This window comes from Amborella trichopoda, chromosome 8, assembly GCF_054954075.1.
Source record: "Amborella trichopoda isolate Santa Cruz 75 chromosome 8, AtrichopodaSantaCruz75HAP2 v2.0, whole genome shotgun sequence".
Classification (NCBI taxonomy): domain Eukaryota; kingdom Viridiplantae; phylum Streptophyta; class Magnoliopsida; order Amborellales; family Amborellaceae; genus Amborella; species Amborella trichopoda.
The window spans coordinates 28,268,490-28,338,591 of record NC_142343.1 but is presented as its reverse complement, the minus strand read 5'-3'; the positions used below and the strand labels follow the sequence as shown (position 1 = coordinate 28,338,591).

General features: G+C 36.5%; 2 protein-coding genes and 1 long non-coding RNA gene across 10 annotated transcripts in view; all 3 read right to left on the bottom strand.

Annotated features, from left to right (window-relative positions):
• The window catches only part of LOC105420561 (uncharacterized), a 5,135-nt gene extending 802 nt beyond the window's left edge, over positions 1–4,333 (bottom strand). The window contains exons 1-7 of one of the 8 annotated variants that reach the window (XR_016060815.1): positions 4,017–4,330; positions 2,126–2,220; positions 966–1,021; positions 622–739; positions 310–410; positions 136–217; positions 1–5 (exon numbers count right to left, since the gene is read on the bottom strand). The exon at positions 1–5 is cut by the window's left edge and continues 802 nt beyond it. This is a non-coding gene — a long non-coding RNA (uncharacterized LOC105420561). The other 7 variants (XR_016060814.1, XR_002280735.2, XR_016060817.1 and 4 more) reach the window with 7 other exon arrangements.
• A 7,669-nt stretch (positions 4,334–12,002) lies between these two features.
• LOC18433075 (Tetratricopeptide repeat (TPR)-like superfamily protein) lies at positions 12,003–15,429 on the bottom strand. The gene is made up of 2 exons (XM_006843172.4): positions 13,402–15,429; positions 12,003–13,304 (listed from the first exon to the last, which is right to left on the bottom strand). The coding sequence occupies exon 1, from the start codon at positions 15,329–15,331 to the stop codon at positions 13,613–13,615; it is 1,719 nt and encodes a 572-aa protein (XP_006843235.2). The 5' UTR covers positions 15,332–15,429; the 3' UTR covers positions 12,003–13,304; positions 13,402–13,612.
• Positions 15,430–22,935: 7,506 nt separating this feature from the next.
• LOC18433076 (putative sugar phosphate/phosphate translocator At3g11320) lies at positions 22,936–59,774 on the bottom strand. Its single transcript, XM_006843173.4, has 4 exons — positions 58,742–59,774; positions 57,571–57,674; positions 57,085–57,313; positions 22,936–23,479 (listed from the first exon to the last, which is right to left on the bottom strand). Exons 1-4 carry the CDS (start codon positions 59,207–59,209, stop codon positions 23,333–23,335), a joined length of 948 nt encoding a protein of 315 aa, XP_006843236.1. The 5' UTR covers positions 59,210–59,774; the 3' UTR covers positions 22,936–23,332.
• Positions 59,775–70,102: the final 10,328 nt, after the last annotated feature.

Here is a 70,102-nt window from a genome sequence, read left to right as displayed (position 1 = left end):
ACTACCTAATGCCAAGACAAAGCCAAAAGCCAAAGTTTTTAAGGTGCTACAATCTAAACGACCTCTTCATAACAAAGACCTAGTTTTATGCGAGACAAATTAAAGAAAACCATTAATATAGCAGATCATACATACCACCCAAGGAGTTCTACGATGACCACTAAAGACCTTTAAGCAGCTTCTAATTTGACAATCAATTATTTTGACAGTGTGGTCACTGTTGCAAGCAAGGGGATGATAAATGGACTCAGTATCAGTAAGTCCGGCATCAATGAATAATAGAGTAGGCAAAGAGCATTATAATCTTACTGTGTGGAAGTAAGAGTTTTCCCATATGGACTGAAGGCAGCAGCAATAGTTTGACCTAGGAGGAGGCATAAGAGGGCAGTACTTGGCCGAAAAATGTCGTCCTATAGACATTCATGAAAATAAAAATGCATCCACCCTATAATTGTTTTTAAACATATTCCAAATGCAACATTTTTAAAACTTCAAACAAGAATTGAATAAATAAAGCTCAACTATGAACAAATCTGAAGAAAGCATTAATTCGCTGACTGTGCAATAATAAGATATAGAAGTCAACAAGCTCTAGACAACAAATAGAAGCAAAGAGAAAACCTTGTGCACGAATTGGGTTGATATTGAGCAAAAACAGGTGGTGAATTAGAAGGCGAAGCAGAAGTTGATGGTAAATTTTCAATATCTACCCAAGATTGAGTCATTTCCCAAATCAAGCCTGCACCAAAATCCACTTTTTTATTGAGAAAAGAAATCTTATTCAACATTTGGTCATAAACTACAAGGCAAGAACATAACCTTACTCCTACGGTAAAGGGAAACCGACAAATTGCATTGTTTGAAGGATACAGAGTAATGCTTCTAAAAGTCCATAGAGTACTAATCACATTCCAAGGAATAAGAGCAGAGCACAAAGAATCGAGTTCTACCGTGGTCATTCCTACCTTAAACCTGAATGCTCACAAGAAACCCATTGGGACATTATCGTCAGCACCCAAGACTGCTGATAGACAAAAAGAAACATTCAGCAAGATGTATAATTTCATAATTCAGAACCACCATGTTCCAATCAAAAAATGAAACTATATGCAAAATACTAAAGATATGTTGTCTTCCACTTCCATCAAATAATTAGTTACCACTACAAACTCAAAATTCTGCTCCAGACTACAGTGGCTAACAGTACAAACAAGAAAAAAAATTAAATGAGCTTTAAACATCCACAATCATACTTAAGATTGCATGATATTCAAGACCAAATCATACTGGAGCAAGCATAAACAACTTATAATACTAACCTCACGACAATAACCATGAACTCAATACTGAATTTCCCAAAAGAACCATATATGACGCCTCAAAATTCAAGCCTCGAAAATGTATGTCCATTCTCGTGCAATCATAAAGATAACAGGTCTTATATATAGCAATATTTGGTTCATTTGAAAAAGTTGATTGAATAAAGTGTATGATGAACTTAGCAAAGTTAACAAGGAGTACAAACAAACTGAAACATTTAAAGACATCATGATTAAAAAGATAAAAGCCGCTTTACCAGAAATATTACTTACAATCATGACCCACACACAATTTAGTAATTAATTTATACATCACAATCATGACCCACACACAACAAAACAATTCAACAAGTAAAAAATTACATAGATTTGCAATAACACACCTTCCATAAAATGCTTTAGCTGTTGGCAATCAATGGATACATTACAATCATGACCCACAAACAGCAAATGATGCACAATAACATGAAAAGATATTCATTTGGTGATATTTGGCTTTAGCAGTTGATCAACAACCTAAGACCCCTTATTCAAAAAGCTTCATTAGGGCTTTTGTAGATCAATATCTTAGGAACATTTTGAGATAAATATGAATGGAAAAGATGAAATTGAGACAAACAAACATTTTCAATTCTAAGTTAAAAAAACCCTTGAAAATTTGGAAGTTCGATTTCTTATATTGCTTATTGATCCAAAATATAATAGGGTTGTTAGCTGGTGTTAAGATTTGAGGGAGAATAACAAAGAATGAAAAATCAAGGTTTTAGGGCTACAAAAGACCAAAATTTTGAGAGCTAAGAACTTACTGGTTTTGGATTTCATTGCCTCTGATCTATACCAAAAAGATACCCAATGAAAAAAGTGGAGATGCTTCTTCTTCTCTATCTTTCTAGATGTCCAGCTGGAAAAAAATCATCAAAATATGATAGAGAGCTTAAAGGGAGAAAGGCCACATCTTATGGTAGAAAGAGAGAGTGAGATGCAAATGATTTAATATGAGAGAGACAAGGAGGAGAGAGAGAGGGAGGTGGTGGGCTTACCAAGTTGAAAGGGAAAAGAAGAGCTTGAGAGGGAGAAGAGGATGTGGGCAAGAGAGAAGGGAAATGGTTTTTTAAGATGGTACTATTTTTTATTGGCAAATAAAGGGAGGGCGCAAGCAATAGATTACCTGTTACGCACGTAAAAGATTTCCCAGCCCTCCCCGTGTGTAATAGATTTCACGATATTTGGAAAAATATTGTGTAATCTATTTTCATTTCCTTACTAATAAAGTGTACATTTTTCATTTCCTTACTAATAAAGCGTACACAAATAGTGTAAATGTCATATTTCTTAGTAATCGATTTCCCTATAATATATTTTCAGGTACCCAAACGGCCTAAGTGTTTAAGGACTCAACCCCCAATTTTCTTTCCTTTTCTCTTTTTAAATAACCATCAAGTGATTTTTAAGTGAATCCCAAAATTTTAGATAAAAAAAAGCATAGTAAATAGTTGTTTTGCCATAAGGAGCAAGTGTGTAGTGGGAGCATCGTATTCTTACAATTTAACACTTGAAATGCCCAACCCATGCTTTTAATCAAACAAGTGGGTTGGGCACTTCAAGTGCTGAACACATGTTATTATTTAAAAAAGGTGGTTCAAACTTCACTTCAAGCCTCGAACCCATCCATAGCAAAGAACGAAATAAAAAAAATTAATAAGTGTCTTCAACGCTTCAAGTGCCGAGCCTGGTCTTTACAAAAACATAACAATAAACTTCAAGTTCCTAACTCGAGGGTATTTTTTTAAAAAATAAAAATCTGATGAAATGAAGGGACTTAAGTGTAAAAACGAAAAAACACATACTTATGTAACAAATATGCAAAATATATAGATATTTTTATACTTATGTAACAAATATGCAAAATATATAGATATTTTTTTTTTATAAGGAAACTTGATGGTGGATTGATGAGGTTCAGAAGGGCATCAGTAAAAAATAATCATACTATAAAACTTGCCATTATAATAGAAATGATCAATACTTAGAAGAACATGAAAATGCTACGAAAAACGCTAAGAAAATAATAAGGCTAAACTTAGGACATATAATAATACAATAAACTAGAAACAAGATAAGGTGAAAAGATGCTTTCAAACTGGCAAAAATGAGAGAGAGGAAGTATAGGGATCTAGACCATATTAAATGCATTAAAAACGATGATCATTAAGTCTTGGTAAAAGATGATGAGGTTATCGAAAGGTAGAGAGTTTATTTTAAACAATTGTTAAATGATGAACACAATGAGAAGAAAGCGCTACGAGGCACCTTTGGCATAAATGAGGGTGGAGGTCATATTTACATTCGTATGATTAGAATATCTGAAGTGAAAGAAGCTTTGATGAGGATGAAGATAAAAAAGGCATTAGGACCAGATAATATCTCAATAAAGGTTTGGTAAGTACGTGTGGGAGATTGGCATATATTGGCTGATCAAGTCAATAAGGTGTTGAGAACAAAGAAAATGTACGGTGGTACCTATTGATAAGAACAAAGGGGACATACATGATTGAGCGAACTATCGAATGATCAAACTTATGAGCCATACGATGAAGTTGTAGGAGAGAGTAGCTGAGTAACGACTAAGGCTCAAAACATGCATATCAGAAATCAATTCGGTTTCATGCCATTATAATTGAAAAAGAACAAAATTACCAAGAAATCTGCCTTCGAATCTGATAACCGATGCCGTTGGTGCACGAAAACACAAAAAAATGATTTTTCTGGATTTGTTTGTCCCTCTTCGTACTTCTTTTGGGGATTTTCAGACGTTTGTTGCCTCAATGGGGGTCAGATCTGGTTCGAGGACGCATTGCGGATGCGTAGGCATGAACGGATTGCTCACGGTACACTTGGGCAGTCCAAAACATGGGTTGGGCGCACTGTGACCGCCTTGGTCCCTCGGTGATCCACTGCGAAGGCTTACCATGGGCGTCCACGCCCGTGCGGCCCTGCTCGTGCATGTGGGGCATGCTCAGCCATGTGATCCCATGGTGATCTGCAGTGGACCACGCCTACATTGATGTGTAGCATTTGCGCATGCAATGAGCACCAAGTCACGTGCAGTGCATGTGGTCCTCAGTGGACCTACGATGCACGCCTGGTGGTATGGACCGACAGCCGCCCCCATGCCAACACCATGTGCTATGCATGTGTGGTAGGGATTCACACGTGTGGAATGTGCGATGCGCACGTGCTGCACATGCAACGTTTTATTTTCAATTCACTGTTCCTGAGGCCGCACGAATGTGTATGCGACTGCAAACTCACATTAGATTAGTGTGGCTTTTCAGTTGCTCTTTGAAGATGCATTATTATTTGTATGGCCACGGTCTCACATACATAAGTGTGGCTTCCCTATTGTATCTGAGGTAGCAGGAATTGTAATGAGGACGCAGCCTCATATGTTTACATGCAGCTCCTACCCATATCCCTTGAGGCCGCGTGGTTTATGGTGAGTCTTTAGCCTCGCACTTTTGTGTGTGGCAGCAGCTTGACTGTAGAGGCTCTTTCTTGTGCGAGCGAGGCTGCGCACTGTTATAGTGTAGCCTCAAAACTTCCAAGGGGCATATCTCTGTGTCCGGAGTCCAAACATTCCGTTTTGGAAAACCGTATATGTTTTTGGGGCATCATGAAAATCCAAACGCAATTGGTAGGGTCTTGTCTGCTGATTGTGTTTGAAAAAAAACCTATTTTATCCCTAAATTGATACTTTTAACCCCCATTTGTGTCTTGTTGTGGCCCTTCAATGTTGGTAGGGCCAAGGCCATCTGATTGCAAGTAATGTTGGACTATAGATTACGATCACTTGCCATTTTTTATGTGGGATTTCGCATCTGGGATGCGATCACTTCCTTGATGGCGAGGATTAGGACCCTCTCTCTCTCTAGATCTGATCCGAAGCTGATTACTAGCCTTGACCTCTATCTGGTTGCACTAAATTTTTGCTTTTCGAAGTCGGATTTTTTGATTTGTTAAGACTCAAAGAAGTGTTAAAAGAATGGTACATTTTATGAAGGACGCGGTTTCTATGTGGCCAAGCCCGCATATTTAGAAATCTGGGCTTCTTAATAAATTTATTTTTGAGATGGATTTTAATATTTAATTTTTAAGGACATGTAATCTCTAACATGGAGATCATGAATATGAAAAAATAAATAAAGTTTAAAGATTAAAAATAATAATTCTAGTGAGGAAACATTTGGATCGTTAATTTCCATTGTTTTTAGATGGAACACCTAGTTGCATCCATCTTTAAGATGGATGCTTTACACTTTCTGGATCGCATATGTAGAAATGTGGTCCAGCCCACATGAAACAATTTTCCTTTTAAGAAAACAATTCTCCTTTTAAGAATGGGCAACTATGTGTGAACAAAATGTCTATCCATATTATTTTATTCACTATGATTTTCTTTTTTTACATTCAGGGACATAGACTACTGAGCAATTTCCATGTTTGGATTGCCCAAATCCTTAGAAGGGAAATGTTCAGATGGTTGGAACCTACTTTCTTTTATATGTGTTTTTCAAATCTAAACGTCATCCTGGACATTCCAGAGGTAAGGGTACACAATCTAGGCTTGTCACTAGAGGGAGACCCTCAGAAATAGATAGGTAATGATCATTGTGCATACTACTTTATGATAAGTGGCATGCCCAATGACAAAGTTTTGGAATAGTCAGGCATGCAAGGCTAGCCGGCACATTTAGTTTGTTTGCACCTCAGCCACCATATTGCATACATTCCATATGAGCACACCATATTGCATACATTCCATATGAGCATATGATGTACCGCCAAATGTCTCCATGATGGAGCATTTGAGGAAAAGAATCATACAAATCTGTGATGAGTGATGCTTGCATTATTGAAGCCGTAGGCACATAAAGTGCTTGCGTACTAGTCACTTTCTCATTCCTGGAACCAGATGGAGACATTGATGATGCTTTTTTGGAGCGTCACTCACCTCTCTATGAATGACAGCAGCACCAGTTTACTTGCCCATGGGCAATGACGATCCCAAGGGCTAACTCAATGGTAGCTCTCAAATGTGTATAGTCAACTTTGATTTACCACTGTCGCAGGATAGATCGCCACTTCACTCATGCATGCACTGAGTTGAAGGTGGTATGAACCACCTACTTCACTATCAATGCTAGTATATGCACAGGGTGCAAGATGTTCATTCACTTTTCTTTAATTAGATTGTGGAATTGTTGAGTATCAAAATCTCAAACATGGCTGTAAATCTAGCAAAGAGAAGAAAAACTTTCTTCTTTCAAAAAATAAAATTCATTCTAAATAACATAAGACATCCATAAATACTTAAAAACCTTAGGAATAAAGCCTAACCACTAAAATAAATAAAATTCTTAAAAATTGACTAATAAATAAATAATTAAGTCCCCTGAAATTGAGCAAAATAACAATATTGAATCCGTCCATCTCTTGATATGCATCATAAACCCCATGATTTATGTGATTATTACTGATGTGAATACTTTCAATGGCGAAGGTGAGCGGTGACTTCATATGCTGCTCAAAAGATACAAAACAACTCTCTTTCAAGAGATTGTGATCGCAAAGCCAAAAACAGAAAAACCTTACACACATATTACCTCAAGACCCTAACTTAGCCCCAAAGAAATAAGTCGAAAACACCCCTAATTGCCCCATACTTTTGAGTCGGGGGCTCCCACCCTCTGTCCGTGAGGCCTCTACACCCACCGACCAACCTACAATAGATTTTAAGTTACACCATATAATTCAAGCACCACATTCTTGACATCCTAATTTCTTGTAATTGACTAATTCTCTAAATTTTGTATTATCTGAGTCATGACTAACAAATTCTGGGAAGAATGAAGACTCTAAAATTGCATACTCTCAGTGTTATAATTTAATTTTGTATAAACAAAGAAATTGTGGTGCAAAATTTGCCATGATGACAACAGTCTTTTGGAGGGTAAATTGTCCTTGACGCCCAATAAATCCATGTTGGGTTCCTCTGGATCAAGTGAGACGCCAAGCAACTTGTATTTTTCCATCTTTTTTAACCTCCCTAACAATATTATCCAGTGGCGCAGTGATTTAATTGTGAGATGACCAGGTTTGATCTATTGCCAAAACTCCAGAGCTACCCTCAGACATTCATTTGCAATCCTTTTATCTAGGTGGAACCTAGATTGTCAGAGTAGTACATTCCAAAGAGATATGGTAAGACCGTTGCCAACTATCCATGTAGTTCCACGAATAACATGCACCATTTGCCCGCACAATTCGATTTCATACATTAGAAGCATTGTATGAAACTAAAAGCTCTGGGATTGACTGATGTTTAATGTAGTTGACCTTGATCAATAGGACCCAAGGTGAAGAATGAGGAGTAATTTCTGAACAATGTTTTCAAGCAGGCAATGATCATACCTCGGGAGTTTCTCACAATACGTCCCCTTTCGAGCTTAGTCATGCCTATTTGTTTTATTAAGTCTCATAGGCCTCCTTGCTGTCCCAACTGGCAAACCAAATAAGCACCTAATAGTCCTTGAAATTGCTGCACATTAACTAGCAGTTAAGAATTGAATCTGCACCCAAATGCGACTGACCGAATTTCAATTAACCATTCTTGCAAACTATTGTTTAGGTTCATGGAGGAGATGTTCAATGAAATCCTTTTTAATTCTGTCATTAAAGAATGACACTTCAGGCATTTGAGAGGAGATTTGAGTCATCCATGTAAGGTGCTGGGGAATGGTTTTGCTGTCAGAAGTTCATGATTTGGACAAACCTCTATAAGACTCCCTAATAGTTATTAAACAAATGGAGAAATTGGATCTTCTAGTCCAATACCTCCTCCTGAAATATCGGCGGCCGATCCATCAATGGGGACTCAAATACAACTTTGATCGTTTGGAGTAAGTTTTTGTTAGACATTGTGGAAAGCTAAAATAACGAAGATAACAGTCATGATTCTTATTCCAATCTATTATATGCTCTAAGGGATATCTTATTCCAATCTAGTATAAGCTCTAAGGGATATAGTTTTTTAAATGATGGTTTATAAAATGTAAGCCATGATCTTTAGTGATAAAGGATATATGCTATGATATGCAAGAGTGAGATATGTTGAACATTAGGCATATATTTCCAGAATAAGGGGCAAGAGATGTTGAACATTAGACTAACCAGTCGCAGGTCACTGGTGTGGACCATCTCAAAGCAGTTTAGATGTATTGCTTCTCAGTTGTTGGGAACGCTTTTTCTTTCTCAAGATGGAGCCCTAGGCTGTTAGCAGATGTTCCGATGTTCCAATTTTGTTGTTATTAGATCCCATACACGAACAGAGACAATTTACAACACCATCAGCTTCGAGCAGAACACGCAATGTTCCCAGCTGAGAAGCAAAGCAGATTCTAAGTCCTGACCAGGTCTTCTAAGTTCTAACTGGGTTCAGAAAACTCCTACCCTCCTTAATATACTCAGAAAACTCTCTACCTGTACAATAATTGGCATGACAAAGCAGCTGGCTATCATTACTTGAAAGGAATATTAAGGACTACCAGGCACAGTTTGTGCATCAAATCAGTTCATGTCTCCTTTTCCAAAACGATAATGCACATGACCTCATCAGAAGCACCTAAGCAGTAGTTTTCTGGGCATGCTAGAAAACAAAACTATGACAGATGCATGTCATCCAATGATTCTATATAGCCAAGTCATTTTCACCAGGAAACATCATTTCTTTAATATGTTCACTGTATTGAGCTAAAAGTTGAGTACAGAAGGGTTGAAAAGAGGGGAACAGGAAATACCCACAACACGGGTTCCACACAAAAAATAGGCTACCCACAAACAAGTGCTCTATCTACAACATAGATCAGCCAAAAAATGCTTTACATAGTCAAGTTGAAAGCAAAAACGGAGGATCAATCCCAGGCTGAAATTGGGAAACCAAGTCAAAAACAGTTCCCGAGGAGTGAGTCATGTTGGCATGAGATAAAGTTGTGGTTGCCTATGCTAGGGAGTCAGCCTCACCATTAGCTTCTCTCCAAATGTGAATCCACAAGATTTGTAGTGTCCTTGTGAGTTGACCAATCTCCTCAAATATACTGTCAAGCCTCCAAGGCCAGGGGGTAGAGCATGAGGCCCAGGAAATCACACTGTAAGAGTCCCCTTCGATAGTTAAAGACTGCCCCCAAGTAATGTCAAATTTCCTGAGACCTTCCCGGAGGGCTGAGGCCTCCCGCAAATGTTGAATCTGATACACCTATAGGCATGGAAAGGAGCAAAAGGTATTGCTGTCATGGTCAAGAAATAAGCCACCTATGCCTGCAAGGCCAGGGTTCCGAGGGAACACCCATCAAAGTCAAGTTTGATTTGGCCTACTTCGAGTGTTCTCCGAAGGTAAGAGTGAGGGAGCCGCTGAGGTTTGTAGAAAAGAATGGAAGCCCAACTGTGAAGGAAATCAGAGTGGCAAAGGTTTCTGAAGTGCTTTTGGTGGGTAGTCCAGAAAATGACTGCGGTTTTGATCTTTTCAATCAGAGCATCTAAAGAAGATCTTTGGCTTCGAAATATTCTGGCATTTCTCTCAGTCCAGATTTTCCAAACTGTGGCAACCACCGAAGCCTGCCATAGCAGTGTGCCAGCTCTGGGCCAAGGGGTTGGGGAAATTGAGCTGAGGAGATGAGGGACATCTGGTGGAGTTACCCACTTCCATTGGAATAACTGAAGGAATTCAGTCCAAATGGACACGGCTATCTTATAGTGGATGAAGAGATGTGCATTACTCTCCTCTTGTTCAGTACACATAATGTATCCCATGATGTATCTATTTGGGATTTGGAGTCCCTTCCTTTGTAGTTGGTCCACTGTGAGGGCTCTCTCAGACACAGCTATCCAATTGAAAATTTGGATTTTGGGGGGGACAAGGGGAATCCAAACTTTATTCACAATAGAAGTGCGAGAGTGGTTGGGGTTTTGGGGGTGGGCTAGAAAGGAGTAAAATGAGACCACCGAGAAAGATCCCGAGTGGTTTGGTTTATGGCCAATCTGATGATTTTTTTTTTTTTTTTGATGAATCTGATGATATGTTGTTTTTCTATAAATCTTATTTGCAAAGAAGGGAAATATGCCCCTTGTAATTTCTTTGAACTTAGTCACATCTATATGCATATCAAGATAAAAAAGAAAGAGTATACATTCATAGAACCAATGAAAATGTTCCACAATTTAACAATCACAATATGTCCAAACTAATTGAATTATTAGCATTCAAACATGAGCAATTCTGACTACTAGGAGATTGCCCGTGCCCCAACTGAGTAGCAAGAAGATAAGAGCACACCAGAATATCCTAAACTAAGAATTATTATTGGAAAATATTAAATTCCAAACACAAATATTACAGACATCTAAAGGAAAGAACTAGAGACGACATTGCTAATGAAAAGGATGTTGAATACCAAGGCCTCCTTGCATGAGTATATCATAAGCCCAACATTGATCCCCATGTTGCTAGGCAACAAGCTAGTCAAAGATGCCTCGTGATGCATCAATCAATCAGTAGTTCATTTCGAATAAACCGATAGGTCATTAATTGCAGATTTTATCAATAATAGTTTCATTTAGCATCTCAGAAAGTATTGGAAGAAATTGACAGTTAAATACAATGAACTTATCTCCATCAGTCTCCCTGAAATTAGAAAGCATGTGAGGGCAGTGAGCCCTTGGATGATAGTAGCCATCCGCTAGTGTCGGTATACTTAGACACATCATGGAACAGCATGTTCATAGGGTTATCACCATCCTCCATCAATTGGTGACATGGTGATGGTGTGAGAAAAATTGCACTTCGAAATAATGACATGTTTGGTGGGACTTACTCTGCAACCACCATCATTCAAATTAACCATGTGACAGTCATGAACTCCTGTGGCCATACTATTTCCCAAGTCATATGGGTCATCAATCTTAGAAATGATAATGAACACACCATAAAACATTACAAAAACTCTCATCACCAAATCTTAAGTGAATATTTGGTCTCTAAAGCAGTATTATCATTCACCAATCAATGTCAACCAAACAAATGAATCAAACCCTAAGGCACCACAGTATGCCCAAGTGGCAAGGCAAAGCTCTATAATAACAATATAAGCTGCTGTAATGATAACAGCATTAAAATGAATAAATTCTAAGATCAACATCTTAAATTCCCTAATCCTTGGGATCAATATGTTATGTTCACAAGTGTACATAACAGCATCATAAAGCAAAAGAAAATATTGACTGAATGTTAAATTCATAATTTTACAAAAGCCCTAGGACCAAAATATAAATTATCTACGCAGTAAATTCAATATTGTAAGACATTTTCAGCTTTCTATACATTTACCAAAACAATATAAATTATCTACGCAGTAAATTCAATATTGTAAGACATTTTCAGCTTTCCATACATTTACCAATACCGCACGACTATCTAACAAACAATCTCCTAGGATTCCTCTAGAAAAGCAAATAAAGGTTGAACACATAAGAAGTGTTGGAAATCAGAACTTCTCACAGGGCTTAAGTTTCAGAGATTATGCCTGGGATTCCTGCTCTGTGTTTTGGGTCATATATATGAAAAGTACAAAATAGTAATCAAATAATCATATTTTATTGATAATTCACAATTTATAGCAAATATTCAACTCAAGAGTTGCAGGTAAGTTCTTCTTCACAGAAACAATGAGTCAGGGTTCAGCCATCTTAACACTATATGAAGAACACACTTCTCCTTAGAATCGGCAAGGATGTCGAACGATACATCAAGGTAAACCTGTTCCCATGCAATTAAACTCTCTATTAGTACAACTTTGTCAATCATCCCCATTCCCTTTTGGGGGAACATTAAAACACTTGACATAGGTGTCTTCCGAAATCAACACCTTTTTTTTTTGAAGTAGACTGATTGCAAAATCAATATCTTTCTTTGACATCTCTATCCCTTGTGCATAATGTCTTCATAAATCTCATAAGGTAAGCTTGAACATATAATCTACAAGAGAAATATTACCAATAATAACAAAACATATGGAGATGTCAACATGCCATCTCACAGCCAAGACACCATCCTCTTGTCAACAATCATCTGATTAAATGTACATTCCTTGTTGCTACAATAACCTCTTTTTGCCATTCACTACTCAGATGGTATGGACAAACGAAATGAAAATTCGCTCAGACAGGAGTCGCACTTCCTCACTTCCTCAAACACCATAGCCATTTACCATAGAGAATGCACCTCAAATATTATATCACATTCGATAAACTTCTATCCACAATAATATGGAAAATTTAGAGATACAACTAATCTTCAAATCGAACATAAGCGATTTGATCTTACCAGAGTTGAGCCAAAACAACCCAAAGGCCACAGGAAAATTTGAGCACATACACCTTGCATTCCAAAGAATCCCATAGATACCGGCTGGTGCCACAGGTTGCCTCAAGAACATCTGTCATAATAACCTTCAAGCAGCTATTTGTGTGGTGGCCTTCACTACTTCTCACGCGCTAATCTCTTAACAAGTAAGATATTAATATCCCAAAAAACCTTGTCAAAAAAGAAGCCAAGTAATGTCTGGTGAGATGATCATGCCTTGGACACACATTGCAATCCAGTGTAAGCATCTTTCTCCTATTATATCTTTCTCTTGGATCAGATGTATGAGCTTCTCTTAACATTTGACCATTCTGTTGCCTCCAAATGCTCCATAACATGGGATGGGAACACATCTTCCATAGCGATCAACCCTTTGGAGTAGCAGCAAATTGAACCACAGGGCAACCATTAAGTTTGCTACCCTGCCATTACCCAATGAATGTTAACAACAGTGCAAAGAAACACTTTCATCTCTTCTTGTGATCAACCATGTGTGCTCTTGAATGAGTGATCTGCAGAAGAATGAAGATATCAGCAAAGCAACCACCAACAATTTGCAGTCTTCACTGACTGAAGTAGTATTCATCAACATTAAAAACTTAAAAGCACCTAATTTCAATGGTTTTCTAGATCTGCCCAGATCAGCATTGCTTTTTTCTTCTTCATACTCATTAAAACAGTCATCCTCACACCAAACTTCAATTGCAAAGGCCACGCCAACTTGGGTAGAACAACCATAAAGAGTCACGCTCTTAAATTTTCATGATGAACAATTCATCCAATACTCGAATCTCTTCTTCAAGATGTATCCAGTTTGATTTCATCTATTACTTCCAGATGACATTTTCATGAGCATAGACTCATCAAAACCCTCTCTATTCAGGCGCCTTGCCTCCATATCCCTCAGTAACCTCTCAACCATTTTGCTGTTACCGCACCTACAAAGCCCCTCAAAAAGCTCAACAAACAAAGTGGAATCAGGAGCTTGTCCTCTATCCAACATTTCTCTCAAAATCTGAGCACCACCCTCAAAATCCTCATTCTTGCAAAAGGAAGATATCAGAGTAATAAAAGTATCAGAATTCGGATGGTACCCTCTTCTTATCATGGTCTTATACAGCTGAAAAGCACGCTCTGTGTTCTGCCTCTTACACTGCCCAGTTATCAGAGCAGCAAAAGTTGATGCATTAGGAACCAGTCCCTCCTTGTCCCCAATTTCCTTGACAATATAAGATGCCTTTCTCGTCTTTCCATCTTTGCAGAGCCCAAGAATTAATGAATTATATGTCAATATATCGACTGGAACTCCATTCTTGACCATTTCCATATGAAGCTGACAACCCATCTCACTATCCCCAAATTCACTACACCCATTTATCAAACTATTGTATGTAACAGTGTTTGGAGCCACATTTGCCGCTTTCATCTCGCAAAAGAGTTTGTTAGCTTCATGTAGCTTGCCTTTCTTGCACAACCCATGAATGAGAGTGTTATAGGTGACAACATTGGGGTACAAACCATTATTGGGCATAGAGCTCTTGAGCTTCATGGCAGCATTCAAGAGCCCCATTTTGCAGTGGCCATCAATTAGAGTATTAAAGGACACCACATTTGGCCTGCAACCCACTTTCTCAATCTCCCTGAAAACTTCCACAGCTTTCTCAATTCTCGAAGAATTACAATAAGCACAAATAACCATATTGAGGGTATAAATATTAGGAGAAATCCTACACTTCAGCATCTCTCTATAGAGTGACAACACAATATCTGATCTGTTTAACCCAAGCAAAGTGCTCATATAGGCGTTACAAGACTCAACCTTTGGAAGAAACCCATAATCCCTCATCCTACAAAACGTATCAGTAGCGTCCCTAAACTTGCTCATATGAGCATAAGTCTTGAAGAGAGCATCAAATACTCTATGAGAAGAGTTGCAGAGACGATAAGTGCTTACCAATGAATCGAAGAGATCAGAAGATGAATCTAAACATTTGGGGATGATGCTCTTCTTCAAAAGGGCCTCTGCTGATCTGAATTTCCTTGACTTGGTGAGAATATGAAGAATTATGGAGTGGGTTTCTAAGGTTTGGGAATTTGGGTTAGTTTGCTGGGCCCACGTGAAGAACTCCAGAGAGAGAACATGATCTTTCTGGGTTTTAACCAGTATGTGGTTTACCCTAAAGGGGGTCAATCCATGAGCTAAAGAATTGAGCTTCGGCCATTCTAAATGGATGAGATGACTGTGAACAAAGTTAATGAAGTCCAAGTCTTGGCCTTTGGGTTCGGGCATGGTGCGGTGGGGCAATGGAAAAGGACGGTGATTCCATCTCTTTCTCCCTCTTACTGAACATAATGTATAAGAACCATCGCAACTGCTTGGAATGTGGAGAGGGCTATGATTTAAGGGAAGAGAGGTGCGATAAGACTGAGTTGAAAAGGTTGAGGAGAAGACATTGAAGAAGCTTTTAGACATGCTAGGGTTGAGAATGTTGCAGTTGTGAATCAGGAGAAATTCAAGTGGTTTTACATGATGCATCATGGAGACAGAGAGTGAAGGGTTCGCTCTAGCAGATACAGGTAAGGGCTCGTTGCATCAGATACAGAGGGAGATGGGGTAATGTGTATGGTAAATATTATAGCATGTATATGAGATGGACGGTAAAGATCTCTCGAGATTCGGAATGGGTGTGTTTATCTCAACCTTAGGATCTTGAGAACCAAAGGTAGATTCCCCACTTTATGGATGGGATGCCACGCTTGTATACAAGGCCTACTTGCATGAAACCCTTTTACATGGGGCGCGGTCCTTTGGTCGTTTAGGTCCCAATGATCCCTAGCTCTTACTTATAAAATCTCAAATGAAATATGCTGCAGAGTGAGAAATTTTTTGAGTGTTAAGAGCGCAATTTTACATCTTCACTATTAGAGATGATTGTGAGCTTATTCTATTAAAAATAAACTTTTTTTTTTCTCATAGCATGTGGATGCCTCAAAGGTGCACAAGCACTCTACAATTACTCCGTTTGATCCTAACTTCGTATGAGGGCTACGAAAGAATTTTGTTTTTTTTTAAGGTTTCAAAAAAACAATAGTTGGCCCCTAGGCGGCCTACCTGGTGCCCAGCATCTTGGCTGGCACCCAAAACCTTCGACACCCTGTGGTGCAAAATTTTAGTATTTTTTTATATATTTGCTTTTCAAATGCTCATATATGCATATATTTGTGTCAAATTTTGTAATTTATTCTATTTAAAAATATCGCAAGTTCGCAACCTACATTTTTATATACCAACATATCACATACCTCAAGTTGAGAATAAACTTATTCCAAATTTCAATCTATACAAAACATTTAAAAGTCTAATAGGACTTTGTAAGGTCTTCAACTCTCATCTTCTCGGTATTCTATATCCATAAAATAAACAATAATAACATCCAAATCTCCAACTCTCTTCAACTGGCTTCCAAAATATGAAAAAACCAGTAAACCACACAGCAAAATAGTCCAAAAAGAAAAAAAAAATAACAAAATAAAAATAGTCCAAATGTCTAAAGCACAAACCAAGATGGTGCAATAACGTTACTACAAAAGAAGAGAGAAGACATCAATAAGAATCAGAATCAACATCTTCATTACTTTGATCTGCATCAGAATTGAGGCTGTCAACGTCAGAATCATCACCCTCTTCAACATATTCCTCTTCTTCTAGAGATTTTTCTAAATCTGCCTCATCTTCCTATATCGCCCTCCGTGAAGTACCAGCAGGAGAAGTTGATCGAGTGGCCCTCTTAGGATCAGAAGCTTGTCCCGAAGCCTCCTCGACCATTTCCCATGTCAAACCCTCTCCAGGGAATACCTCCTCAGTTCTAGGGTGACTAACTAGCCAATCTAAAGCATTCTTCATGTCTTTCAAAGAGATATGATCCTTCTTTGGCTAGTTTTTCTTCTCCTTGAGCCTTTGATTCTCACTAACAAAAACCAAGTCATTGAGCTTCTTTTGCTCAAGGAAAAATGCATCTATATAAGGAAAAATGCATAAGTAACTACTATGAGTCTATGATCTTCTTACCTTATATGAATCTATATTACAAAATGAACATATAAACAAGAAAAGCATATAAAATTATAAAATTATAAAATACCATCTCAAACGAACTCTAATTGCGCTTATAACCAGAAGAGGTTGTTGTCAAATTCAAGATCCGTATAGCCATCTTTTGGAGGTTTGGAGCGTTAATCCTATGTTGTCTCCACCATTGGGCTGCAATATGTGGGCAACCTTTATAATTAATTTAGGTATTTAACATTATCAGAACTTGAAAGTTGAAACTTGAAAGAAAATTATAATTTATAAAACAAAAGTCAAAAGAATACTACCTGGATCATCTTTGTTTCTCTGTCTTAATGTCATATCTTTCCCAAATGACATCAAAGAACAATTGTACGAAATTAGCTCTTCACTTGATATCCTATCTTGGATATGTGGATCGGGACCTAATTTCTCAAGGCACTTATTAAAACCTTCCATCATTAATCATTTTGACTCAATATCTACATCTGCATAAAAGAATTTAGGGTTCAAGTAGTACCCCGCTGCATGCAATGATCTATGGAACTGCCTATCCCATTTGTCATATATAATCTCCCAAATTGAGACATACTTGGCTACATCATTGCCCAAATTATCTGCAATCTCATTCGTAGCCCTTTCCATTGCATCATATATAAAGCCCATGGAGGGCTTATCAGCATCAACCAAGCATACCAAGGGAATAAATACTAATATCTCATGTTTTACCTCACGTTAAAAATATTTTGAAAAAACAATATCCCGTGTTTTTTTTCCCTTAGCATCTCTAGACCACTTACACCTACTCCACTCCTTTGAAGCAAACATCGACCTTAATGTGATCTTCCTCTTATATAGGCTCTGTAAACTAATGTAGGCAGTGGCAAATCTAGTGACACCAGGCCTCACTAGCTCTCTTTATTTTGTAAACTTGCGCATCATGTTAAGGGTAAGTATGTGATTGTACATGAAGATTATAACCTCATTGACCTTAAAAATAATTCATTTAATAGTAAGCAATTCACTAGTGGCCTCAAGCATAAGATCTACGCAATATACAACGCAAGGAATCTAAATAATGTGAGGCCTCATCTGTTGAAGCAAATGACCTGCAGCTAGATTGGGAGCAGTATTATCTTTGACCACTTAAGTTACAAGTTCCTCCCCAAACTCCTCAATGCCCTTATCGATGAAAGAAAATATATAATGTGCATCATGAATAGCATTGAAAGCATCAATTGAGCACAAAATAATTGTACCCGTGGGACAATTTACTAACAAATTCATGTTACTCCTCCTCTTATCACTCTACATATCTATCATTAAATAAACTCCAAATTTAGCCCGTCCCTCATTTTGGCTCTTGAGATATTCATTAGTATACTCAGTTTCTTTCTTCAATAGGGGCTCTCAAATCTCATAAGGAGTTAGAGCTTTCAAACCTGGCCCAAATTGCCCAATTGCTTTCAACATTGTATGAAAGCTATTCTAATGAGCATTTTTAAAAGAAATGCCCACATGGTAAAACCATCTAGCAATATACTGAATCACCCTGGCACTATCTTCTTTCTTAAATCTATTTTCAATTGTCAATTGTTTTTTCGCCTTTCATCCCTTGCCTTTCTCAAGTATTGTCTCAGGGCTAGGTGTAAAAAAACTATCTATAAGCCCTCTCATATGAGGCTTCTTAAACCCAAAAGTCATCTTGTTCTTAGAGCTCTGAGTACCAAACATGGCAACCTCTTCTTCCCCTTCTTTATCCTCTTATTTAGTATTAATATTATCATAAAAAACATGAAATCCTGACTTTAATTCTGCTATATCCTTTTTTATATAATTTTTTTACTTTTTTCGCCTTCAATGTATTCCAAAATTTCTTTCTTTACAAAATCTGTGACTTTCTTACATATGGCAACATCATCTCTAATACCAGCAAGATGTTTTTTAAATCTATTTATGCCGGTATTAGAAACATATCCACATAAATTGTACATAATTTTATTCATGTCATTCTTATTAGGGTGAACACAATATTTCCATCCTGGATCTCCACCCCTACTAGACCCCACAGAAGACATCTCAAATTGGAAAAATAAAACTCAAATAAATATTACAGACTAACCTTTTCTGCCCAATCTCTGATCTTCGATGTTAGTTACCTCAATCGAGCTACAAATTAACTCAAAAGTCTTATAATGCCACCAATAGCACCCTAAAAACAATTTCAATGAGAAAAGAAAACTTTTTCAATCCACAAAAAGTAATTTTGATTCTCAGAAATTACTTCAGATTCTCACAAAAAAGTTAGAGATTGAGGGTTTCTTTTCTTTGTTTTTCACTTTGGGGGTTCAAAAATAAACCCCATAATATTTTTATGCAAACTTGGGGGTCAAAATGAGCCCCTTTGCCCTTTTGAGCGAATTTAAAAATCGAAAATGCCTTACAGCCCTAGGCGTTGGGCGCCCACCTAGGTACATTTGCCCATGTAGGGCCGCCTGGGTCGAAGCATGTGGTTTATTTGGTCAAGCAGCTTAGGCGGGCGCCGGGCAGACTGTTTTTTAAAACCCTGTGTTTTTTATTTTTCCTTTATTTATAAATTATATTTATTTGAAGTTTGAGGTGTAAAATAGTTTTTATAAAGAGAATCAAATTAAAAAAATAAAAAATAGTTTGATAAAAACTGTAACTAAAATACATTTTAACTACATCATGACCAGCCCCATGAGGGTCATGCTAGTCCCATGCCTGGGTAAAAGAAGGGGGTTGTGTTGAGTAGGGCAACCAACGTAAAAATTTGCCACATCTTGATGATTTACAATGATGCATCCTAGGCTCAATTCCTACAAAAGGTAGGGGCCCTCTCTCCACTGTTTCACCCCAAAAAAAAAAAAAAAAGTGAAAAGGGGCAAAGCTAAGAAGATCGTTAGATACAAACTTTGGTATATAGGAAGCAATAATAATCAAAATGATATAAGCATAATAGCAATTAAAGATTAAGGATGATGAAAAACACTCGTATGAAGTCAATGCATATGCAACTAGTCAATGGCATGAGAAGCTGATAAAATTCCCTCAAAATTTGCCGAGATGAGCCCCACGGACTTATGTTCAACCCTTGTTATAACTTCTATCAATAACACAAGAGAATGAGGCTTAGATTCAATCAAGATGGGAGGCATGCACCGTAAAAGCGTTTCAAGCGAAGGGGTTCTTAATACTCTAATCAAACTCAAAATGAGGGCCAAATGAACCACATGGGGGAATAAAGTCGGAGACTTTAATGATGTGAAAGAAGAATGAGCTTTCTAGGCATGGTGCAAGAAAACTATGGAGATAGGTACTCTTATTGAGATGCCATGACAAAATCTTGAAGATATATCTTGAATTAATATAGATCCAAAGAGGTCATTGTTATGACTTTGGAATTTAGAAGTTCTCAGCAGCATATATTCACAAGGATATGGAAGGGAACTACTGCAAATTCTCAAGGAAAGACTACACGTGCAATAATTTGAAACCTAATATTGGGAGCATGAATTAGATGGCATAAAATGGACTAAAGGAGTTATACCTCACTAATTTGGAGATTACATCAGGGTTTGATTTGCCAAGATGATGGGAGAAAATCACCAAGAGGGGAGCTTGAGCCTACAAAAGTATTGTATGGCTCTTCAATGCAATATTCATCCCTCTTAATGTACTATTCACTAAGCTTGACAGAAGAATTTTCTCAAAGGAAGAAGGTGGGGTGTGCCCCTTTTTGGATCTCCTATTCTCTCTCACAAAATTGCTCTAAGTATTGAAAAAGATTAGGGCGAGTAAAAATATATGGGGTTCTTGTATGGACTTAACCTAGATTGAATCTTAGTTATCAAATTAGTTATCCAAGGATTGAGAGAGGCAATCCTAGCCTGGGTTCATCACCATCTATGGTTATCATAGAATGGGTAAGATTTAATCATTATTATTACCATTTCATGGATGTAGTGGTCATCTCTCTAGCACATGTGTATAGCTCTCATTAAGAGGATCAACGTGTTTAGAGTGACGTCCCATTTGTGATTGTCCTATGCCCATGCTGTGAGTTAACTGAGTTCTCAGGGATTTAGGTTCATGTTCTTTCAAAGCCAAGTCTACTCACACAAGATTTAATCTCCCTTGTTTTCTCTGACATATCATATTCTCTGATCTTATCTCTTATGCCCTAGCTAACACACACATGAGACATTCTCATACTGACTCTAACTAGCAGAGACCCTCAAACCTCTGGGTTGTGAATAAGGCCATCTGATCTTGCCTCATGACTCCAAGTATTTTGACTTTTCGGATCTCAGTTCACTAAAATTTGGTAAGTGCAGCGTTCCAATTCACTCCTACTGTGACCCAGAACTATCTTGGAATGGCGGAGTCAAAGCATTAAAAAGCCAAAACTCTGACAGTTCCGGTATCGAAAAACCTTGAAATCTATCATCTCAACCTTGACCATTATGGGTGTAAAAAATAATTAGGATTTCAAATCATAAATACTTTATATTGTAACGCATTATTTGGATCAACCTTGGCCATTATGGTTGGGAAAAAAATTAGGATTTCGAGCCATAAAAATACTATATAACACATCATATGGACCCTTCATTTTCAAGTATTCACGGATGCGTAAGATCTCTTCCATTTTTTGAGCTACAATTTCATAATCAGTGTTGGAATTTGATTGTAAAGCTATCGTAGAGATTTCTCATGCCCAAAGTGTTTTCTGGACAAGGTTTTGAGGTCATGCCCAAAGTGTTTTCCGGACAAGGTTTCGAGGTAAGCATGTACTCTCTTTTTTCATAACGCCTAGGCCTAATAAAAACTGTCCAAAAATACCATTCAACACTCACGCTTTTGCCATCTTCATCCACACATACCCGAAAAGAAATTGTAGCTAGCCTGATTCTTTATTCTCCCTCAATGTTTAGGTGGAAATAAAAAAGAGAACTCGAGAGTATGAACATCCATAGAGAACAGCTAAGGTCATACTTATGTAAAAGGATACGGGAATGTATTCCATGATACAAATTGAGTTACAATATTTCAAAATGTCTTCGAGGGACCATCACTTGCTGTGATGGTAAAAAGTTCGGGTAGGTAGCGCAAGAGCCGAATCCTGAAAGCAGTCATTTTGTGCATAAAAAGCTTAAGGTTAGAATCATTTCCGACCCACCCTTCTCGAGTCCCTACATACATCAGGTTGCGGCCCTTTTTATTTCAGAATGTCATCGACCATTCAATAATGTCAACAATAAAACCCAGCCCGCCATCTATCATTGAAATCGGACGGTTAGGGATGTGGTAGCCTACTTTTTGACACAACATTGATGATGCGTATCTAATGATGGATAGCAGATGTAAACCACAATTCACCTAGGTGCGGTTAATCACCAGTCATCATTGCACATTAGAAACGGGCAATGGCAGTCCCCCTGGCATGGCATATACTCACCACTCTTTTAAGGCTGGTTTTCAATGCATCACTGGTCTATTTAAGTGCATCCATCCTAGAAACGGATTTTGAATCCAAACTTCCTCGGTTATGAATCTGCAAAGAAAATTGCTTATTTTGAATTTGAACTTATATTTTGCAGCTGTTAATTTTTAATTCTTCTAAATAACAAATCTGCATTATTTTTTAGGTAATCTAAGTCAGAAATGCAAAATGCATTTGCATTTGCAATGACTTGGAACGTGTTTCAGATCCTAAAAATAAGAAAAGTCAGGTAATAATATCATACAAGAGGGTCAAATATTCCAATTGTATTCTTTTTTTTTTTTGGTAAATCAGCATTGCATCCCCTACCCGTTTTGGAAAGAGCCAATTTTTTTTTTTACGTGTTAGTGAGAATGGAGGTTGTGACCTTTAACTGAAGGGCATGTCGCACTTCCACCACGACCATAGCTCCATTCTCATATTTTGAATTGCAAGAAAAGGCAATTGAGGAAGATGTCAGGTACGTTCCTACGATGATGTAGGCAGAAAACAATCCAATCATTCCACGCACAACCATATATTCTTGTATCAGAAGTATATTCAGATATGGGAATAGAACATGAGGACCATCTTCCATTAATAAATCAAAAGAGAACATTTATCGTAATAACACACAAGCCAATTGAGAAGGCCAATTCTTCAAAGAATTGAAGGCATCCATTCCTCCATGACAGCCTGGTTAGAACCAAGAATGCCCAAGAACCACCAAGAGATAAAAGAACATCCCTCTTATTTAATTTTTTTTTTCTTTTTTTGGATATTGATCCGTTAACTTGGTCTCTCTGTTGATACAGATTGGGAACCCCCTAAGGTTCCCAAGAAAAAAGAATAGAGCACATACGCATCGTAACCAATACGAGCCTCCAAAACTTGAACTTGGACGAGAGAAGTGAAGAGCCATGTGCCCCGCTATTCTATTCTTCTAGAAAGATAGGCTGCTCCCTTCATTTGCTTCGCTTCTTAACTTCACTGTAAAGAATGACCCCAAACACTGTGATTGAGTAGCCGAGCATTCCCACCACAGAGACAGGATTCCTGAAGAGTAAAATGGAAACCACTACAGCCACTGCACCTTTGGCATTCCCGAGAACCTGAAATATTTATTAACTAATCACTATTAGTTACCCACACTAGTTAAGACAGGAATTATCTTACTCTTCACTTTTTATGCTTGATAACAGACAAACAGAATTCATGCAACAAGATTTTAAACATATTGTTGGATCAGCAATCGCAGAAGGTTTAGACCTTTTGATGATACATACCGTACTACTAAATAACATGGCCCCTAAAAACTAACAATCCAATAACAATATAAGTCTGCATGTGCCATGACAAATGAGAGCTACCTCAAAGTCTTCGGTCCTACTAATTATGAAATAGCAAGATGCGTTCTACCAAAAGAATGAGACAAAAAATGAAAAAATTAAATATATTAGGTGTTGATTTAAGGTTTCTAATTAAATGTGAAACTAATGGGAGAAGCATATCAGAGGATACAGACTGGATAAAGAGATATTTGAAAATCTAACGTGCTTTGCCACAACCCCAGAAAAGCAGAAAGGGAAACACACTCCCTCCCAACATGTGAGATACCGAGGAAAACAATCTATGGTGCATGCACTACCCATTCCTCAGTAATGTACCTCACGTACATACCATGCTTCTTGCAACGTACATACCAAGTTAATAGTTGTCTATGGCTTGTAACCTCACACTACCCATTCCTCAGTAATGTACCTCACGTAAATACCATGCTTCTTGCAATGTACATACCAAGACATACCAAGTTAATAGTTGTCTGTGGCTTGTAACCTCACACTACCCATTCCTCAGTAATGTACCTCACGTACAACCCATGCTTCTTGAAACGTACATACCAAGACATACCAAGTTAATAGTTGTCAATGAATGTAACCTCTAGTAGTTTCCTTTTATCTTTCTCCGTCTTATTTTTTTAAATTTTTTTTTTTTTTTTTGGAGAAAGGTTAACTTTTACAAAAAGGTCGATATCGTGTTTCTGTCAAGGGCTTATTACATTGAAGGGTGGACCCACAAGCCGGGAGCTCAACACAACGAATACGAATTCATGTTGACGCAAAGTTTATTAAGACTATATAAAACAGGAAAGAATAATGTGCTCACTTATAATGTCAGTATAGCATATACTGTATTGAGAGACATCTTAATTGTCATTATGGGGGTGGTGTGACTCCCCAAAATCTAATGGTTTGAAACTATTCAACATGCAAATCAATGCTTATCTATTGAAAGAACAGAACAATTATGACTACGGAACAAAGTGAACTCATCATTAGGGAAAAACAGATGATCTTTTCTCTAAGGATTTCTGCCATGTTCATGTTGAGAAGGTTTTGGCATTATTACGGAATAGAAGGATCTTTCTTGGAATGTGGACAGATGAGACAAAGCTGCAGCAGCACAGAAAGGGTGTGCATAGATCAAAATACACCTTAATGGTTGGCATGTCAATAACAGGGAATTAAAAAGAGAGAGTTAATAGGAGAAAACAGATGTCGGTCTCTTGATTCTCAGATACTGAGAGTACAGATAGTAAACCAGCTGATAAGTGCCCAGGAAGAAATAAGCATGGCTTAAGAGTTGGAACCATCCAAGACAATACTTACTAATTGTGAATGCAGGATTTAGAGAGAAAGGTTAAGTAGGAGTTGAAGCTGTTAAGAGTTCAATCTTAATATAAACATTGTCATATGCAAACAATAGTAGAAAGAAAGTGGAATGACTTTATCATCTCCAGCTAAGGAAAAAAATTGGACACCTGAGGCATGGATTAACAAGTAACGTTTGTGGACAGTTACTGCAAAACTAAACAGAAATAGAAAGTCAACTGGTTGCTTCTTCATCTTATCTAAATGTTGTGCAATGATGGCAAGCGTGTACTAAGTTTTTTCTAGTACTCTCGTCTTTCCTCATTTACCATTTTGTAGACAAAGGTAGGTTAAGGCTTTCTTGATTTCCAAGAAAAGAAAAATAAAAATAAAAAAGTCCTCAATAACTTTTTTCCACTATTCATTTAGACTTGGGGGACAGTCGGTGGTTGAGGGAGAGCTCAGAAAGCTACCTAGCCAAATTTTGTGCTTTTGTTTCGCGTGAAAGAGGGAGAGAGACATGGGGATTCGTAGTTGCAGGTGGATTTCTTTTTCTTTTTTGCCATCATTGAAGAGGATGTGAGACAGATGACAAGGCTTGAAGATGAAACCAGGTAAAAGGCAAGAGCAAAATGTGAATGAGAGAGGCGAAAGAGAGAGATAGTACTGATTGCCATCCCTAGCTAAAATTTTCAGAAAAAAAGGTATGTGCTTTAGATGCAATAATGGTGGTTCATGTCACTGCTCCAGGATGTAAATCACCTTATTAGGTAACTTGATATGATGCAATAGCAACAGCTAGGCCAGACGACCACAATTGTGTTTCATCTTTGAATTTTAATTTGTTTCTACAATTCCAAATCACTTGAAATTTTAAATGTGTACTTTTGAAAAATAAGCACAATTAATAAAATATTAAATAATTCATAAAAAAATAAATAGACCAAAATACCCCTAATTTGAATCTATAGAAAAATATTACAATTCAAATATAAAATACAACTGTGGCCGTTAGATAGATCCATATTCATTCTGAGCCGTTGGGTGTATACTATTGCATCAGCCCTTGGACATATACTAGTTACTCCATATATATATATATATATATATATATATATATATATATATATATATATATATATATAGGTGTGTGTGTGTGTGAGATCAGCTCAATAGCTGACAGCTACAATAAATGCCCAACATCACAAATTGAATCTGGGATAATCAAATGGGGTCACGATTGCATTTCGTATTTGAATTTGCATTTTTATAAAAATCAAAATAATTTGACAATTGGAACATCTACTCTTGAAAAATAGGCAAGTCTTTCAAAAAAAATTTTAAAATTTAATTCACAAAAAAAATAAAAATCATATTTTTATCAAGTGTACCATAATGAGAAGAGTGAACGCTTTAAATTTCATATGATTTGGTTTTGTAAAAATAAAATGAAACTCAAATACAAAATGCAATTGTGACGATCAGATCGGCGCAGATTGAATTTAGGCCATTAAGCTGACAGGATCTTTTACCCATATATGTGTGTGTGTGTGTGTGTGTGTGTGTATATATATATATATATATATATATATATATATATATATATATAGATATATATATATATGGAAAAAGCCCCTATCAACCCATAGGCTAATGGAACAGTGTAAGCCCCACGGCCCAAATTTAATCTGAGTTGTTCCAATGATCACAGTTGTATTTCGTAATTGAATTTGAATTTTTTTTCTACAGATCCAAATCACTTGAAATTTGGAGCGTCTATTCTTCAAAAATAGTGGAATCTAGTAAAAATATCAAAAACCTAATTCTCATAAAATAAATAGATCCAAATACCCCTTAAACGCTTCAGGGGTATTTTAGTCAATTTATTTTATGCAAATTATTTTTTTGATAGTTTTATTAAGTGCGTCTTGATGAGAAGAGTTGATAATCTAAATTTCATGCTATTTGAATTTATATAAAAAATATTAAAATTATATTACCAACATACAGTCCTGACAATCAAATCGGCCCAGATTCAATCTAGGCCATTGGGCTTATACTATTCCATCAGCTGGTGGGCAAACCCTAGCATTTTTCATATATAAATTTAAATATATATATATATATATATGAAAAATGTTGAGATTAGCCCACTAGCTCATATGAACATATGAGCCCAACGGCCCAGATTGAATCTGGGCCGATCTGACGATCATGACTTTATTTCGTATTTTAATTTTAATTCTTTTTTACAAATCTAAATAACATGAAATTTTAGGCGTGTATTCTTGACAAATAAGAGAATCTAATAAAAATATCAAAAAATAATTTGCAAGAAATAAATTCACCAAAATACCCCTGAAAAGTTTCGGGAGTATTTTAATCAATTTATTTTTTGCGAATTATTTTTTATATATTTTTATTAGGTGCACGTAGATGAGAAGAGTGGACACCTAAACTTTCAAGTTATTTGGATTTGTAGAAAAAAAATTAAAATTGAAACACGAAATGAGATCGTGACCGTATGTTCATTTGAGCTAGTGGGCTAATCTTAGCATTTTCCTATAGGAATAAAAATAAAAATTAATAAAGAAGACAGAGTAACATTCATACATAATAACATTGATTTATAAAATAGAAACAGAAGTACAAGATTTACAGACGCAAAACAAAGATAGGCACTTACATGAAAGCTCAAAGCAGAGGTGAGAGGCAGGAAACAGACTTGAAGTACTCACAGTAATCACTCAAACTTACAACAATAACTCAGAAAGCACTTACTTACAAAGTATTAAAACTCTAGCTATGATATTCAGAAGGAAATTCCTAGGCGCTTACTTCTGAGGCCTGGTCCTCCTTTTATAGAAGAGGGGAGGGCGGACTCCAAATGTTCTTAAGTCCGCACCGACAAGGTAAGATGCCTTTTCTTTCACGCCAAAGCAAAAGGTAGGGTAAAAGCAAAGATTGTTGTCGACTTTTTACTGTAGCAACAATGTTTTTCGGCAATAATGCTTCTTTTACTGTAGCAATAGTGATTGGTGTGTTGACAGTCTTCTTTTACTGTCATTTTTGGGACACATGTCCTGAATGGTGATGGAGTCGGACCGTCCCTGATATTTTGTCTAATTCAGTTGGGAAAATATTCCCATACAATCATCTTCGTTTGGAGGATCCAAATCTTTGGTTTCTGTATCATTTGAGGAAGTAGGTATTTTAACTTCTACTTCTTCTTCTAGGGCAAAGAGTAATTTTTTCCTGAGCTCGGCTTTTGACAGAGTGGGGTTTTGCTGTTGCATCAAAGAAATATAGTCAAAAAATCCCATATCTGATGTTGGTGAAGAATACAGAATTGCCTTCATATAGATTTTATCGGGATCTAGAGAATCATTCTTATAGTTGTCCCACCATTAAATTGAAATTTGTCTTTGTAGTTCTGGAATACAGTCCCACCGGTCTAAGTCATCTTCAGAAATTTGGCAGGACCATTTTAAAATCCAGGGAATCTGATATAAAGCCATGAAATATATGTCATAATCTTGTTTTAGACTAGCTTTATTATATTCAGAGAATTTTTTCTGTGATATTTGAAATTTTTCTAAAAGTATGACTTAATGATCCCCATAACAGGAACCAACTTTTAAACCAGTTTGGAAATTCTGTTGGCTCAGTTCTTTAAACCGCACATACCAGCTGTGTATAATTTTTGCATTCTGGTAACCAAAGACTTCGTCCCATGCCTTAATGTATTCAAAATAATGATAGGATTTGATTTTAAATCCTTTGGTAATTAGTGCCCTTAGTTCTAAGGGATTCAGGCCCCAGTCATTATGAGAGATAATTTTATATATTTAGAATTCTGAATATGCTATTTCCGAGTCATTGTTTCTATAGTGGTGTACTATTGACACCGACCCGATTTCCATTAAAACAGCTTCATACCATTCTCTACATCTTTCTCCCATATTAAGATGTAGATGATGGCGCAGATATATGGCGGCTAATTCAACAAGGTCTATTTCCCTGTGTTCATTTTCTATTATGATCAGTGGGATATAAACTGTATCAAGAAATGGAGTTCTATCAGGGTTTGGACTATTAGAGCCCAAAGGGGATAGTTGAGGAGATACTTGAATCTCTTGAGCTTGCTTTCATATTAAAGCATTTGAATTTGATGAGGACGCCAGGGATTTTCCTGGGCTAGAATTATTTTTAGCCAGGTGTTTTCCTAAGCTATTATACATAGTCAGGCCTTTCCCTGAGCTAGGATCTATATCCATCTCTTGGCTGTTGGCTTCTCCTTCCCTCCCTGCAAAAATTGTCAAGTCAAAAAGTCAGGAAGATGATCATTTGTCCCTTGAACATGTTCAATATCAAAATCAAAAGCGGAAAGAATACCTTGCCATCGAGCGAAAATTTGCTTGACGAGGAGATTTTTGACATCTTCTTCTAAAATGTCTTTGGCTGATTTGCAATCAATCCGTATGAGGAATTTTTTGTTAAGTAGGTCACTTTGAAATTTCGTGACACAATGTATAGCTAAGACCTCCTTTTTAACAATAGAATATTTCTGTTGTGCCGGATTCCAGGCTTTAGAGGTAAAACGTATAAGTTGTTCCTCATTTAGGACTTTTTGTTTACGGATACCTTCGAATCCTATTTCAGAACCATCAGTTTCAATAATTTTAAAAGCTGTAGGATTGGATAGAGCTAAACAAGGTAATTCTTTGGCCTTCTATTTTAATATTGCCATGGTATGCTCATTAGTCCAATCTGGAAGATTCTTTTTTAGTCTCTGGAATAAAGGTTTAGCATCTGAATCTTTATAATTTAGACATCCTAAAAATCTTTGTAATTTTTTTTTTATCTTTTATGATGTCAGGGAATCTAGAAGTAAATTCAATTTGCTCTATCGATAGAAATTATCCTTCCTTGAAAGATATTACGCTTAAGGAACCCAATTTTTATTTTAAAAGGTTTATTTTCCTAACAGAAACAACCAGTCCGGCACTTTTTATAGCTTTAAAAAATATATTTAAATGTTTCCAATATTGGTCAATATTATCAGAATATACGAGGACATCATCAATATAGACAATAATGAATTTAGTATATGGATTAAAAATGTCATTCATAATATTTTGAAATTCTGAAGGAGCAGTTTTTAACCTAAAAGGCATTATATTCCATTCAAAATGCTCGAAAAGGAATATTAAATGTTGTTTTATATTTATCTTTTTCCAAAATTTGAATTTTCCAATATCCTGATTTTAAATCAAACTTTGAAAAAATACAGGCATTGACTAATCTATCAAGGAGATCCCTTTTATTTGGAATAAGGTAGCGAATCCATCTCTATCAAGGAGATGCCTTTTATTTGGAATAGGGTAACGAATCCATCTCAAAACCTTATTCAAGGATTTATAATTTATAACAAGGCGTGGGGCTCCCCTTTCAATCTCTGAAGTTTTTTCTACAAAAAAAGCTGCACAGCTCCAGGGTAAAGAACTTTTCCTAATTAGTTTCTTGTCAAGAAGTTCTTGTATTTTAGTTTTACAAATTTCTAGGAGTCTACTATTCATTTGTATTGGTCAGGCTTTAGTTGGAATTTTCTGTTCGTTAAAGCCTGGTTCATAATTGAGTTCCACAATGTGTTGCTTTCTTTTCCAAAAAGCGTTAGGGATTTCTGCACAAACTTCTTTTTCAAGTGTTGTTTTGAATTTGTGGAGATGTTAATTTTTCATCAATAGTCTTATACTTAACCTCTTCTTTTAAATGAAAGCGAAATTTTTCTTTTGCAGAAATCTTATTTTTGATGCTATTTATTTCATGAATTCTTGGTTTATCAATGAAGTCAAATTTTACTTCATATCCTTCAATATCAGCTTTTATCTCAGTATTATCAATTCTAATGGGGTAAAGCATCTTTAAGAAGGGAGTTCCAAGTATCGCAGGCTGGCTTAATCCTTTAAACAATATAAAAGGAAATTTAATGCATGCACCATTATTGCAAACTGCTGCATCAGATAGTTTGTATTTCATTATCATTTTACTACCATCAGCAATGTTCAAAACCTGTGTTGTTTTGCTGAAATATTTGGTTGGAACTAGTCCTTCATTTATACAGTTTAGATCGGCACCTGAATCGATAAGAGCAGCAGTTTGAAAAGTGAACTCTTTTTGTACCACTATTTTTATGATGGTAACCATCTTTGGGTTATTACTTTATCAAGAACGTTGACATATTTATAATCTTGGATTTTCCATAACATATTACAGTTATTGGAAGTATGTGGATCGTCTATCACTTTTGGGAGAGTATCTTCCATTTCGGGTGGTAACAAATTTTGATTATAATCATGCATCAGATTATTAAATTCTTCTTTAGAACTTTCTTCCTCATTTCCACTTTCATTTTTAATGGCTACTACTTCAAGAATTTGTACCCTAGTTTTTAGAGTTATCAATTCATTCCGAACCTCATTTATTTCATTTTTTAGATCATGAATTGTAGGTTCTTTTTTATTTTGAGTTCTATTTTGAACTCTTTTCAGCATATCACTAAAGTTTGTAATCTTCATTAGTAGGAACAAGAGTCGGTTTAGGAGCAAGAGAATTTGAAGGTTCTTTGGCCATGTTGATATAATGAATTAAGGCTTCTCTTTTAGCCTCAGGGTCACTTATTTTATCAATTAGATCAATTATGAGATTTTCTTCCTTGGTCAGAGTATTTAAGTTTAGGCCTTTCAAGAAATTACACTGACAATTAATATCTTCAGAATCTGTTTCAAAATCTGAACTGGAGAAAATCAATTCTTCATCATTTATCTCTCCGATGAGCATGTCTTCATCAGAGTCAGAAGATTCTTCAGAATTATCTCTTTTAATTAAGAGGATATCAAATAATTGCTTTTTTATTTCAAGGTCTATTTCTAAAGTATTTATTTTCTTTTCACAAGACATTTATTTTTATAGTATCCTACTTTCCCACAGTTAGAGCAAACTGGTATTTTCCTTTTTTCTTTTTGTTTAAAGGAGTGATCTTGTAAGAACTATTTAGGAAAGGTATTTTTTCTTTCCTTTTGAATATCTAGACTTTATCTTTCTAGAATCTCTAGAGTCTCTAAATTTTTGTTTGTGAGAGGGCTTGGAAGTAGGTATTGTGTTAAAGTCGAATTGCTCAATAAAATCTCTCAATTCCTTTTTCCCCGTCATTCTTTGTTTATCCAATTGTCTTTTCAATTTTAAGTCTGTGCATAAAGCAAGACCTTCAGCACAAATTTCTGCTGATAATTCTCCAAGAGTATACAAAGAATAAGGAATAATTCCTCCATGCTTATTTTTCAATCTTATCTTAACTTTTTTCTCAAACAAATGAGGAAGTCCAGCAATGAATTTTTGTTTCCAATGGTCAGCTTTACTATCTTCTCTAGATAGCAGTCTGGAATAAAATACATATTTATACCATTTGAAATGTGAGAGAGTTGGACAATGAAGATTTGAAAGTAGATCCTCAGATCTAGCTGATAAAAGAGCCGTACTCCCCACAAAGTGAAGTGTAATGGTATATATTAGAGTATTTACTGCATCTCCACCAGTGACTATATTCTCAAGGACATGTTCAGGTTCTACCTCACTTTTAACAGCCCACTGTTTAGTAACATTTAAGATTTGATGTTTTACTTCGTCCATATGAAAATCCCACCATCCTTTAAGCCATCCAATAAAACCACATAAAATGGCTTTAGCAATTTCGTGGTCTTGGTTTCCACTTGCTTGCTTTACATGCGGTGGCATACATAGTTATATGTTTCATGAGATCGAGAATTTGATTCTCAGACATTCTATCTATATTCTAATTTATTATAGATCATCCTAGATAGGAGACTGAAGCAGTAATGAGGTCATCTTCTATTTGTAGATTTACAGGAGTGGGCCTAGGATAATACATTCTTGTTGCGGCTACAAGTATAGTCTTTCTCCCATTGTCAATCCTATTAAGCTCCAAGCTTTTTGGTTTAAAAGCTTCTTCTATTTTAGATATTTCAATATCAGAAAAACTTTTGTCTTGTTGAAGTACTTGGACATTACCTGATTTTCTTTTAATATCTAATTTTTCAAATCTTTTCATCAACTCATCTACCAATTCTTTATTGTCTTCTTTCTTTTTAATTTCTTACAGGTTAAATTTTCCTGCGGCAATACTTGGAGGCGGTTTGAATAAAACTGCACTCTTTTTTTTATTTTCTTTCTTCTCTTGAGGTTTTATTTTATTTAAGACGTTTTCTATTCTATTGGTCTGTTTCCCTATTGTCTGTAGGAATAAATTTGTATAATTATTTTGTTCTATTATATGGGGTAGGGCTTCAATTTTAGCCATCTGGTTATCAGAATCTTTAGGTCCAATTTTGAAAGGTGAAGCTTTTATGTCTTGTTTTTCTCCTTTTAGGTTTACACTAGTTTCAAGAGGATGGATAGCTTCAATGCTTTCTCCTTAAACTGTCTAAGAGGTAGCAGACAGAAGATTCAATAACTCTCTTTTAGGGATCGTTGAGTCGAGTGTCTGCAATGGACCTATATATTTCAATTGCTTTCCAAATTTTTCTGTGTCCTCATCTGATCCAAATTTATTAAAAGTGCTAACCCTAAACCTTAAAACTCAAGGTTTTGACATGGACCACGGATACCAGAACTTGGCTTTTGTTTATAGAATTTGTTATAAGGTCGTGAACACTTTTTGTCCTAATGCAAGATTAATGAATAAAAAGGGACAAACAATATTTTTTCAAACTAATATGGAAAAATCTAATCTTGTCACACCTAAAGCTATATGCTGGAAGCAGGTAAACTTACCTGAAAATTGGTCTCTACAAACTGAGACTCGTTTACCTATTCCCGAAAATAAAGCGCCAGAACAAGTAATTGAATATCCAAATGGAGAAATTGAAATTCAATTTCCATCCCTTACAAGAACCAAATTGAGTATTGCAAATACTGTTTTAACTCCTAGGCTACCTGCCAAGAATCTTGTACCTTCAGCTTATACTCTTTCTAGAAGTTCGACTTCTTCAGTACCTCAATCTAACTATGAAAAGACGCGTGATGACAAAATCATTTTAGAACGATTAAGAAAAAATGAAAAACAGATACAACAACCAGTTTATACTGTAAATACTCCTAGCTCTTCTCAGACTGAGCCTGATGAGCCAACCATGTCTAAATTTGATTTCGAAGTTCTGACAATTCAAACCCAAGATCAGTTTGTCATAGACAAAGAATGGGTAAAAAGGGATATTCTGTCTGAAGAAAATAAACAAATAAGGAAATAGTTCCTCAAAGAATTTAATGAAAGACTGAAAGAACTCTTTCAAAGTAAATTTAATAAATTCAAGATACAACATAAAACAAAAATAAAAATTTTTAAATGCCTTAGGTATATCCTTAAAAAGGAAGGAAAACATCTCTCAAACCTTTCATACAGTTAAAGGAGAAAGCATTGAAGCTATCCATCCTCCTAAAACTAATCTAAACCTAAAAAGAGAAAAACAAGACATAAAAACTTCACATTTCAAAATTGGACCTAAAGATTCTGATAACCAGATGGCTAAAATTGAAGCCATACCCCATATAATGAACAAATTAATTATATAAATTTATTCCTACAGACAATAGGGAAACAGACCAATAGAATAGAAAACGTCTTAAATAAAATAAAACCTCAAGAGAAGAAAGAAAATAAACAAAAGAGCGCAGTTTTATTCAAACCGCCTCCAAGTATTGCCGCAAAAAAAAAAACAATAAAGAATTGGTAGATGAGTTGAAAAGATTTGAAAAATTAGATATTAAAAGAAAATCAGGTAATGTCCAAGTACTTCAACAAGACAAAAGTTTTTCTGATCTTGAAATATCTAAAATAGAAGAAGCTTTTGAACCAAAAAGCTTGGAGCTTAATAGGATTGACTATGGGAGAAATACTATGCCTGTAGCCCCAACAAGAATGTATTATCCTAGCCCACTCCTGTAGAACTACAAATAGAAGATGACCTCATTACTGCTTCAGTCTCCTATTCAGGACGATCTATAGTAAATTGAAATATAGATAGAATGTCTGAGAATCAAATTCTCGATCTCATGAAATATATGACTATGTATGCCACCGCAGGTAACGCAAGTGGAAACCAAGACCACGAAATTGCTAAAGCCATTATATGCGGTTTTACTGGATGGTGCGATTTTCATATGGACGAAGAAGCAAAAAATCAAAAATTAAATGCGACAAAACAATGGGCTGTTAAAAGTGAGGTAGGACCTGGACAGGTCCTTGAGAATATAGTCACCGATGGAGATGCAGTAAATACTCTAATATATACCATTACACTTCACTTTGTGGGGAGTATAGCTCTTTTATCAGCTAGATCTGAGGATCGACTTTCAATCTTCCTTGTCCAAAACTGTCACATTTCAAATGGTATAAAGATGTATTTTATTCCAAACTGCTATCTAGAGAAGATAGTAAAGCTGACCATTTGAAAGAAAAATTCATTGCTGGACTGCCTCATTCGTTTGGCAAAAAAGTTAAGAAAATACTGAAAAATACGCATGGAGGAATTATTCCCTATGCTTTATACTCTTGGATAATTATCAGCAGAAATTTGTGCTGAAGGTCCTGCTTTATGCAAAGACTTAAAATTGAAAAGACAATTAGAAAAACAAAAAATGACGGGGAAAAAGGAATTGGGAGATTTTGGTAAGTAATTCGGCTTTAACACAATACCTACTTCCAAGCCCTCTCACAAACAGAAATTTAGAGCCTCTAGAGATTCTAGAAAGATAAAGTCTAGATATTCAAAAGGAAAGAAAAATACCTTTCCTAAAAAGTTCTTACAAGATCACTCCTTTAAACAAAAAGGAAAAAGGAAAATACCAGTTTGCTATAACTGTGGGAAAGTAGGACACTATAAAAATAAATGTCTTGTGAAAAAGAAAATAAATGCTTTAGAAATAGACCTTGAAATAAAAAAGCAATTAATTGATATCCTCTTAATTAAAAGAGATGATTCTGAAGAATCTTCTAACTCTGATGAAGAAATGCTCATCGGAGAGATAAATGATGAAGAATTGATTTTTTCCAGTTCAAATTCTAAAACAGATTCTAAAGATATTAATTGTCAATGTAATTTCTTGAAAGGCCTAAACTTAAATACTTTGACCAAAGAAGAAAATCTCATAATTGACTTAATTGATAAAATAAGTGACCCTGAGGCTAAAAGAGAAGCCTTAATTCATTATAACAACATGGCCAAAGAACCTTCAAGTTCTCTTGCTCCTAAACCGACTCTTGTTCCTACTAATGATGATTACAACTTTAGTGATAGTCTGAAAAGAGTTCAAAATAGAACTCAAAACAAAAAAGAACCTACAATTCATGATCTAAAAACTGAAATAAATGAGTTTCGGAATGATCTGATAACTCTAAAAACAAGGGCACAAATTCTTGAAATAGCAGCCGTTAAAACTGAAAGTGGAAATAAGGAAGAAGGTTCTAAAGAAGAATTTAATAATCTGATGCAGCACTATAATCAAAATCCGTTACCACCCGAAATGGAAGATACACTCCCAAAAGTGATAGACGGTCCACAAACTTCCAATAACTTTAATATTTGAAGGAAAATACAAGATTATAAATATGTCAACCTCTTGAATAAAGTAACAACCCAAAGATGGTTTACCATCATAAAAATAGTGGTACAAAAAGAATTCACTTTTCAAACTACTGCTCTTATCGATTCAGGAGCCGATCTGAATTGTATAAATGAAGGACTAGTTCCAACCAAATATTTCAGCAAAACAACACAGGTTCTGAACACTGCTGATGGTAGTACAATGATAACAAAATATAAATTATCTGATGCAGCAGTTTGAAATAATGGAGAATGCCTTAAATTTCCTTTTATAATGGTTAAAGGATTAAGCCAGCCTATGATACTTGGAACTCCCTTCTTAAACATGTTTTACCCCATTAGAATTGACAATACTGGGATAAAAGTTAATATTGAAGGATATGAAGTAAAATTTGACTTCATTTATAAACCAAAAATTCATGAAATAAATAGCATCAAAACAAGATTTCTACGAAAGAAAGATTTCTCTTTCATTTCATTTAAAAGAAGAGGTTAAGTATGAGACTATTGATGAAAAATTAACATCTCCAAAAATACAAAATAAAATTAATAACTTCAAAACGATATTTGAAAAAGAAGTTTGTGCAGAAATCTCTGACGCTTTTTGGAATAGAAAGCAACACATTGTGGAACTTCCTCATGACCAGACTTTAACGAACATAAAATTCCAACTAAAGCCAGACAATTACAAATGAATAACAGACTCCCAGAAATTTGTAAAACTGAAATACAAGAATTCATGACAAGAAACTAATTACGAAAAGTTCTTCACCCTGAAGCTGTGCAGCATTTTATGTAAAAAAAGCTTCGGAGTTTGAAAAGGGAGCCCCACGCCTTGTTATAAATTATAAACCCTAGAATAAGGTTTTGAGATGGATTCGCTACCCTATTCTAAATAAAACGAATCTCCTTGATAGATTAGTCAATGCCTGTATTTTCTCAAAGTTTGATTTAAAAACAAGAAATTGGAAAATTCAAATTTTGGAAAAAGATAAATATAAAATAGCATTTAATGTTCCTTTCAGGCATTTTGAATGGAATGTAATGCCTTTTGGGTTAAAAAATGCCCCTTCAAAATTTCGGAATATTATGAATGACTTTTTTAATCCATATACTAAATTCATTATTGTCTATATTGAAGATGTCCTTGTATATTCTGATAATATTGACCAACATTAGAAACATTTAAATATATTTTTTAAAGCTATAAAAAATGTCGGACTGGTTGTTTCTGTTAGGAAAATAAACCCTTTTAAAATAAGAATTAGGTTCCTTGGGCATAATATCTTTCAAGGAAGGATAATTCTTATCGATAGAGCAATTAAATTTGCTTCCAGATTCCTTGACATCATAAAAGATAATAAAAAATTACGAGATTTTTAGGATGTCTAAATTATAAAGACTTAGCTTCAGATGCTAAACCTTTATTCCTAAGATTAAAAAAGAATCATCTAGATTGGACTAATGAGCAAACCATGGCAGTTAGAAAATTAAAACAGAAGGCCAAGGAATTACCATGTTTAGCTCTATCCAATTCTACAGCTTTTAAAATTATTGAAACTGATGCTTCTAAAATAGGATTAGAAGGTATCCTTAAACAAAAAATCCTAGATGAGGAACAACTTATACGCTTTACCTCTAAAGCCTGGAATCCGGCACAACTTATACGTTAAAAAGAGGTCTTAACAATAATACATTGTGTCACGAAATTTCAAAGTGACCTACATAACAAAAAATTCTTCATACGGATTGATTGCAAATCAGCCAAAGACATTTTAAAAAAAGATGTCAAAAATCTCGTCACCAAGTAAAATTTCGCTCTATGGCAAAGTATTCTTTCCGCTTTAGATTTTGATATTGAACATATTCAAGGGAAAAATAATCACCTTCCCGACTTTTTTACAAGAGAATTTTTGCAGCGAGGGAAAGAGAAGCCAACAGCCGAGAATACAACCGATGGATATAGTACCTAGCTCAGGAAAAGGCCTGACTATATATAATAGCCCAGGAAAACACCTGGCTACAAATAGTTCTAGCCTAGGAAAATCCCTGAAGTCCTCGTCAAATCCAAATGCTTTAATAAAAAAGTAAGCTCAAGAGATTCAAATATCTCCTCAACAATCCCCTTTGAGCTCTAATAGTCCAAACCCTGATAAAACTCCATTTCTTGATACAGCTTATATCCCACTAATCATAATAGAAAATGAATACAGGGAAAAAGACCCTGTTGAATTAGTCGCCATATATCTGCGCCATTATCTACATCCAAATATAGGAGAAAGATGTAGTGAATGGTATGAAGCTATTTAAATGGAAACTGAGGCGGCGTCAATAGTACACCACTATAGAAACAATGACTTGAAAATAACATATTCAAAATTCCAAATACATAAAATTATCTCTTATAATGACTGGGGCATGAATCCCTTAAAACCAAGGGCACTAATTTCCAAAGGATTTAAAATCAAATCCTATCATTATTTTGAATACATTAAGGCATGGGACGAAGTCTTTGACCACCAAAATGCAAAAAATACACACAGCTGGTATGTGCAGTTTAAAAGAACTGAGCCAATAGAATTTCCAAACTGGTTTAAAAGTTGGTTCCTGTTACGGGGATCATTAAGTCAAATACTTCCAGAAAAATTCCAAACATCACAGAGAAAATTCTCTGAATATAATAAGCTAGTGTAAAACGAGACTATGACATATATTTCATGGCTCTATATCAAATTCGTTGGATTTTAAAATGGTCCTACCAAATTTCTGAAGATGACTTAGACCGGTGGTATTATATTCCAAAACTACTAACACAAATTTCAATTAAATGGTGGGACAACTATAAGAATGATTCTCTAGATCCCGATAAAATCTATATGAAGGCAATTCCGAGTTCTTCACCAAAATCAGATATGGGATTTTCCGACTACATTTCTCTGATGCAACAAAAAAACCCACTCTGTCAAAAGCCGAGCTCAGGAAAAAATTACTCTTTGCCCTGGAAGAAGAAGTAGAAGTTAAAATACCAACTTCCTCAAATGATACAGAAACCGAAGATTTGGATCCTCCAAACGAAGATGATTGTATGGGAATATTTTCCCAACTGAATTAGACAAAATATCAGGGACGGTACGACTCCATCACCATTCAAGACATGTGTCCCAAAAATGACAGTAAAAGAAGACTGTCAACACACCAATCACCATTGCTACAGTAAGAGAAGTATTATTGCCGATAAAAACATTGTTGCTACAGTAAAAAGCCGACAAGAATCTTTGCTTTTACCCTACCTTTTGCTTTGGCGTGAAAGAAAAGGCATCTTACCTTGTCGGTGTGGACTTAAGAATATTTGGAGTACGCCTTCCCCTCTTCTATAAAAGGAGTACCCAGGCCTCAAAAGTAAGCACCTGTGAATTTCCTTGTGAATATCATAGCTAGCGCTTTAATACTTTGTAAGTAAGTGCTTTCTGAGTTATTGTTGTAAGTTTGAGTGATTACTGTGAGTACTTCAAGTCTATTTCCTGCCTCTCACCTTCGCCCCGAGCTTTCACGTATGTGCCTATCTTTGTTCTGCTTCTGTAAATCTTGTACTTCTGTTTCTATTTTATAAATAAATGTTATTAGGTATGAATGTTACTTTGTCTTCTTTGTTAATTTTTATTTTTATTCCTCTTCCACTGTTTATGTATATATATATATATATGGTAAAGTTTACATAAGGTATCAACCTTATACAGTAGAAGTAAAGTGCACTTCAAAAATCAACTCAAAATGGATCGTTCGACATCGAAAATCCCTCCAATTGATCATCTCCACCTCCAGCTGTATGCATATTTTGGTCTTTTTAAGTTTTATTTCAAATTTTAAAAAAGTCCATCTTGTAAGGCATTATCAAGACCATCCATTCCAAAAAGAAATTTGGAGCGTGTGTACATCTTAGTGAGGTACACTTAATAAAAATATAAAAAAAAATAATTCGCTAAAACAAATTGACGGTATTTTGAAAAATTGTTTTCTTATAAAATATTTTTTTGATATTTTAGTAGATACGCCTATTTTTTATGACATACGCATCAAATTTCAGGTCATTCCGATTTGTAGAAAAAAAATAAAAAATGAAACACTACTGGACAATTGTGACCATGCGATGATGAACTTTTGACGGTGATGAAGGTAGGCGAAATCACTATTCATTTTCTCCTATAGGCGTTTTTCGTAAATTCGCCTATATATATAAGGTTGCAACCTTAAAAATGTAGAATTACAGGTGCACCTCAAAAATCCATTGAAAAAGGTTGTTTTAATGTTGAAAAACCCTGTAATTGATCATCTCGACATCGAGATGTATGAATATGAAAGAGAAGAAGGATTTTGAGTCCCAAAAATAGTGCATCTTGGAACACATTATCTAAACCGTCAATTTTCAAGATTTTCTTATGTTTATAGACCTACTTGATTTTAACTATTTTTGGATTTTAAAATTTTATAATTAGATATGAAAATAGATTTTGAGATAAGCTTTAGAATTTTTTACAACAAAATTACATGTAATGATAAAATTTGGAGGTGCACCTTAATTAGATTGTTTAAGGTTGCAACATTATAGAAACCGCCCCTCTCTCTCTCTCTCTCTCTCTCTCTCTCTCTCTCTCTCTCTCTCTCTCTATATATATATATATATATATATATATATATATATATATATATATATATATATATATATATATATATATATATATATATATATATATATGAGGATTGATTACATGTCGACGTGTCATTGTAATATAATGAAATCACACTTCTTAAAAACTATGATTGTGGCATGTATATAACCCCGAATTTTGTACATACACTTTCTCCAACCCAATAATCAATGCTCAAAAAATAAAATTCAATTCGCAACCTAGATACAGTCGAAATGAATCCCCACCAACAATATATCTAGACCATCTATTTAATGAATTTTAAGATCTAGGTCTTTATGAATTCAAAATCAGTTTTTTCTTTTAAACATCAATAATCTAATGATAATAAAGCTATCTACAATTTTTGAAAAGGAAAAAAATCTTTTTAAGGCCTAGATCTAAGCATCTCACTAAAATGGGTGGTCTATATTAATTGGGGTAAAGAAATATTTTTGGTGTGTGTTTTCAAATTTTGCTTTTCTGAATTGCCTATTAGAACAAAAAATGTATATGTTTAAAAATTGGAATCAAACAAATGGTCCTAACATTGATTTTGAATATTTTTTTATTATATTACTATAGAACAGTTGCATGAAATCACTCCCTCAAAGATACAACATAATAAATATATATATATATATATATGAATGAGCTATGAGTGAAATACTGAAGAAATTACTCATGAGTATGTGTAAGTATTCCCCTTACCACCACCCCCCCCCCCCGCAACACACACACACACATGTATATATGGGTTATTCTAGAATACACCATACTAATGGTGAACATAGAATTCTAACAATGAATGCCCTTCCAAATATAAAAATTTCATTGATATTGGCTTGCTTGGAAATTTTAAGAAGAGCAAATTCGTAATTTTAAAGTTCAATAGTCATTTGTGAATATGTTAGGGTATTTTATAAGAAAAAATTTTGAAGTACTAAATTCTATGTTTACCATCTAGTTTTTTTTGTCTTTCATGTCGAAACCGTATTTCTTTATCCACGGGCCGTGAGTTTCGATGTCTTGGGCGTATCCGTCTTTAAAGAAGCTTGAATTTTCGTGCTTATCCCAATCGTTGGTTCAGTTTATGCATAGCGAAAAGGAGCATTGGAATGGTCTTAGCTCCTGAATACTCAGACGATAAAAAAAAAGGAAAAGATTCCGTTGAGACAGTTATGAATTCTATGAAGTTCCCTACTTGGACAAGTTCGTAGTGGTCTACCTTGATGACATAGTGGTTTATAGCTATTAAAAGAAGACCTAGACCACCTACGGATTGTGTTTGAGCTGCTAAAGAAGAAGAATTTTATGTTTTGGAAGAAATATATATATATATATATATATATATATATATATATATATATATATATACTTATTTGGTGTATTCTAAAATAACCCATATATATATATATATATATATATATATATATATATATATATATATATGTGTGTGTGTGTGTGTGTGTGTGTCACGGGGGAAGGGGGAGGGGGTATTGTTCCCGAGGGGGGGGCAGGGGAACACTTACACATACACATGAGTGAATTTCTACAATATTTCACTCATAGCTCATCATCATCCAAAATCCATCATAGGGTCACGGTTGTCTGATAGTGTTTGAATTATATTTATTTTTCTAAAAATCAAATTCATTTCAAATTTGGAGCGAGTACACCTAACGAACTCATATCAAATAAAACATAAAAAAAATAATTATCAAAAAATAAAATGACAAAAATATTCATAGAAGTAATTTGTCACTTTTATAATTTGAATTATTTTTTTATATTTTACTTAGATGCATCTCAATAAGGTGCACATACCCATGAATTTGAGGTCAATCATTTTAAATATATATATATATATATATATATATATATATATATATATATATATATATATATATATATATATATATATATATATATATATATTAAAATCAAACACGAACAGACAATCGTGGTCATTTGATAGACTTTGGATGGTGCTGAGCTATGAGCGAAAGAGAAACACTATACAACTTCACTCATGAGTCCTTTTAAGTGTTCTTTTAAACAATGTTCCAAAAAAACATAGGGTGGTGCCTAGGAGCACCGGGGGCGGGGGGGGGGTTCTAGGCCGCCCAGCTCCTAGGTGCCTGCCGAGAACCTGGGCGGCCTAGGTTCAAAAGGGGGCAAGGGATGTCTAGTAATCCTGTTTTAAGTCCACATTTTGTATAAAAAATGCATAATCATGCCTTTTTTATAATCAAAACAAAAAAAAACACCAAAAATATCTCACCCGATGGGTATTTATGCATGTAGGCAGTTGCAGTCCCCTTGGCAACCCACCAAGGCAGGGTAGTTTAAAAACAATTTTTCTAACTTTTCCTCATGATGGTCCATTCAGTTTTCATGGTCCTAGAGGACCATCATCTTTTCCCTCTTCTTTAATGGCGGTGACGAGGAAGTGTTGCCCCACCTTTAGTCACTATTTTATTAGACTTTTTCTTCCCTTCTCTAATATCTTAAAGTTAGTATGCATTTTGGTTTTCCCCACTTTTTGAGACATAAATGGAAGGTTGTTGGTTTGATTATTTTTGTTTAAACCAAAACAATAAAGGGATGGAAACGGAGTATAGAGAGTGTAAGTCCATCATCGAAGACAGAAAAGATTGAAGAAAATAGAGGAAGGGAATAACAAAGAGAAAAAGGAAACCCGATGGTTTCAAGGGCGTTCCAATGTTTGTGAACATTAATTTTCAGTATTTTAGAAGTTTACTGAAGTCTATCGCAATGTTCCAAAAAGCGGGGCGGCAACTTAGGCAGCCGGGGGGGTCTAGGCCACCCAGTGCCCAGGTTCAAAAGGTGGCAAGAGGTGTCCAGTAATCCTATTTTAGGTGCAGATTTTGCATAAAAAATTACATATTCGTTCATTTTTTATAACCCAAACAAAAACAAAACACCAAAAATAGCCCACCCAATGGGTATTTTTGCACCTAGGCGAGCTAGGGACAGCCCGCCTAGTTGGTCCACCCAATCCTGGATGGTGCGGCCAGGCCCCCCTAGCCCGCTAGGCGTTGGAAGGACCACTTTTTGAATCAATGGTCTATCATCATGTTTCTATCATGTCCAATTGAGGTTTGTTAACTGCGACCCATTTGACAAGTAAGATCAATATGTTGTAATTTTAAGCGAGTCTTTGAGCATGCAACTCAGAATATAGGAAGAGTTTCCTAATTTGGCTATATCCTGGGAGTGCTCTTGCCAAAACGATTTGCATCTCAATCTCTAGCCGAGTCGGGGTTGTTACACACTTCGAAGAAAGCAAGCTCCTCTCATGCCTTTAAATCCCATACCACTTTATCTCTTTATAGCCTTAAAAACCTGATCTAATTCTTACAAGAATTTAATTGGGACTATAAGTGTTCTGTTGCAAGATATAAGCTCCAAAACCTGATCTAATTCCTACAATAATTCAACTGGGACTAAGAATTTTCTGGACATACATGTACTGAAACTAATCCCGGTAAAGGGGAGGTTCAGCCGAATTTTTCGGGACAAGGGTGTTTTGTAAAACTAAAGACCAAGCTGGCGCCTAGTGTCCTGAGGCCAGCGCTCAGGGACAACCCGCTTAGTCAGTCTGCCCAAACCTAGGCGATGCGCCCAGGCCAAGTCAGCCATCTAGGTGTTGTGCGAACCGCTTTCTTAGTTTCTTTGATTTAGAGTTTAGGGTTGCCCAAGGTTGCATCCTTAGTAAAATTTTAGCCTAGTCTATCTATTAGAGTGTAATTTTGATATCTTGGGCTAATAATCCAAGAAAATGCAGAGATCGAGGAAGATGTCGTACATAGAATTAGAGCTCGATGGGTGAAGTGAAGATGTGCAACCGAAGTTTTAAATGATTGCCATATATCAATGAAGCTGAAAGAGAAATTGTATAGGACAGCTATGAGACCAGCTCTCCTTTATGGGGTGGAATGTTGGGCATTCAAGAACCAACATACCCTTAGGATGAGTGTAGCTGAGATGAGGATGTTGAGATGGATGAGTGGCAAGACAACAAGAGCGAATTCGAAATGAATACATTCAAAAGAACTTAGGTATAGCTCCAAGAGGCAATAAGATGAGAGAAAGTAGAACCAGTACAACACCTGTTGGGAGGTGTGTGTTGGTTCAAGTAGAAGACTTAGAAAGGGCAAGGGGTAGGCCCAAAAGGACATGATTGGAAATGGTGAGAAAAGATATGGGGAGTGATAGCCTCACTGAGGGTATGGCCAGAGCAGAATGACGGACCCAGATTCCAGTAGCTGACCCCAAATAGTTGGGAAAAGACTATGATGATGATGATGATGATGATGAAATGCTTACTTAGATATCAAATTAATTTTAGGATTTGATAGGCTTATATAAGATTGGATGTCACATTTAAGGTTGCTTATGTTATTGGAATGAATTTTATTTCATGAAAGAAGAAAATTCTTCTTCTCTTGGCTTGATTTATAGCCATATTTTTCTTTATTATTACTGATTTACTTGTTTAAGGTTAAAAAAAATGGTGAATTTAATTTCCCACCTTTCCTTCCGGCATCAAGTAGTATTAGAGCATGGTTCGAAAACGGTTAAAAATTGCGATGGTTGGTCGTGGAGGTCTAAGTCGTAGGTACGTCGATCTGATCCAAGAACACAAAGAAATCAACAACTTGATGAAGAGGGTTACATAGCTATTACTGCGCAAGCGAGGCTAGCAAGAACGTGCCCTAAACGAAGAGGAATCTACGGGGAAGAGGAATCTACGGGGACAGATCCAAATCGTGAGGGTTTTTATGGAGAACGGTGCGAATTAAAATCTGACTCAAAGTGGAAGCAGAACTATGACGTGTCAAACTACAAAGATGGGTTCAATGCTCGATGGAAATGATGGGAGAATAATTTTGAAGAACTCGAGTACAACCCTTTTCACCTCTATGCTTCACATGAAGAGTCGAGTGAAGAGGAAAGTAATAGAAGACCTCTATGTGGGGGACATCTCGCTATTTGAAAAAAGATAATATTGATTTTGATGCAAATAGTATACAAAATCTGCAAGTTGTAGATTACAATTTGCCACCAATCTTCAATACAGGCTTAGATGAACAACAAGATCTCTTAAGAGATCTGACCTATGATAAGGATTAAGATAAAGACGATGTAGTTTTGAAAGAGGAAGTTGTTGGTTTGGTTAATGAACTAGGGTTTGGAGATGATCATCTCGAAGATGCTCCATTGGTCTATTCTAAGGCTGAACCAAGGCAATTTCAGCAAGTTTATATGGCTAAACTGATGCAATTTCAACAACTTCATGTCGCTGAACAGATTATCTACATACAATGACCCTTTCCTCGAGGGCTTCTCATAAGTGTTCATATGGTTTGGAGATGATCGTCTCGAAGATGCTCCATTGGTCTGCTCTAAGGCTGAACCAAAGCAATTTCAGCAAGTTTATATGGCTAAACTGATGCAATTTCAACAAGTTCATGTCGCTGAATAGATTAGCTACATACAATGACCCTTTTCTCGAGAGCTTCTCATAAGTTTATATATATATATATATGAATTAATTACGAAGACTCACTTTCACTACACAATCGTTGTTTTTTGATTAATGCAATAACCTACAAGTCCCAAGATCGTGTTTATAATATTCGAGTTGAAGAAGGTTGCCAGACTAACACAAATTTCATCTTAGCGAACTTCAAAACTCGTGAACGAGTTTTCTCCAACCAAAGGAATGATGGACAAAAGTATTCTTATTTTTAATTATTGTTCAACTTCTAAAGATTTAATTCTAGTTTTAGGATCTATTTCTAGGGGTTTAAGTTTCTTTAGGGACTCTAGGGTTCTTTTTATATTTTTATTTACTATTCACTGGTACTATTCATTGTTACTGTTCATGGGTATTGTTCACGTTATTGATTATGGTACTATTCATGTGTTAGTGTTCATGGGGGTATTTCTGAAATTTTAGCATTGTTTAGTAGTATTTTAAGGTTTGAAATGTTTACTTATATGTCAAGTTAATTTTAGGGTTTGATAGACTTTTATAATATTCGATGTCACATTTAAGGATACGTGTGTTATTGGAATGAATTTTATTTTGTGAAAGAAGAAAAAGTTCTCCTTCTCTTAACTTGATTTGTAGCCATATTTTCTCTCTATTATTGTTGATTTTACTTTTTTAAGGTTCAAAAAAAGTGTGAATTTAATTTCACACCTTTGCTTCCTGCATCAATATCTATACATTCATTAACTTCCAGCATGACAATTAACATTCCTCCCAACCAAGAAAGGGTCCATCAAACAAGGATGAGCCACCTGACATTGAAGCTCACACAGATTCTACAAAAAATCCATGAATTTGCAAGGCAAAGTGTCTCATCCCCTAGTGACAAAAGCTACATGTATTTAGCATGTAAAACTCATAGTTTCCATGGTTGCAATATCAGACCTTGTCTTAAACAAGCAGCCAAAGAATGGGAACCAGTATAAGCTTTATGTCACAGCTCTGAAGGAAGCTTGTACGCATTCTACTTACAAGTTCACAAGCAGGATACAGGAAAGAAACCTTTCCAAGCAACTTGACAATATGATCTCCATGACAACAACCTGGGATATAAATCCCTCCCCCCCCTTCCCTGCTGTTTAATGAGGAACATAAGCCTCTCAAAGGAAGCCAGAGGAGAAGTCCATCACATCCTAGATGTGTAGATCCCACACTGAAGAATTCGATTACAGCAGGATACACATGTCCTTCAATGTCACACAAAAAACCTACTTACATTTCACCAAATTCTGGTTAGTTACCACTAAGGGAGCCCCATCTTTCCAAAAGCTCAAGCTTGCCATTACTGTATCCTGACTGCAAGTTCTTAAATTGGCATACTTATGCACTGCAGTGTTCTCCAAGAATGTGCACTGCACTCCAGGAATTATCCACAGCTGAGCAGGTTTTTCACAAATGCTTTTAATCTCTCTCAAAACTATCATGATAGGGCCAATACACCAGTGAAACAAATAAAGCATATGACAGGCAAGAAGGACCATGGCATTCCGCTATTGCAACCTCTGTATGGTTGTACCTCACTGAAACTAATAAAGGTGAATTGACAACCACAAGCTAGAGATACCTTTAATGCCATGCTATCGTGTGACAAGTTCCATGACATGCATGCATTTGTGTGGCCCAACCAACATACTCAAAATGGTCGAAGAATAGAACTCAGTACTGCCTCTAAAATTTCTGTGCTACTTTAACATAAGTTACTGCTTTTACATAAGAGGAACAGTTAATTAACCCACTACTTTGAATCATCATGGTATTCACAAGAAATACACTTAATTAACCTACTACTTTGAATTTGGATATACTCCACAGAATTAAGAGCTGGTTAGGAAACCAAATTACAATGTCAATGTCAAAAAGGTGAAAGAAACATCAGCAACATATGGTTGATTATGCCAATGTACCAACCATGAAACAAGGACATTTCACCACATGCCCCAATCCATGGACATTTCATCAAAGAGCTCCCACCTCTATAAGTGACTCAAGGCCCTTAAGCAGGTACTAGGGTTTCTAATAGATAAACGAACAGTCATATGCACCATTACTACCCTATTTTGGTTTTCAATTTACAAAATTCAACCCAATGGGCAAAATCAATAGGCTGTCATGCACTTTTCACACAATATAAGAATCTCGTTCCAGCCTTTGCCTATATACATCCATTGTTAAGAACATTAGCAAGGGCTGGCATAAATTAGAAGCCATCCCCAGAACTCCAGAGATACACAGGGAACTACAGAAATGGCTCCTGGCCACACTAGCTACTAAAATTGCAAGGAAAAATTGCCCACTGAGAGAAACGCTAAAAAATTGGCATTTCCCAGAACTCAAAATCGATCCGACATTTGATAAATATAGTATACTCATAGGTGTATCAAAAAGCAGCTCCCAGTTCCACCTAGAAGCAGGGCAATGAGATTCCACCTATGTTACAACAGCACTCGTGTTAGGCCCATTCAATGAGACTGAGAGGGACATGTCTGACATACATCTCGAAACATCAGACCTGCCTCAGACAGGTCTGCAGCATGTTTTAAAAAATTTCATGTCAGACAAGCAACTCTTGGGGTGTCAAGGTTGAAGCATGTGTCCAAATTATCATGCGTAAATTCCTAGATTTGTGTGTCCAACAATTGGACACACTATCCATCCTTTGGACGTGTGTGTTGAGAACTCTAGATCCTAGACACACATATCATACTGGACACAGATGCCTACAATTTGGACGTGCATATCTCATTACTTCCATTTTATTATCACAACTTACAAACAAATTTTTGTTCAAAATATATACATTATACATAAACATCTAGGTATTGTCCAGAGCTGTGTTGTGACACAGCTGCTTTATGAGGAGCCATGATCACACAACATGTTCATGTCCATGTAACATAGAATTCTACCCTGCCCAGGCCGGAACAAGAGCAACCTCAGAAGGTAACCTGTCTCCAAGAGCCTGTACCACCCCATGTCAAAAACAGCCACAGGGTTGAGCATATCATTGTTGGTCACTAACTTTTTTTATCTGAATACTCCAAAAGACTTGCAAAGAAGCAATGGAGAGTTGCTTTTAAGGCCTGCCAACGCTATTTTGTATGTAATATCACAGACTCGCTCTCAAAATGCACAACCAACAGAAGAAAGCACATGATGCTGCATCACTCTCACAGCAACACAATCATTACAAGCTCCTGCAATAAACAAGCACTTCTATATTTCAACAAGTAACAACATGTATATGTATATTTTTATCTTTTATATTTTCCAGCCACATCGGACTCAATACAGAATCTTTGCAGAACACATATCCCAAAACGGCAAAAGGGATATTATCAATATCAAATGCCAACTGGTCACAAAGTAATCACCAAGGTTCAATATTATGAGCATTTGCCATTACACTATCGTTATCGCCATTTTAGCAGCTATAACGTGTTTCCACCACACCCTTTATTTTTAAAACTGGCTGTTAAAATGCAAGTACATGGCAAAGGTCCTTAACAAATCATGGTACAAATAATATCTTGACTGTCGCCAAGTAGAACTCCCCCATATAGAATAAAAGAAGCTGAACACAGACCAATCCTGTATAGGTGACCCCATGGTACAGGTGGCTTCGACATAATATTTGGAGATACAAATGGTTCCTTTGTTCTCATTTCAAAACTATGCAGTCCAAATTATGCTCTCTATTGAGAATATTGCAGAGGCAACATGCTTCTTGAATGTATTAGAAAGAATCACGATATATAGGTACAAGTAGTTCTTTGGTGGTGATTTCATACTGACAATCAACAGCAGTAATTCACAAAAAATATTACTGGTCGGGCCCGATTTCTTGTCGTCTCAGATCAGCCCGAATATGGGTGATCCAGTCAGAGGAACCCTCTCTCAAATAACAGCGGGGCCCACGCGAGTGTGCATGTGTGTGCTTGTAGTACGGATAGGAACCAACAAAGAGAGAAATTTTAATCGACAAAGAAGGGCTCAAGCACCTAGCTTGCCGTTTTGGGTTCAGGAGACACGTTCGGGCGATTCACCCTCTTAGATCATTTCGAATTCCCTTCGGCTGTCTTTGCAACGCTGTTGAATTTGGCTTCCTCGCTTCCCTGCGCAACACTTGGATCCAGATACTAAAAATGGGCTTCAGGGTATACTTTTTGGGGTCTCCTCCTATTGTTAATGTGGTAAATTTGGGGTCTAAACTAAGGGTTAGAGGGGTTGAAGGTGGATAGAGAAGAAGAAGTAGAGAAGAAAAAGGGAGAAAAGAATGGAAGTGAGTTGACGAGAACTCTCACAAACCGAACCCTGTACGAATCAGTGATTAGTGTAGTGATTTGGAGTGAAGAGAGTGAAAGAAGTGGTAAAGAGATCAAAAGAGTGGATAGTGTAGCGAAGATATAGGGGGCAGTTAGAAGTGATTGGTGCAAGGGTGAGAGGTGATAAAGGCGTGTTCAAGGCAATGTAGGTGCGAATGGGTGAAGTGCAAGTGGAAGTGTGTGAAAGGGGTGCATAAGAGAGTGGATATAGAAGTGTGAGTGTGAGGGTGAGAGTGAGAGTGAGAGTGAGAGTGAGAGTGAGAGTGTGAGTGTGAGTGTGAGTGTGAGTGTGAGGGTGAGAGTGTGTGATGTGGGTGTGAGTGTGAGTGTGAGTGTGAGGGTGAGGGTGAGTGTGAGTGTGAGTGTGTGTGAGAGTGTGTGATGTGAGTGTAAGGGTGAGTGTGAATGTAAGTGTGTGTCAGTGTGTGATGTGAGTGAGAGTGTATGATGTGAGTGTGTGAGTGTGTGATGTGAGTGTGTGAGTGAGTGTGTGATGTGAGTGTGTGAGTGTGTGATGTGAGTGTGTGAGAGGTTTATGTGTAAGAGAGAGAGAGAGAGATTTGAAAGAGAAAGGACAAAAAGGTGGCGTGAAGGAGAGGAGAGAGAAGTATGTGAGAGAGGAGAGAGAAATACATGAGGGAGAGGAGAGAGAGGTACGTGAGGGAGAGGAGAGATTTGAGAGAGAAAGGAGGAGAGGAGGACATTTAGGGGCGGATGAGGGTAATGGAGAATTTGGGTAGATAAGGGAGAGTTGAGAGGTAAGGGCGGCCAAAGATTGTCAGAGAGGGAAAGATTCAGAGAGATAAGTATTGATGAAGAGAATGGAGAGAAGGAGTGGATGGGGACGAGATAGAGATAGAGGCGCTAGAGAGAATGGAGAGAAGGGGCGGTTAGGAGAGTTGCAAGATAAGGGCGGTTAGAAGAGTCAATCGAGGGGCAGATGGGGAAGAGAATAAATTAGATTTGGAGAGAGTGAGAGAGAGGGAGATAGACGTGCAAGAAAGCGGCCCTAGGTAGAAAGGGAGATAAACACACAAGAGAGAAAAGAGGGGGGCGGAGTTAGGCCCGCTGTTAGGTGCGGCTCTGGGTAGAGAGGGAGATAGACACACAAGAGAGACAAGAGGGAGTGAAATTTGGAGATAATGAGAGGGGGAGAAAAAGGTGGCGTGGGAGAGACATGCTAGGGCCACCCTCAGGTGCAGCTCCAGGTTTAACAGTGGATAGGGAGAACAAGCAAAGAGAAAGGAAGACAAGAGGGCAAGAAGCCATACCCGCACTCAGGTGCGGCCTTGGGCTTAAGCAAATAAGAAAGGTGGGGGAAGGGAAAAGAGAGACACGAAAGGGAGAGGTGGAGCCGAGGCCACTGCTAGGTGCGGCCCTAGGTCTGGGCATAAGAGAACAAAGAAGAAGAACGAAGAGGGGAAAAGAGAGAGAAGAGCTGGGGCCACTACTAAGTGTGGCCCTGGGCTTATGCGTGAGGGAAGAGGGAAGAAGAACGATGAGGGGAAAAGCGAGAGAAGATTCGGGGCCGCTGAGCTTAAGCAAATAAGAAAGGAGGGGGAAGAGAAAAGAGAGACACGAAAGGGAGAGGTGAAGCCAGGGCCGCTGCTAGGTGCAGCCCTAGGTCTGGGCGTAAGAGAAGAAAGAAGAAGAACGAAGAGGGGAAAAGAGAGAGAAGAGTTGGGGCCACTGCTAGGTGTGGCCCTGGGCTTATGCGTGAGGGAAGAGGGAAGAGGGAAGAAGAACGATGAGGGGAAAAGAGAGAGAAGAGCCGGGGCCGCTGCTAGGTGCGGCTCTGAGCTTATGACTGGGAAAGAGAGAAGAAGAGATAGAAATAAGGAAAAGAGAGAAGGGGGGAGAGAAAGCAAAGAGAGAAGAAGAGAAGGAAGGTCAGGGCCGTTGCTAGGTGCAGCCTTGGGTTTAGGTATGGGAAAGGAGAATAGAGAGAAAGAGGGAAGAGAGAGAAGGGGAAGGAGAGGGAGAGGAGAGAGAATGGACTTGGGAGTGTCCTAGCTTAGGTGCACCCATATGAACCCTTTTTGCATGCACGTGAGAGTGAGAGGGGTTAGGTTTGGGTTAAGGCAAAGGTGTGGTGTGTATGTGTATGGACTAAAGGTGTGGACTAGGATGTATGGTTTAGTGAGGGACTATGGTGTAAGGTGTACAGTCTAGGGTATGGTGTATGGTCTAGGTGTATTTTCACTCTCTACCAAAAGTTTCAATCTCCTCTCAACCTGACCAAGAACTTGGAAGCAAAGCAAAAATAATAAGCTAAAATTTGCTCTCTAATGCTCAAGTTTCATAAAATGATCAAGCCTTTCCAACCGTCAATATATAGAGCAAGCACATTCAATACAAATGACTTAGGTTCATTTATATAGAGCAACAACATAACATGGGTGGAATGCTCAAAAGTAACCAAGATTGTCAAAAATTACATATTAATGGAATTAAAATAAAATCCCGTTTTTGGACTAAATGACCAAAATACCCCTTAGTTCTTTTCAACAAATGATAAAATCATTCCTCCATGAGGGGCCTCTTGTCATTGCTAGACTTTGGGAACGCTTATGGTGGTAATACGGGCGATCAATCGACGTAGAGTCGATGCTTGATCTATTACGAATATTTTGATACCTTTTGATCGTCTTGAAACGAATTTTTTATGAAGAACCAAAAATCCGACCAAATCCATAAACTTCAACCGCCAATCCAGTACCGTCTATGACGTTCCGAGTCTTCATTTCGATCACAAATTGAAGAGGACATTGTCACGATCATTTTGCAATAAATTTCTTCTGATTTGGTTTCCATTTGAGCGTATTCCAAATTTGGGAAGTCGTTAGAAAATGGGATTCCGACGACCGAAAAATCGTGCCTCTTTCAACCTCGAAATTAGTGCTATCCGGCCTCAGATTGTGCGTAAAAATTATACCAAACTATAGCCCTTCGCGATACGGTCGCAACGAACCTAATTTTTGGATGATCCGACACCGGGATTTTGAGTTATGACTTCAAGAAGTATGGCATGTTCTCATATATAAAATCTGAATCTCATGCTTTCGAGCTCATCTTCTCTCTAGAAATTCTCTCATTTCGGGCCATGTCATGACACATGCCATATGTCAAAACCACCGGGTCGCCAAGACCCAGCTTGTGTCCGAATTAGAGCTGAATTGTACTCAAAATGAGCAAGTTATGAGCATTTCCCGAAATGGGAAAACACAGTTTTCATTTATGAAAACTGGTTCATCGAGGCTGCACCGCAATAGTGTAAAACCCACCCGTTTATGGTAAGTTAGGCCCATAATGGTCCTGGAAGGTAGCCCAAATTTGGTCCCTGAGAGTTTTTCGACGTTCTGAATCTAATGGCAGTGGTCTAGTACTATTTTGATACCTAGAAATAGGGCTGTAGTTATAGGATCATTTTTCAACATAAAAAGAACTGGATTTGAGAACCAAGTTTCATCCTGATCATATCAAAACTTATCAGAATGTAACGAAACTTTGTGAGCGTCCTTAGGGTATCCCAAACTACCCTTTTCATGCATTTTGAAGCCGTTTTAGTACTCCTTTAGAGGTTGAACAGTTTTAGGCTTATTTTTTGCAGTGTTCCCATGGTCTGGCGATGTCTTGTGCACCGGCGAGACCATGTTGCTACTGGCTCTCTCCTTATGCGTCTGGGGGATACAAGTACATCAAAAATGACGTATAACAACTACATATGAAAAGTTTAGAAACATTGAAGGATGTTGGAGCGCATTATTGGATCATAACAATCTTTAAAGAAAATTACAGGGAAGAGATTGGACCATGACCACAAATTAAGTAGATAAGTAATGTTACAAATTTTATAATACAGGGGGCAACATGGATATCGCAAGGATCAAAAGAATGTAGGAATCCTTATATCTATAAAAGACAGCATATCAGAAGCATGTCTCGTACTTAATGCACATATGTGGGACAAACGAACAACAAAATTTGATCTCTAGAAAAAGAAAAGCAATTTTTCACAAAAACAAAATGCGCACTACTACATTTCATTGTAAATGTACTTTTCTCATGAGACATTGATTTAACGTCATCTATTAGTTCTATTTAATTTACTTAATAAAATATGTCTCGTATTATTGCCATATAATTTTCCTCTAACTCAACAACACTAACAGGATCTATGGTAAGCGAAGTCCACCGTTGATCTTCTGATGCAATGCAAGCATAACGGCAACATTGGAGGCCATATGTTTTAACAAAGTTTACTCTACATTGTAACATGGCTTCAAAGTCCTCCAATTAAATTTTAATTTGTTAGGAAAAGGATTTCAACAACTCACCAAGGGATTCACACTCCCACCCACCCACCGCCCCCCCAAAAAAATGAGGAAAAAGGAAGAACAGGTGACAAAGAAAAAAAAATCAAAGCAATACCAGCCAACAATGTTCAATAAGTCGGAGGCGGCCGCCTAGGCAATGGGGGGGCTGGGCCGCCTAGGCGGGTGTCAAGACCCAAAAAAACCAATAATTTTTTTCAAAAAAAAAAAATTGGATCCCCCACACTTCCCCCCATTTTATGCTATATAAAATTGTATGTTGAATTACTTAATAAGTTTTGTATGTAATATATTGTTAAGATGCCAAAAGCACAGATCAAATAGCCAAAAATTGAAGTCGACTCGATTAGACAAATATCAAATATATATCACAATGTATCAAAGAAAAAATACAGATAGCAAAAAATAACATATTTAGACATTAAGGGAAAAAAATACAAAACCTAATAAAAACTATTGAAATATACCAACCTTCTTGAAGTGGACTCGATTCACGCAAAACTGAAATGTTTGGGATCCCAAATCTCCTCTTTTATAACCCCTACAAGCCTCAAAAGATTGGGGTTGAATATCATTTAATATCGTGACCATTCGACAATTTCGAAAAAAAAATCGATCTCTCAAAAAATCTATAAATCTAGTTTTTTTCAAGTTGTTTCTCTCTCTAAAGTTCACTAAATTTGCTTTCAAGGCAAGAATGACCCCCAAACCCATATCCCCCCTTTTAAGGGGGTAAAATGACTTTTTTTGCCCCCACCCGAAATTTTTTTCCGCCATAGCCTTGCGTGCCCTCCTAGGCGAGCGCCTTTTACCCCCCTATTGACAGCCTAATCGACCGCCCTACCGCCTAGGCTGACGCCTAGTTCTAGCACCTAACTACTACCACCTTAAGAATGCCTAGGCGTTTTCTTAAAATAGCAGCCTAGGCGGCCGACTTTTTGAACATTGCTAGCCAAGAAACAAAAGGCTGTTTGAATTTTTTTCGTCCCACTAAGTTGATTGTGTGAATTGCTGAAGAAAGAAGAATGTTTACATTTAGTCCAAGGCACATGGTTTTCTGTTCCACTCAACTCCTTAGGAGCATATCACCTTTAAGCTTCATTCCTGACCAAGAATTTCCTTATTTTTCAATCAAAAAGGGAGCAGAAAAACTTTCAATCCTCATACATTAAAAGAAACTAAGCACAAAACAGTTCACATAGAAAAAGAATGTAAGATGATAACAAAACACGTGCAAAACAAAAGACTAATGCTAATTGTGTGATGAAAAATTGCTATGCATTATAGCTTAAAAGCAAGAACAATCATACATATTATTTGCCAAGCATCCTCCAAAAAACTAAGGAACTAAGGATTATATTTCCTATAGCATTCAAACATATGGCCAAGAAGAGTTTCGGATATCTATTAGTTGATCTTTAGTCCATGAGAAAAGGGATATAAATCTAAAACAGAGAACATACCTGGAGAGTCAAAGCGCTGGTGTGTTTAGTAACCAAGAAATTGGTCAAATTTACAAAGTATGCTAAAGATGAATTGAAGAGCAGGTACCATACAACTTTAACATCATGCCTTGCTTGTGCCACAGTTATGCCCAGCACATTAGGCTCCATAAGTAATGTAGCAGGAAGAAGAAGTACAACAGCTATAGGAGCCATGTAGAGGAGGAGGTTCATAGAATTCAACTTTTCCCTGAAAAGCACCCAAGAAAAACAGAAAGAACGAAAAGTCTCAAAATGGGTTTTGCAACAACCATACACATCACAAATTCCAACAAACAGCAACACCCAATATGCTTATCAGCATCATATCACAAACCAGAACAAATCTAGGATGGATTACCCTACAAAAAGTGGATGATGCATGTGTAGGAAAAGTTCATTTTCCCTTGCAAAGTCCCCCATGTACAGGATAGTTACATAAAACTGTATGATAGAAGAGAACATTACCCTTCAGAAGATAGCAGTATTCCCTGGAGCACTGACTTGAGGGCCCTGGCAGCAGTGGCAGCAATACACATCAAGAACCCAAACAGATGAAAACTCGGTTCGCCCTAAGAACATGAACAACAATGAGCATATCATATTCCATTATATAAAGTCCAACAGAAGTAAACAATGGTTCAATTCCTTGGACATATAAACAGGCTTTCTCACCCCTAATTAAGAGAACAAGTTGAAAGCCAAAATCAGTAAACTAAAATACTTAAGACATCATGAACTGCAGTAAAATATAATAATGTGAAGAACACACAATCATTGTAAAGATGAACCAATAGATAATGAGAAATCAAACTTATAAAAAACAAAAGGAGATGATAGCAAACAATTGATTAAAACCACATTCTCAGTTAACTAAATCAACCAAATATCCACTGCACCAATCCAATGAGCAAATTAAAAAAGGACAACAACGCTATGCTCATTAACCATAACCAGTCAAACTAAACAAATAATAGGTAAAACACTCAAATCCTTCCTAAAAACTGTGAAGATAGGGCTACTCAAAACACAATTGAAGTCAGAATCAATGAACATTATATGGTAATCAGTAGAAACCACAAATATTTTTTAGAACACCAAACAAGCAACCAAATTTCAATGAAAATAAAGGTAAAACAATCAAAGAACAAATAAAAACAATCCCTTCAATTATCAGAAAGCAGAACAAGATACCACCAAATAATGCAGGCTGAAAGTATACCCAAAAAACAAAGTAACATTCAAAAAAAGAAAGAGAAAAAGAATACCCAAAAACAACAAAAGCAGCATAGACCGGTTAATTCCATATATTCACTTCCCCACCAAACTCCAAATCTGGATTCCAAAATCAGCAAAAATAAGATTTTTTTGGGTATTACAGCAATTTATTTAAGATATAAAAGAAAAATCAAGGAGCAAATTTCCAATCGACATTCCCAATCTATAAAAATTAAGTTCTGCTTTTCATAATTACATCAATTAGTTTTTTTAGGGACAGAAAAAACAAATGGAGCCTAAATTTAGGAACGACCTAAATTCCAAACCAGTCAAAAATAAGTTGCGTTTTCAGTTATTATGTCAAAGTTTCATGTATAGTTAAAACAAAGTTACACAAAAGAAAAGGATATTCAGAGCTCACCCCACTTGCTATGATGACTCCGGCAACAACAGGGATAAGGGTGACATAGGTGAGCCATGCTTCTCTCTTCACGGTCATTATATATGCGAAAACAGCTGTGAAAAAGGGGGTGGTGGCCCCAATTGCCTGGTTGAAAGACACAGGCAGATACCTCAAAGACACATTCCCACTCACGACAGAGGCACAAAAGATTGCACTTAGGGCAGCTATCTTCACGAACTGAATCCTTGACCTAATAGTCTGCATGGGCACAATCTTCATCCAAGCAATTGCCACATAGCTCAGAAGAGAACAAGCAGTCATATGGCACATGGTCAAAAAGATGGGGAACCTGAATCCATAGTTGCTCAAAAGATACTTATTCAAGAGGAGAACCCCAATGTTTGAAGAGTACCACGCGCCCACAAGCCCCAGCGTAAACATCTTACTAGAAGGCTTACCAGGTTGAAGGGGGTTCTGGCCCTTCATTTTCCAGACGAAATCTCAAAACCCCAATTGCCAAGTCTGTGTCTTCTGTCACCCCACCTCAAAAGATGTACGTTTTCTCAAAAACCCAATTGCCAAATCCGTGTTTTCTCTCGCCCCACCTCAAAAAATACCTCTTTCTGAAAACCCCAATTCCCCAAATTGAGTTTTCTCCCACCCCACCTAAGAAAAATCAGAAAAAAGATATGGGGTTCATCTCTATTAGGCTTTTCTCTCTCTCTCTCTCGCCCCTTCAGCCTAAATTCTAACCTAGAGATCAGGATCCATACCAGATCTAGAAATGATGATGCGCCCCTTATTCCTTTCAATCATGGCCACTTGATGATACTTCAGATGCTTTGATTAAGTCCTCAAAAAACCATACCTAGAACTCAGTGGAGTTCATGCAACTGAGATCTAGATGGAGGATGGAATGGATCTGGAGAAAAACAAATAGGCCTTGGGGCAGCTATAGGCATTGATTTCACAGTAGAGAGAGAAAGTAGGGTAAAAAAAAATAGACAGATAGAGAGAGGAGAGAAAGGGCAGAGATAGAGAGGGGAACGTCAAATGCAGGTGGGGAAGGGGGCGTGGACTTTCTTTGCATTGATAAAAATTGGTCGTTTTTATTATTTCCTCTTTTATTTATAAAATATTAATTAAACAATAAATTAATTTAGTTAATTCGCGGCAGACGTGGTTGGCAAACTCAGGGATACGGCCGCAAGTGAAGGCAGGAACTTGCATTGAATGGGAAATATTAAAGTCTTCATTTACTATTATCTATTATTATTTTTTGCTCTTTTCTGTGGGCCTCAGACAAATAACCCTTTCTTGCACACAATATTTCTATTGAGCCACCCTCCTCCTCATGCTTTAGGTGGTGGAGAGAGACTCTCTTTCCGGGTTTTACTGTTTTTTCCACTTTTCCTTTTTCCTTAATTTGTGATCTTTTCTCTCCCTCTTTTAACATTTTGCTGATGAAAGGAATGATGATCCAATTGGTAATTCCTTGTAAGAATGAATTTCTTGAAAAAAAGACTTTGACTATGTGAGTTGATGACAAGAGAAGTATCTAAATTTGAGAGTTCCTATGAACCTCCAAAAAGGAACTCCATAGAGAACAGTGTTTGAAAGTTCTCCAAGCCGACGTCTTGATCTAATTCTAAGGAATCTCAAAACGAAAAAGTTTATATAAGTGCAAGGCTCTAGAGGCTCTAAACAATCAAATTAGGGTGTATCTCAAAAATTTCACTAGAAGAGATTGTTTTGATACCCAAATATCTTCATATCGATCATCTCGACCTCAAGATGCATGGACATGAGAAAAAATGGATTTCAAGTTTTAGAAGTAGTGCATCTTGTAATGCATTTTTTGATCGTCAATTTTCAAGTTTTTGAAATTTTCATAGATCTGCTTGATCTACACTTTTTTTGAAGCATTAAATTTTATAATTTGAAATGAAATATATTTTAAGGCTATCACAAAGATTTCAAGTATTGAAACCACATTTTTCGACACTATTTGAATGTGCACTTTACTTTGATTGTTTAAAGCCTCGGATTTATACGAACCGCACCCATCTCAAAATTGTTCATCTCTGGAAAAAAAAAAAAATTTGTTTTATGTTATATCATACACTATTCCAACGCAAGAATTGCCTGAGATAGACTGAGAGGATCAAGCTCAGTCCCTACTGATTTAAGGCGTTAGTCCCTACTGATTCAATGGTTGAAGGTGCGTTAGGCATAAAGCATGTAATAGTATAAGAACATGAAGGTTGAATGGGACTTCTAGCCATAGAAGATTGAAGCTCCATTTTATGTAGCATTTCTTTATTGGTTAATTAGAAGTGCTCAGGGAATCTCGTTGTATGAAGTTTTGATTACCAAAAAATGAGAACAAGTAGGTTTCACCCCCCCCCCCCCCCGATTTAAAGAAAAAAAACGACAGTAGGTTTTATCCCCATGTGGAAGCTTGCTTATCCCATTTTCTAGGAAGTTTGCCTCTTGCCTTCTTATTTTACTTCTTATATCCTTGTTTTCTCTAATCAAGCATTTTTTATCTTTGAATTGTCTCCATATATATGCCCTTTCTCACTCTATATCATCTCTCTCTAATTGTACCTTTTTCCTCTTCAATTCCTCTAGCCCTAAATGACCCTCTTCGACTTCAAAAAAAAAAAAAGCTCCTCTCTTTAAACCATGCCTTTTATCTCTATAAGTCTTCCCAACCACACACTTTCCTCGTCTAGTTGTCATCTATCTTTCTCTCTAAACCCTCTATCTAACAATGCAGTTTTTTAATATAATTTTTTTCTTCCTAACCATGTCCTTTCTCCCTTGAACTGGTCTCTGTAGCAATGCATAATCTCTTTCTAATTGTATCTTCTCTCTCTAAGCCATCTTTCTAATTGTATCATCTCTCTCTCACTCCTTTCTCTATCTGAATTTGACATTTCTCTTTTTCACACTAAAAAAGATATTTCTCTTTCTAACTTTATCATTTGTCTCTCTCTAAATCCTCTCTTTCTAACAATACTTTTTCTCTCTCTAAAATCCCTCTCTTTCTCTCTCTAAGTCCTCTATTTATCTATCTTTCTCTGAGTTCTTTCTACTTCTCTCTCCTAATCATCTCCATGAAGCTTAATCGCTACTAGATTTTGTTAGATGAATGCGAAGGTTGATCTTTATATTTAAGAACTCCATATGGGTTATAAGATAAGTATTCCAAAACTTTTTCCAATCAATAGATCTAGCTTTTAGGAACTAAAACTTCCAAGTTTCATGAAATTCCTAGTTACCAAACGTGCCCCTAAAAGATATTTAAAAGGATGTAGTTTCTATAGGGTTCAGCCCTATTTATTGTAATTGGGCTGCAGCCACTTGCATCGTCTATGTATTTAGATGATGCAAATCTTGCTCAGTCCCCGATGAGGGTATTCGAGGCTTCCCATACCCCCGGTTGCCTCCATGCCTTGAGGAAAGGAGCTAGACTTCTCTATAAGACTCGATTGCCTTGAATCCTTCATGTACTAGCTTCTAGAAGGAAAAAAATGGCTTCTAAAGATGTAGAAGATAAAAACCAAAATTTGACAAAAATAAGGGAAATAAATAAAAAAACATAAACGCAAAGATTTACGTGGTTTGACAAGTTGCTACATCCATGGGTCAGCAAAGTTCTCTTCCACTAATCAGAAAAACACCATGCAAACATGGAGAATATAAGGGATTACAAGCTCTCTCTCTCTCTCAAGCTCTAAAATATGGTCTTTCTCGCACTAGAATAGCCATCCAAGGACTGTAGAACTAACTCTCTTCTCTCTGGATTTTTCCTTGCTCACATATCTTCTCTCTCTACAAAACCATGAGACTCATGTGAGCCTCTTTCCCATTCCTATTTTTGATTGCTTTCTTAAGCCTCTTAGATTTCCTATATCTTCTAATGTCCTGTTTCCCATAAAATAGAAAGTCTACAGTACAAAGGAGCTATCACGTACCATGCCCTTAGTTAATGAGATCTTCCTTATCCTATAAATATGGATCTAACTTGTATCCCATGTGATAAGGAGACAATCACATAGAACTACGTAACAGCCCATTAAACTAGGAACTTCGCCCGTAAACATAGGTATGCCATATATTTAGAAAGTATGGCTTCATGCCAACATTCTCCCACTTGAAGATATGTTTCCATTCTGACTAGTATGATCTAAAATTGTTCCCCACCAGTTACTAATATCAAGTAACCACAAGCCTTAAGGAAGTCTTACCAAGTGAACTTCTCTTTCCCTATGGGCTTAGTCAACATATCAATTAGATTGTCATTAGTATGAATTTTCTGCAATAAATTTTTTTCATCTTCTACTACATCACAAATAAAGTGATATTGAACATCAATATGTTTAGTCATGTCATGGAAGGCTAGATTCCTTGCTAGAAACAATGTACTATAGTTATCACAAAGAAGCGATACCTTTTTGTCCAACTCGGAATTCACCAAGTAACATGTTTAGCCAAATTGCTTCTTTAGGTATATGAGTAAGTGACATATATTCAGCCTCTACAGAAGACAACGCCACCACAGGCTGTAACGTTGATAACCAACCAACTACACCACTTCCCAAAGAAAAATATATATGGTAGTAGACCTTTTATCCAAGTTATCTGCAAAGTCGACATCGACATAATCAGTGACTTTCAAATCCATTCCACTATAACAAACCAGCATCGCAAGTTCCCTTCAAATACCGAAAGATCCATTTCACAAAGGTCCAATGATCATGGCCAGGATTTGCAATATATCTACTCACAACTCTCATTGCTTGTGTTATGTCAGATCTGGTGCTAACCATAGCAAACATGAGGCTTCGTACTGCAGATAAATATGATACTCAAGACATTTGTGTCTTCCCTACTTCGGTGCTAGAACATTGTTTTGAAGACAATATCATATGCACAAGTGGTTTGACATTCTGCATACACATAACTCTTATGAGTTAACCAGATTTTCCCCTTCTTCCTGTCTATAAGTACACTCATCCCAAGAATTTGATTAACGGCTCCCAATTCTTTCATCTCAAATTCCCTAGCCACCTGAGCTTTAAGTATTGCAATATTATCCTTGTTTGGTCCTGCGACATTTATGTCATCGACATATAATAACAAGATAATAAAGCTTCCATCACCATATCCGCAGAAATAGGCACAATGTTCCGCTTCACATCTACAAAAATTTAAGTTCAACATGAAAAAGTCAAATCGCTTGTATCAACACATCGGCATCTGTTTCAACCCATACAATGATTTCTTGAGCCTACAAACCAAATTCTATTTATCTTCCTCAATAAAACCCTCAGGTTGGGTCATATAAATTTCTTCTTTTAAGTCACCATGCAAAAATGCAATTTTTCACATCTAATTGTTCCAACTCTAAGTCAAGAACAACAGACATGGTTAAAACAACTCTAATAGCGGACATGCACACAATGGGAGAAAAAATCCCATCAAAATCAATACCTGATTTTTTAGCATACTATTTTACAATCAATCGAGCCTATACATTTCAATAGTATCATCAGGACCTTTCTTCTTCTTGAAGACGTACCTGCAACCATTTGCCTTTCGCTTCTTTCGTAGTTTGACGAGATCCCATGTTTTATTTTTTCGCAGGGCCTCTATCTCTTCTTCTATAGATGCTCTCCATTGATCGGCTTCATTGACCTCACATGCCTCACGAAAAGAGACCGGCTCACTCTCTTTTATCAGGCAAGCATAAGACAAGACAAAGTCATTAAGCCTCACATGAGCCTTTTTAGGTCTATCAAATCTTTTTAATTCAAGATCACTTAAATATTCTTCAAGCTCTTGAATAATTTCAGGTTATTGGTCCTGACCACCATTTCGCTGGTTCTCATGTGTGCACTCCACCTCAACAGTTTTTGCATCTGGCACATCTTTCCTTTTCTGCATGGAATTTTCATTCAAAATAACATCTCGACTAACTATAAGCTTGTGGTCAGTAGGATCCCACAATTTGTAGCCTTTTGTACCATCAACATAGCCAAGAAAAACACACTTCTTAGATTTTTCATCCAACTTAGTTCTTTTCTCCTTTGAAATCAAAGAATATGCATCACAGCCAAAACATAAAGGAAAGAATAATCAACAGGTTTATCTGTCCAAACTTCTTCTGATGACTTGTAGTCAATAGCAGAACTAGGAGACCTATTTATTAAGAATCAAGTTGTACAAACTGCTTCTGCCCAGAAACATTGCTCTAACCGACAGTACTCAAAATACATCTAGCACGCTCCATAATGGTGCGATTCGTCCTCTCAGCAATACCATTTTACTGAGGTGTTTCATGAATTGTTAGTTGCCTAGTAATACCATGCTCACTACAAAAATTATTAAATTCACCAGAACAAAATTCTCCCCCATTATCAGTTCTTAAATACTTGATGCTCTTGCTTTTCTTATTTTGTACCCAGGCCTTAAATTTTTTGAAATAATTGAAGGCATTTGATTTCCTTTTCAGCATATAAACCCACACTTTTCTTGAAAACTCATCAATAAAAGTGACAAAATATGCTGCACCCCCCATAGAAACAACATGTGATTCCCATGTGTCCAAATGAATCAATTCCAAAAAATCCATACTTCTAGCAGTGGATATAGCAAATCGCAGTTTGTTATACTTTCCAAATAAGTATGACTCAAAAGAATCTAAATCAAAAGATTTTAAACCAAGGATAAGGTTTTTATCGAGAAGTACCTTGAGTCCGTGCTCACTCATATAACCCAAACGTATGTGCCACATTATGACAGAGTTCACCTCTACAATATCAGCCTCTCCCAAAACTATTTCACCAACAAGTCTTTACAAATTACCTATTAACTCTCTTTTCGCAACCACTAAAGCTCCTTTTGAAATTTTCAAACATCCTTTTTTACCTGTAAACTTGAAACCTTGCTCATCAAATTTTCTTAAGAATAAGAGATTTCTTCTGAGACCTGAAACATGTCTGACACCCAGGATGATGAATATGCCTCTATTGAATATCTTAATTCTTACATCTCCAACTCCCACTATTTTGCATGAGTCATTATTTCCTATGTAAACAATACCTCCATCATATGATTGGTACCTATAGAACCAATGCCTATGTGGAGTCATGTGAAAGGACACACTTGAATCAAGTAGCCAATACTGTAAAACTTCCTCCCAATCCACAGACAAAACTTCCCCATATTTAGAAAAGTCAACAACTTCTACCAGATTTTATTAAGATCCACTTGAACTAGGCTTCTCATTAGAACTAAATTTAAAGATTTCTCGGTTCCTTTTATGTGCCTTACAATCGTTCCTCATATGGCCTAACTTTTTACAACTCCTACACTTTGCTGCCTTATGCCTTCTTAATTTGGATCTTAACGGACCTCTACATGTAGTTCTCTCCATTGATCTTCCCCGTGCTACAAACACATTCCCAGAGAAATCCTAACCAGACTTTTGCCTAGACTCCTCTATTAGAAGTGTTAAAACAACAAAATCAAATTCGAGAGATTTTACGGTACTGAGATTCAAGATTAATCCATCCTAAGATTTCGGCATAGAACAAAGTAAAATAGTTACTTTGTCTTCTTCATCAATCTTTACATACAGTGACATCCAGTGGCATTATACCCATTTAAGTGCCCTTGCAAAGATGTACCATCACTCATCTTGAGATTGTAAAGTTTCTGACAAAGAAAATTTTTATTAGGAAGAGACTTACTTTCATAAGTATTTTTTCAGCCTATCCCATAAATATTTCGCGAAAGTTTTTGATGAGAAATTGAATAAAATGGACTCACCAAGTGTCAAGAAAATATTTGCCCTGGCCAATTCATCATTTTCATCAAATTCCATCAAATTCCTCATCATCCATCTTTCACGATTTATTTTCTTTACCTATTAAAGCCACTACACAACCATCTTTCACCAACACTGCATGCATCTTTAATTTTCAGGCTGATAAATCCGAACCGTCAAATTTTGAAATTTCATATTTGATTGAACTTTTTCTAGCCATCTTCAAAGATCTGTGATCTACCACAAACCTTATGCCTAACAATGATCTGAAACAACCCTAAAGCTATAATACCAATTGTAGAGGATAAAAGCCAAGGTTTGACAAAAATACTGGAAAGAAAATAATGCAGAAAAAAAAAAGAACGTAAACAAAATTTTTACGTGATTCGCCGACATCCAAGGGGTAGCAAAGTTCTCTCCCACTAATCAGAAAAACACCATGCATGCATAGAGAATATAAGAGATTACAAGCTCTCTATATCTCTCTCTCCCTCTCTCTCTCTCTCTCCAAGCCCTAAAACATGATCTTTCTCTCACTAGAATACCCACCCAAGAACTAAAGAACTAACCCTCTTATCTCTGGATTTTTCCTTGCTCACATATATTCTCTCTCTACAAAACCATTACTTTTATATTGAAGACCCATGAGACTTACATGAGCCTCTTTCCCATTCCTATTTTTTATTGAGTTTCCTAAGCCTCTTAGATTTCTTATATCTTCTAGTGTCATATTTTTCATAAATAAAAAGTCTACATTACAAATGAGTTATCACGTACCATTCCCTTATCAAATGAGATCTTCTTTATCTTATAAACATGGATCTAACTTGTTTCCCATATGATAAGGAGACAATAGGACCACGTGGCATCCCATTAAACTATGAACTTCACCCACAAAAATAGGTATTTCACACAATTAGGAAATATGAATTCACGCCAACAAAAGATCCCTCTCATCCTTTGTATCTTCTCTGAAACTCATATTCTGCCCACCTCACATGATCAACAGGAACCGATAGGTCTTCACAAACACAGTCCTTTAACTGCTCCACCCCGTACCCTTTGTGTGTGTGTGTAAGGAGGGGGAGGGGGAGGCACCTATATTATTTTATTCTATCTCTGGCATTCCTCAAGCACCTCAATTCTTCTATTCTCTTACATAAGGTATTTCGTATCTCTCTTCATCTCTTGCTCCCTCTTAACGCTCTCTCTCTCTCTAACATGCATTTAGTGTGTTATTAATTTTTTTCAATTCATGATAATAACAGAACAATGGTTGTTGTGCTTGTGGATGGTTGGTTTTAGAAGAGAGCGTGAAGTGGGGTTCCTAGGGTATGTCATTTGGATTCTCATAAAAGCTACTGAATCTTCAAAGTAAATTGTCATTTTAAAGAACGGGGAGATAAAAGAAGAGCGGTAGGGGAGGAAGAGAGAGATGGCGGAGCCTCCTCCTAGGCTTCTTAATTTTGCATAAGAGGAGCATGTGCTTTTTTATTTAATTTTTTGTGTAGTGATGTTTTTAAGAATTTATGCGTGTAGCTGCGATGAGGATGTTGAGATGAAAGTAGGACTATATAACCCGGGCAAGTGTATACCAATTAAAAATTTTCATTCTTTTCTTTGTTTTTACTACCTAGATTACTTACAATTGTCCAAATACATTATGAGAAACGAATAAAAACCCAAAGAATCCCAAAGACTATTACTTCTTGTCATTTTAACAACTATTTATTACACAAATAAAATTGCATAAACTTGATCCCGGAGGGTAAAACACAAACTGCATAAATAGGAAATGAATTGCCAGAAGATTACTTCGACTGGACTTGATACACCCCACTCTGGATCTCGTTTTTTGATAATGCACGAGATCAAGGTCTATCTCAGATCTTATAAGTATGTGAAACCTTAAGCTATTTAACTCTTCAACTCAGAGAGTAATGGTAGAACATAACTTGGCCTCAATGCCTACAGTGTGGGGCGTGCCCCTTTCTTTGGCTATTAGGCTCTTAGAAATATTTTAATCTTTAAGGAGATTGGAGAGAGAGAGAGAGAGAGAGATCAGAGAGACAAGCATGTGACCTCTTTAAGGAAGACACAACGAGAGCTCAAGTTATAGAGAATATGAGACCCATAAAGACTATTTATATACTCAACTCAAGGTTAAGGTTTCTTAGGGTTAGTCATCCTTATGAAGAATAAATACAGACTATTGATCATATGAGACCTGTGGGGTGAGAGATCTTAACTTTACAATCTTTAGATCAGCCATCATGATTAAAAGGAATGTACTAGAACCTTATCCTTCAACTTCATTAACTTAATCCCATTAATTAAATAAAATATGAAAAATATATTACAGATTCCTTTTATTTCCAAATTCTCTCTTACACATCCTTTCTTTAAAAATCAAATCTTTACAATTTTCAAAGCTTATCTTTTCGCTTCAATTGATTGAGTGCATTGATGGCCTCTTCATAAAACAAGAAAAGAAGCCCTTAAAGTGGGAAATGCCACTTATGGACTTTTATGTGGGTCCCACGACTTCCCACATGTGCTTTTATTGTGGACCCCATAACTCATTATGGGCCCCCATATATTTTATGATTTAGAAAATGCTAATTATTTTATTTTTTATCTATGAATATTTAAATATTGAAAATTCAGTTTTAGATAATTTATAAATCCATTTTGAGACTGCTAAAAATTCAATTTATTAATCTAAAAATCATTTAAAGTTAAAATACTTAATTCTAAAAACATTTGATGGGATTTGGATCCAACTATGTTAAGAAAATATTAATTTTGTTGAAGCACTTCATCTTCTACTGAGGACTATAATCAACATTCACTTTCTCAAACTGACTCAGCAATTCTCATATCCCACCAACCATCACAGGGGTTCATGATTGGACTATCAAAGTTAGTCAATAAGTGAGGGGACATAATCCTAGTCTATGGATTACTTGTCTCTCCTAGGGACAAGTTTAATGCCATACAAACTCATACACACTCAACTCTATGGTGCACATGTGGGTTATTTCTTGCACATATACATGTATCACATTTAATGGTGATGTGCTACTTGATACGGCTGTCATATGTTATATGTCGTGTTATGGTTTAAGATGAGGTTTTGTCCCTCCTCCTAAAGGCCTATCAATCACACACAATGTTCACACAGTCCTTTAGTGCATTACCCTGGGCATCTACAACCTCGTCAAGGGATAACTCTGCTAACCTTCATCAATTGTGCTTTATACCCAGTATTTAGGTTTTTGTAACTCGACTGGTCTAGCTCGTTAAGCCTAGTCCGAGTCTCGGCAAACATCATTTGCTAATCTTGGTCCTACTGGAGTTCTTTGCTCCACTATATAAAACTATTTAATGGCCACAAATACTTAACAATTGAAATGGATGAGTGGTAAGATAAGAAATGATAGATTCGAAATAAATACATTTGGGAGAACTTAAATGTGACTCTAATAAGCAATAAGATAAGATAAAGTAGATTTAGGTGGGTTGGTCATGTACAACAC

Coding starts and splice junctions, on each gene's coding strand:
- LOC18433076 (XM_006843173.4), bottom strand. CDS start 59,209: ATGAAGGGCCAGAACCCCCTTCAACCTGGTAAGCCTTCTAGTAAGATG. Junction 57,675..58,741: donor GAGTCATCATAGCAAGTGGG/GTGAGCTCTGAA, acceptor TCATGTTCTTAG/GGCGAACCGAGTTTTCATCT. Junction 23,480..57,084: donor CCAGCGCTTTGACTCTCCAG/GTATGTTCTCTG, acceptor TAAATATTTCAG/GTTCTCGGGAATGCCAAAGG.
- LOC18433075 (XM_006843172.4), bottom strand. CDS start 15,331: ATGATGCATCATGTAAAACCACTTGAATTTCTCCTGATTCACAACTGC.